The sequence below is a fragment of the Humulus lupulus genome, chromosome 8 (assembly GCF_963169125.1).
Source record: "Humulus lupulus chromosome 8, drHumLupu1.1, whole genome shotgun sequence".
Lineage (NCBI taxonomy): Eukaryota > Viridiplantae > Streptophyta > Magnoliopsida > Rosales > Cannabaceae > Humulus > Humulus lupulus.
Window position 1 is genome coordinate 132,310,061 of NC_084800.1, and position 72,089 is coordinate 132,382,149.

Sequence of the window (72,089 nt, forward strand, 5' to 3'; positions counted from 1 at the left end):
CGGCTGACTTTGTGTGTTCCCCATACTTTCACGTAAATATACCCACATAGAGTCTGGTAGCCATGCTACTACAGTAATTGTATCCCCTATTTATGGCTGGTGTAATTAAGACTCATGTACGTAGAGAAAAACCCTAATCCGAAACCCTAGCTATAAAGACCCCTTCATTTTACAAGAGGAGGGACGACCAACAAATCACATAGCAAAAACTCTACCAAAATCTCTCTAGCTTCATCTTCTTCAAGAGAACCCGAGAGAAACACTGTGAGTGTGTGAAGTTCTTGTGCACCAGCCATCTTACTGTAACCTTTTCCAAGTATAATAACATCGACTCGCGGACTAGGGCTTGTTAACGCTTGAACCACGTAAAAACACTGTTTGTTTAGTTACATTTCAGCATTTCTACAGTTCTTATCTTTTTATTATTCTGTTAGTTATTCGTTTCCGAAAAACTCGGTAAACATTCACATAAACATGCATATGATCATTAAATAGCATCATAACTCAATTATGGTCCTCCCGACTTCCTAATCAAGGTCCTAACCCTTATTAGGAAAATCGGGGCATTACAGCGGAGGCCCCAGTGATCTGAAGAGGAAGACCCCTGATGCTTCGACCACTCCTGGTCCTGATAGGAGAGGTCAGGGTACTTAGGGTGGCAATCAGGGAGGCCGTGATACATGGAGGAGCTATCCTGAGTGCACGAGTTACAGAAGACGCCATCTGGGAAAATGTTGGGCCAAGGCTTGTTATGTGTGTGGGGTGGTAGGACACCTCAAGAAGGACTACCCAACAGTGAAGAAAGGGGAAGCAGGGAAGGTGGACAGCTTAACTCCAGCTCGAGTGTTCACCCTGATGCAGGCAGAGGCCAAGGCTAGTCCCTCGGTGGTGACAGGTTAGCTTTCTAGCGTTGGCTCTCCTTTTACTATATTGATTGACTCTGGTGCTACACATTCATTTGTTTCTAGTAAGGTGATCGATAGACTGTGTAGACCTAGTGAGTACTATACTTTGGGGTTTGTGACTATATTGCCTACAAGGGAACTGATAGTTTCTAGGAGGTGGATTAGGGCACTGCCAGTGATGATTGATGGTAGGGAATTATCAGTAGGCTTAATTGAGTTGGTTATGGAGGACTTTGAAATGATTTTGGGCATGGATTGGATGGTTAGATACGAAGCTACTATTGATTGTAGGAAGAAGATGGTGACCTTCGAACCGGAGGGAGATGATCCTTTTGTTTTCGTGGGTGCGGTATGTGGACCCCGCGTACCCATGATATTAGCGCTGAGAGCCAGGGACTTATTACAGGGACGATGTATAGGTTTCCTGGCTAATGTGGTGGATACTAGCAGGGTGTAGCGAATAAGGCCAGAGCAGACCAGATTGGTTTGTGAGTTCTTGGATGTATTCCTTAAGGATTTACCAGGGTTGCCACCACATAGGGAGATTCAATTTGTTATTGAGTTAGCATCAGGGATAGAGCCAGTGTCGAGGGCACCATATAGAATGGCACTAGTAGAATTGAAGGAATTGAAGATACAACTGCAAGAACTTCTAGATTTAGGGTTTATCAGGCCTAGCTACTCGCCATGGGGTGCTCCAGTTTTGTTTGTGAAGAAGAAGGATGGGACTTTAAGGATGTGTATAGATTACAGAGAGTTGAACAATTTGACTATTAAGAATAAGTATCCAATACCAAGAATTGATGACTTGTTTGATTAGCTGCAGGGAAAGACGATATTCTCGAAGATTGATCTTCGATCTGGTTATCACCAACTGAGGATCAAGGAAGCGGATATATCAAAAATAGCCTTCCGAATGACGTATGGACACTATGAGTTTCTGGTCATGTCGTTTGGTTTGACCAATGGCCCAGCAGCCTTCATGGACTTAATGAACAAGGTGTTCAAGGATTTTTTAGATTAGTTCGCATTGTCTTCATCGACGACATTTTGTTGTACTCAAGTTCAGAGGTAGAGCATGAGTTTCACATTCAACAAGTATTGCAGAGGTTAAGAGAGCACCAGTTGTACGCCAAGTTTAAGAAGTGTGAATTCTGGCTACTAGAAGTGACATTCCTTGGACATATTGTTATTGCAGATGGAATTAAGGTTGATCCATCTAAGGTGGAGGTAGTGAGAGATTGGATGAGGCCAAGGAATGCCTCAGAGGTTCTGAGTTTCCTCGGGTTAGCAGGTTACTACAAACGGTTTGTGGAAGGGTTCTAAAAAGATCGCTGCACCGATGATAGAATTGACACGGAAGAATTTGAAGTTCGTCTGGTTAGACAAGTGTGAGAACATTTTTCATTAATTGAAGCGATGAATTATTACTGAACCTGTGCTGAGTCTTCCTTCAGAGGAAGGAAAGTTTGTGGTTTCTTGCGACGCGTCAAGGTTGGGTTTAGGTTGTGTGTTGATGTAGAATGAGAAAGTTATAGCTTATGCGTCATGACAGCTGAATGAGTATGAGCAGCAGTATCCTACCCATGATTTGGAGTAAGCAGTGGTGGTATTCTCACTTAAGGTTTGGTGGCATTATTTGTATGGGGAGAAGTGCGAGATATACACCGATCATAAGAGTTTGAAGTACTTCTTCACGCAAAAGGACCTGAGCATGAGACAAAGGCGTTGGCTGGAGTTGGTAAAAGACTATAACTGTGATATCCTTTATCACCCAGGGAAAGCCAACGTGGTGGTGGATGCATTGAGCCGGAGAGGCTCGGGGCAGTTATTTAGTTCCACTTAGATTTTGAGGGAGTTGGCTGATGAGATGTCAAGAGCGAGGATAGAGTTGATGGTGGGCCGGTTGGCCAGCATTACTCTACAGTCGACCCTACTAGAGCAGATTAAGGAAGGTCAGTTGGCAGATGCTTAATTACAGGAGGTTAGAGACAATGTATTAGCGGGAGTAGCTAAGGATTATTCTATTTCTGAGGTTGGTCTACTTCGGTATCAGGGTCGGATTTGTGTTCTAACTGATGTGGGAATCAGACGTGAGATACTAGATGAATCACATAGTAAGCCATACTCACTTCATCTGGGTACCAAAAAGATGTATCAGGATCTACAGACGTTGTATTGGTGGCCTGGGATGAAGAAGGACGTAGTGGAGTACGTGGCCAGGTGTTTGACCTGTCAGCAGGTGAAGGCTGAGCATCAGCGACCAACAGGGTTGCTTCAGCCTTTGGGTATTCCCGAGTGGGCATGGGAGGATATTATGATTGACTTTGTGGGAGGTTTACCCAGGACAGTAGGGCTTCATGACTCGGTGTGGGTGATAGTGGATAGATACACCAAGTCAGCTCAGCTCATTTTCTCCCAATGAAGACGACATATACATTGGATCAATATGCAGAGTTGTATGTGAGGGAGATAGTACGTCTCCATGGGGTTCCTAAGTCTATAGTGTCCGACCGAGACCCTATCTTCACCTCCAAGTTTTGGGATAGTAAGCAAAGAGCTATGGGGACTCAGTTGAAGTTCAGTACAACCTTTCATCCTCAGACTGATGGACAGTCTGAGAGGACGATTCAGGTGATGTAGGATATGCTTAGGGTGTGTGTTGTAACGCCCCACGTCACTATGGCTACTTTCTGGAATGACGACTGGCCCTACAAACCAACACGAGTCTTTCCAGCGGCTTTGTCCTCACTCGCACGCTTCCTGGGAAAACTTCCCAGGAGGTCACCCATCTTGAGATTACTCCAGGTCAAGCACGCTTAACTTTGGAGTTCTCAAGTGATGGGCTACCAAAAAGAAGATGCATCTTGTTGATATAGGTCATACCCATCAATCTATTTAAGCCCTCTTCAACTGTGTAGTCCCATACCTACACAGTCTTTGAATCATCACACTTGACCTTCCCCAAGCGGTGTGGGATTGCACAACTTTACCCAGTCTTTCCCCTTACGGATCTCGGGATTCTGACTGTCACATTTGTGATCAATTTTGAGGGATCTTGGAGTAAGTACCTTCCGTTGATTGAGTTTTCATATAACAACAGTTATCAGTCAACGATTGGAATGGCTCCATATGAGATGTTATATGGGAGGAGATGTAGATCACCCATTCATTGGGATGAGATGGGTGAGAGGAAGTATTTGGGGCCGGACATGGTTCAGAAGACGAATAAAGATATTGAGAGGATCCGAGCTTGAATGCTCGCCTCACAGAGCAGGCAGAAAAGCTATGCTGACCCTAAGCGTAGGGACATGGATTTATAGATTGGGGACCACATGTTTCTGTGAGTTTCACCACTATGAGGGGTGAGGAGGGCTGGGAAGAAGGGCAAGCTAAGCCCTCGATTTGTTGGACCTTTTGAGATCCTGGAAAGGATCGAACATGTGGCTTATAGGTTGGATTTTCCACCATCATTGTCGGGAGTTCATGACGTATTTCATGTTTCTATGCTTCAGAAGTAAGTTTCAGACATGACACATGTATTGAAGTATGAAGATTTGGAATTACAGATAGATTTATCTTATGAGGAACAACTGGTTCAGATCTTAGATAGGAAGAACAAGGTCCTACGGAACAAAATGATTCCTCTGATTAAAGTATTATGGAGGAATTGCAGGGTCGAGGAGGCGACCAAGGAGCTTGAGTCAGCGATGCAGGATCAATATCCTGAGTTATTCAGGTAAAATTTCGAGGACAAAATTCTCAGTAGGAGGGGATAGTTGTAACGACCCAAAATTACTATTAAGGCTTAAGGGCCTTGATTAGTGTGCAGGAGGGCATAATTGGTTTATGTGTGATTTAAATGATTAAATGCATGATTATGTGATAAGCATGCTTATATGATTATATGGATATATGAGATGCATGATTATGAGTATTAGTATGCATGTAGGCCCTGCTGAGATTATAGGGGCATAATCATAATTTTTGCATGTTGAGGGCATAAACGTAATTATTTGTGATAAATTGTTGAGACCACATTATTATGTGGATATATTTGCAGCTTGTGGCTCGAGGCGATCCTAGTGAGCGGTTTAGCGAAATAGTCACAGCGGAGGTTTATACCCGGCTCGGGGGAGCCTCGGGGTATTTTTGGGAAATATATTGGAGATTTATAGACATTGGGGAAAATATTTGGTGATTAGTTAGATGACGAGAATTAAGTGGTAAATATTAGGGACACTTGAGGAACTAGCAAGAATTGGGAGCAAAGGACATAAATGCCCTTAGAATGATTAAAGACTTAAGTTTATTTGGGAGGGAAAAATGGTCTTTTGATGGTTGAAAGGGGATAAGGGTTATTATGCTTTTTAGACTTAGTGGAAGTTTTAGAAAGAGTTAGAAGCTGAAGGAAAGAAAGAAAGAAGAAAAAAATAACAGAAACCTCTCTCTCCCACACGATTTCCTCTCCTTTACCCTTTATTTTGGATTTTGAAGCTATAAGCTCAGAAGAGGTTTAGGCTAGAGCTTGAGACTTTAGTCCTTGGTGAAGCTAGGAGGTTCATCTGGAGTTAGTGTTCAATTTAGGTAAAGTTTAAAGAGTTTGGTCTGAATTTTCTGATTTTGATGAAGTTGTTTTTTAATTTGAATTTTGAATGGAAATTAATGGACTTGAGCTTGGGGATTTGAGGAACAAAAGGATGGAAGGGCACTGAGGGCCACCTAGGGTCAGATTCTCCATTAAAGGTAACAATTTCTGATCTTGATTAGTTAAGTTTCTAGGTTTTCTGAAGTTCTTGAGCTTTAAGCTCAATTCTGGTTTTCTGTGTTTGATGATGCATGTGGCCAAGTTTTGATGTTGTTGGGTCATGTTGGATGAGATGTAGTGGATGGTAGGCTCAATTTGAAGTTTAGTTGAGGTTTGGAGTGGGTTTATGGAGCTTTGGCTCGGGGAAATTCGAAGGAAAAATCCAGAGGGTTGCATGTGCTGTTTGTAGCACTGTAGCACTAGCTTTGGAGCGCGACAACGCTATGCCTAGTTTTCTAGGGGGCGTTTGTCTCTATTTGTAGCGCTACCCTACCTCTATAAATGGGTTTTGGGTATTTTTCTTAGGGTTTTTGCTCGGAGGCTCGAGGGTCGATTCCACCACCCCGTTTGGTGGAATTGGGCTTCCCGAGGGCTAAGGATTGGTCCCAAAGTTAGGTTAAGGAATTGAGATTTAATGATGGTTCTACTTTGCGGTTGTGCTAGGTGTACGCTAGGGCTCGGACGGGATCGTGCTCGAGGGTCATTTTCATTAACCAAAGCAATCAGAATCAAAGGTAAGAAACTGCACCTAGTTATGTGGTTATGTTGGGACTAAGAGTTCCCTATACTTGTATGTGATGTCATAAGATGGTATTATTCCATAGGGACATGTGATAAACAACCTAAGAGTGCCGGAGTCATTATTTGCGCATAGGACGCGGCTCGACAATTGGTAGCTGAGGTTAAGTATATAATCACTGAGCTCGACCTAAGCGAGCCAGAGTCAGTGGGATAATCAGAGGGTGCGGCCTAAAGGCGTTGACCCTGGATATTGTGTTGTATGTTTATAATTATGAATCTGATGATTATGGCATGTTTATTATCTGGATGATTGCTTATTGGTTTGTAGATTGATATCGTTGATTATTTGAGCAATGTGACTTGCTGAGTATCTGTTTGGTGATCTATGAATTATCTAACTGTTGATTGTCGCTTATGCTATGTGTACGCCCTGGTTTTCCCACGGGCTGTTTAGCAGGACGAACCTCGGACTAAACATGATTTAGTCCGAGGCTCCCACAGGCCAGAGGCTCTATTTTCAGGACGGGCCCTTTCTAGCTCGAGGGGGTCCTGTTTCCAGCTCGCTCTTGTCGCACCAGGAGCTGGGAATAACATCCGGCGACCACTGACGGATAAGCTCGGGTTATGGATTGCTTCGGTAGCGAGCTTCTCAGGAAGCTCTGACCTTATGGGAAGTCAACACGCAAGATAAACGTGCATATTCCTGCCATCACGTGTCCGATATCCCCCTGACTTCTCGGACACGCAGCAGGAACGTGCGTATTCAGACACCCACGGACGAGTTGGGCCGTGCGGCCCATTATCTCCTTCCATACTGATTAGACCACACTTGTGTGTCAGGTTTAGGAATTAATCATGAATATCACAGACTTGATATGACAAATGGTAAGGTCACGGGATGACCTCCCTACCAACTTCCAGGTGCCTTCTCCTATAAATATGGAGACCCTGGGAGTTGATAGGGGTTGGAAAAATAGTCTTTTAAGAACTATATACTTTGTAAACCAATTACCCAGAGAATATCAATAATATTGACTAGTGGAGTAGAATGATTTTAACCTTCGAACCACTTAAAAACGTGTCTCAAGTCACCTAGTTCTTCCCCCAAAGAATTCATATCTGTGACGGTTCTACTTTTAGTACTAATCTCTTTCTCTTCTTCTCTTAATTATCTGTTGCTGAAGAACCGCGTCAACAATTTGGTGCTTTCATTGAGAGCAAGTCCGATTAGTACAACCACAAACATACAACTATGGTGACCACTCGATCCAAACATGGCAACGAGACAGAACAGCATGATGGGCAGGAGGCCCGCCATGTTGCCCTCCCTAAGGAGCAAGTTCCTGAAGTCCAGCAGAGGCCAGGAAAGCAGCCGGCCGGCCAAGACGACACTGGTAGTTCGGCGCCCCGGCCGCCTAATCCGAATCCATGTTATTACACTGCGGTGGAGATGGAGAATGCTCAGTTGAGGAGCCAGCTAGCAGCAGCTGGTCAGCAAATCCAGGATATTCTGAGTCGACTACCCCCTCTCACAACCAACGGTAACGTTGGAGAGAGGCAAGGCGAGGCTCCTAAGTCTCGCCGGAGTAATCGATCCAGGCATAGCCGTTCGGGTAGACTCCCTGCAGCCAACTCCACCCCTTCATCACACCACCAAGAGGCGAACTTCAGGGAAATGCCTCAGACCGAACAGCAGCAGTACATCCGTTCGGTTAGGACATCAACCCCTAGCTCTCAGCCTTCCTTGAGGACGCCCAGAAGAGATCGAGGAAGTTCCCAAAGGAGGGCCGAGGGGATCCGGAGACGTCAGCCCGTCCCCGAAGAACATCCAGTTCCTTGTCCAGCTCGCCTAGCGCGAAACCAGCAAGCTGGCAGGGCCGAGAGGCCCCCACCAAATTTAGTCCGTCCGGACGGCACTAGGATCGCCTCTCCGGTCAGGCATCCTCCTTCTCCCATCAGATATCCGTCTCCTCAGCCCGTCCGAGACATCCCGACCTATGGAAATAGTAGGAGAGACCCGCCATCGGCCGGGCCTTCCCTGCGCAGCAGGGTGCCGGGGGAAGGATCAGGTCGGAGCCGCCAAAGACGCACCTCGAGCCTGTCCAGCAGGATTCACTGGACCGGTAGTGCACGGAGTGATCTTTCGGGAGGAGACTTGCGACACCGACTAAGTTCAGCACAAAGTCACCATACTACCCAGGGAGGCGACCTTCGAGATAGCCTCAACTCTCACAGAGAGGATCGAGTTAGGGATGGTAGCCAGGCCCGCTCAGTTGGGGTCCGATCCGAAGTACGTAATGGCGGGAATGCCCCAAATGACCTATCTCAAGATAGGAGGGGCAACAACCAGCCTAATATGTACAACGGGTCCGGAGCTGTTGAACAGCCCCGGAATAACCCTGGATCTCAGGACAAGACCCTAGAACGTTTAACTCAGATGGAGGAGCTGATGAAGAAGCTCCTGTCGGAGAAAGAAAAAGACGAATATGATTCAGGGGATGAGATGGAACTCTTCGCCCCCAATATAGCAGCAACGGCATACCCTTCTGGCTTTCGTATGCCTCACTTGTCAAAATTCAACGGGGATGGAGACCCATCTGACCACTTAGGGATGTTCAACACCCTAATGATGGCTCATAACATCGGGCCAGAGCTTCGTTGCTTGATCTTTCCTTCCACCCTAACTGGACCTGCCAGGCAGTGGTTCAAACAAAGTAAAAGGCAGTCAATCAGCTCCTGGAAGACCTTTTCGGCTGACTTCAAGAGGGCATTCCGCGCCTCTCAGGCCGCCAGGGTCCAGGCCGACTCCCTAGCTAACGTGAGACAGCAACCTGGAGAGACGCTAAAAGCCTACTTGAGCAGATTTGCAAATGTCGCTGCTCGAGCCAGAGACGCCGACGACAGCTCCAAACTCATGGCTATGAGGACCGGGATCCTAGTAGGCGGAGATCTGTGGAAGGATATTCAAAGGAGGGGGGTCAGCTCGGTTAGTGAATTCCTTAACAGAGTCCAAGAGTGGATAAACTTGGAAGAAGCTGAAGCTTCAGCCGCGGGGACCAGCCAGGTCCTCGAGAAGCCCGCTGGGACGGGAACAGAGATCGTAGTAGCGACTCCCGACGTCACGCAGAGTAACCAGCCCGGTGGCGGCAAAAGAAAAGGGAATGGTGAAAACAGCCAGCACGGTCAAAAGAAGAATAAGTCCGTGGATAAATTCAAGCCCGTGTTCACAACGTATACCGAGCTCACCCAAACCAGAGAGAATATTTTCCTGGCCAACGCTACGCGAGTCCCCTGGAAAAGACCGGAGCCAATAAAACACCCTAAGGGAAAGAGAGACGCTTCCAAATTCTGCCGTTTTCATAACGACGTCGGGCACAATACCGACGACTGCAGGCACCTCAAAGATGAAATCGAGACTCTCATCCGAGCAGGTCCGTTGGCGCAATACTCGCGGAACAGGGTCCCGGCAAGTCGACCCGCTCCGGAGATCCCAGCCAGTCAACCTGGACCTCGGGTAGATCAGGACGTCCTTCCCCCCGTGGTCGAGGGAGAGATTTCCACCATCTCTGGAGGACCACACATGGCTGGCACGAGCAAAGGCACCCAGAAGAGGTATGTGAATGAGTTGAAGGCCCACAATGGAGCGGAGTTCGTCCCGGATCAGCGTCAATCAAAACAACAAAGATTAGAGAAACAATCGATCACTTTCACGGAGGAAGACGCGAGCCATGTCCAATTCCCTCATAACAATCCCTTGGTCGTAGCAGTCCAGCTCGCCAACCGGAGAGTTAGGAGAGTGTTAGTGGACAATGGGAGCTCGGTGAACCTCCTATTCCGTTCCACCTTAGAAAAAATGGGTCTGACCGTCTCCGAGCTGAAGGCAACCTCGATGATGCTATATGGTTTTTCAGGAGAAGGGTCAGCAGCGATAGGAACGATTGAGCTGGTAATCACCCTAGGGGACGAGTCCCGAACAGTGTCCAAACTACTCGAATTCGTAGTCATTGACTGCTCCGCTGCCTACAATGCAATTTTGGGCCGACCTACGCTCGTTGCTTTCGAAGCTATCACGTCCGTCTGGCACCTCGCCATGAAGTTCCCTACCTCAACAGGGGTCTGCACTATCAAGGGCGATCAGCTCGCTACCAGGGAATGCTACAGCATTTCCATGAAGGGAAAATCTAAACCCGGGCAGGTGACGATGGCCATTCAGGATGAAGAGGAATCACAGGGACCCAAGGCGGCTCCTGAGATTGAAAATCCTCGGGTTTCCGAAGACGAAAAGCTCGCCCTAAGCGAGGACATTGACCCCCGAGTAGGCGAGGATAGGTCCGAGCTCCAAGCTATTGAAGATCTCGAGGAGGTAGGCATCGATGAACAAAACCCGTCACGGACGGTCAAGCTCGGAAAGAACCTCTGCGATAGAAGAAAGGCGGAACTGACTGCGTTTCTGAAAAGGAACCTGGACGTATTCGCATGGTCGCATGAGGACATGATAGGGATCAGTCCGAGCGTCATCATGCACACGCTCCACCTAGATAAAAGCATTCCTGCCAAGTCTCAAAAGCAGAGGCGCTTAGGGACAACCCGAGCCGAAGCCCTTGAAGAAGAAGTAGCCCGGCTCAAAAAATGTGGCTTTATCCGCGAAGCCAGATTTCCCATTTGGGTTGCCAATCCCGTGTTAGTTCCAAAGCCCAATGGGAAGTGGCGGACCTGTATCGACTTTTTCGACCTGAATAAAGCCTGCCCCAAGGATTGCTTTCCATTACCGAGGATCGATCAACTGGTGGATGCCACGGCGGGGCACGAGCTCATGTCCTTCATGGACGCGTACTCGGGCTACAATCAGATCGCGATGAATCCAGCAGACCAGGATCATACCAGCTTCATGACCCCGACTAATGTCTATTGCTATAAGGTCATGCCGTTCGGTCTTAAGAATGTCGGGGCTACCTACCAAAGGCTGGTAAATAGAATGTTCGCGGATCAGATCAGGAAAAACATGGAAGTGTACGTCGATGATATGCTTGTCAAGTCAAAGATTGCCAGCAACCACGTCACCGATCTGGAAGAATGCTTTAACATACTGCGAGAATATGGCATGAGGCTCAATCCTCAGAAGTGCACTTTCGGTGTCGCATGGGGGAAATTCTTGGGTTTCATAGTCAATACCCGAGGAATCGAGGCAAACCCCGACAAGATCAGGTCATTGCTCGAGCTTCCTTCCCCCAGGTCGCGGAAAGATGTCCAAGGCCTCACAGGAAGGGTGGCAGCACTGAATCGATTCATTTCCAAATCGACTGACAAGTGTTTACCCTTCTACAACCTGCTTCGTGGAAACAAGAAGTTCGAATGGACAGTAGAGTGTGAAAGCGCATTCCTCGACCTAAAAACGCACCTGGCTGAGCCGCCTGTGCTGTCAAAGCCCAAGGTAGGAGAACCTCTTTTCCTCTACATGGCCGTCACTGAGGACGCAGCTAGTGCTGTTCTGGTACGAGAAGAGGACCAGGCTCAGAAACCGGTTTATTACATCAGCAAGAGACTCCTCGGAGCTGAGTCAAGATACCCATTGATGGAAAAACTGGCGTTCTGCCTAATCACGGCCTCGCGAAAACTCAGGCCATACTTCCAGTCCCACTCTGTACACGTCATGACCGATCAGCCTTTAAGGCAGGTTTTGCAAAAGCCTGAAGCCTCGGGACGCTTGCTAAAGTGGGCGGTCGAACTCAGTCAGTTCGAGATTTTCTATACTCCCCGAACTACCATAAAAATTCAAGCCTTGGCCGACTTCGTGGCAGAATGCACGGGATTCCATGAGATCCCATCAGAAGACTCACCTCAGGTCGCCTCCTCAAGTTCATCGTGGAAGATCTTCGTTGATGGCTCATCTAACGAGAACGGCTCCGGGGCCGGAATCATTCTGATATCCCCAGAGGGGCATAGATTCCACTCGGCTCTGAGGTTCGGGTTCAAGGCATTTAACAATGAGGCAGAGTACGAGGCCTTGTTAGCTGGGCTTAGGATAGCTAGCGAGCTAAAGGCAAGCTCTGTCCAATGCTTCAGCGACTCCCAGCTCGTGGTGAATCAGGTTCTAGGCGAGTATCAGGCGCGGGGTCCCAAGATGGCCTCCTATTTGGCTAAGGTAAAATCCGAACTGTCTACGTTTGGGCAAGGGTCGATCAAACAGATACCTCGGGAGCAGAACGCCAACGCAGATGCTCTCGCCAAGCTCGCCACCTCGGGAGAGACAGAAACCCTGGGGTTGGTGCCAGTTGAGTTCTTGGAGAAACCCAGCATAGACGGAGATCGAGCAGATATTGAAATGATTGACATCAGGCCGACCTGGATGACTCCCATTGTTGAGTACCTCGTCGAGGGCAAGTTACCCAAAGGGCGCAACGACGCACGACGAGTCCTTTATCAAGCTTCGAGGTATACGCTAGTCGAGGGGGTGTTGTACCGACGTGGGCATTCCTTACCTCTCCTCCGATGCGTTCTTCCAAGTGAGGCGAAGGCCATCCTGCAAGAAGTTCATGACAGATTCTGCGGAGATCACACTGGGGGGCAAAGCTTGGCTCTGAAGATCCTTCGGCAGGGGTATTACTGGCCGACTCTATCCAAAGACTCGATCTCATATGTAAAAAAGTGCGACAAGTGTCAGCGGTTCGCCGCGGTTGCACGAGCTCCTCCGACCGAGCTAAAAATGATTTCATCTCCCTGGCCCTTCGCCATTTGGGGGATAGATCTAATAGGCGCCCTGCCCACCGGAAAAGGCGGGGTCCGTTACGCCGTGGTAGCCATTGATTACTTCACCAAGTGGGCCGAAGCAGAGCCGTTGGCGACAATAACATCGAAAAAGGTGCTAGACTTCGTGGTCAAAATCATCATATGTCGATTTGGCCTACCCAAAAAGATCGTCTCCGACAATGGCACTCAATTTGACAGCGACCTGTTCATCGAATTTTGCGAAAGGCACGGAATCGTGAAAAGCTTCTCGTCCGTGGCCTATCCCCAGGCGAACGGCCAGGTCGAGGCTGTCAATAAAACTCTGAAGGCAAGCCTCAAGAAGAGGCTAGATGAGGCAAAGGGGATCTGGCCAGAACAACTCCCCCAAGTTCTGTGGGCCTATAGAACCTCACATCGGACTCCCACGGGTCACACTCCTTTCTCCCTAACCTTTGGAAGTGAAGCAGTCCTCCCCGTGGAGGTGAAGGTCTTGTCGCACAGGGTCCGGTCCTACGACCAAGACGGGAACGACGAGCTCCTATGCCACTCCTTAGACTTAATGGATGAAAGGCGAGAGGATTCACAACTCCAGCTCGCCTGTTATCAACAGAAAATCACTCGCTACTTCAACAATAAGGTCAAAAGACGTGCCTTTAGCGTCGGTGATTTGGTCTTGAGGAGAGTTTTCCTGGCCGGGAAAGATCCCAAAGATGGGGTTTTGGGACCAAGCTGGGAAGGACCATACCAGGTCATCGAAGTCATCAAAGAGGGAACTTATAAGTTAGCTCGACTTGGTGAAGGGGCGGTCCCGCGAACTTGGAATGCTATCCACCTAAAGAAATATTATCAATGAGCCATTTGTAAGGCCTAGAAGGTCACCTTCCATGTATAAATAAAAATCAAATGTTTCTCGTTATTTGCAAGTGTAATTTTAAAGTAACAACGAAAGACCCTTTCCCAGTTACTTGGGGGGCATATGGTACCTGGATATATCCAGGTCTCCTTAACGACTTAGGTGTTAATTTTTATCTACGGATAAGAGTTATCACAAACTAAGTCCTATCCTGGTCTTAACCAGGTCACAAAACTTAGAAGTTAACTAAAATTTGTTGACCGTGGTTCTTCTTTAAAGAGCCCGGGATACGGATAAAAGTTGACTCGAACTAAGTTTTGTCAAAATAAGTTCCTGGTCTTAACCAGGTCATAAAACTTAGAAGTTAACTAAAATTTGTTGACCGTGGTTCTTCTTTAAAGAGCCCGGGATACGGATAAAAGTTGACGCGAACTAAGTTTTTTCAAAATAAGTTCCTGGTCTTAACCAGGTTAGAAAACTTAGAAGTTAACTAAAATTTGTTGACCGTGGTTCTTCTTTAAAGAGCCCGGGATACGGATAAAAGTTGACGCGAACTAAGTTTTTTCAAAATAAGTTCCTGGTCTTAACCAGGTCATAAAACTTAGAAGTTAACTAAAATTTGTTGACCGTGGTTCTTCTTTAAAGAGCCCGGGATACGGATAAAAGTTGACGCGAACTAAGTTTTTTCAAAATAAGTTCCTAGTCTTAACCAGGTCATAAAACTTAGAAGTTAACTAAAATTTGTTGACCGTGGTTCTTCTTTAAAGAGCCCGGGATACGGATAAAAGTTGACGCGAACTAAGTTTTTTCAAAATAAGTTCCTGGTCTTAACCAGGTCGCAAAACTTAGAAGTGAACTAAAATTTGTTGAACGTGGATCTTCTTTAAAGAGCCCGGGATACAGATAAAGTTAACTCGAACTAAGTTCATAAAAATAAAGAGATGAATTGTGACCAAATGCATAAAAATATATATGTAAAGCTGGCTGAGCAAATTGTCTCGAGGCGGAAACGCCTCACATAAAAAAGAGAATTACAATAAAAAGAGTTCAAAATACTTAAACGAAAAGTGTCCTAAGCCCCATCAGTTGGCCCTTTGGAGGTCGCGGTCTCATCCTGCTCCGCCGCGGCAGAGGCCTCTCCAGTCTCCGATGGAGGAACCTCCTTATTCAGGCGGGCTTGAAGCTGCGGCAACAAGAATGCCCAGAGGTCCGGCGGCATGAAAGAAAAGTCCGCGTCCGGATTGTGGGACCAGCAGTGATAGAACAGGTCTTGTAAGGACTGCTCCGATACGACCCGCTCGTCTTTCAGGGCGGCCTGGGAGGCCTGGGCTTCGGCCTTCGCCGCCTCAAGATCTGTCCGCGATGCGGCCAGGGCGTTTTTAAGCTCTTGCTTCTCGGAGCGGATCTTCTCTAGCTCAGATGCGGCCAGGGACTTTTTAAGCTCTAGGTTCTTGGAGCGGATCTTCTCTAGCTCGGCTTTAGAGGCCGCCAGAGCGTCTCTCGCCTCCTGAGACTCCTGGAGGGCGGTCTGGCGATCAGCTTCCAAACCCTCGAGCTGGGCCTTGGTCCTAACAATGCCTCTGTAGGCGGCAGCCATGCCGTGCAAGAAAAGAATGATAAATTAACAAACTGGAAGGAAAAAGGCGGCGTGTGAGTGTTAAAGCCTTAAAAGAATGGGGCACTTTACCGTTAAGGTCATGTCCATCGCAGACTCTACAACTCAGACCGGGCTCGTTGTTTCGATGGCCCGGAGCTCCTTCTCCCGGATATTGTAGAAATGGCTGACGGCGTAGCTAGCCGACTCATACACCGTACCCCGGAATGCTTCGGGCATCTTCTCCAGAGCCCGGGGGTCGACCGGGATACGCACGTCCGGGGCTGCCGCGGCCAGATTCCCGACCTCTATTACCCCGTCCTGGGCGGCCAGTGGAGATCGTTGGGGTGGCGGGTGCATGAGCCCTGTCCTGGCGACAGGGAGGTTCGCCCCCGCGACCTGGGATGGCGGGGCTTTCTCCTTCTCCTTAGCCGGGGATTTGGTGGAGGCCCCAGCCGAGCTCTTGGACTCGCGAAGCCTCTTTAACCTCGGCCCTGCTGGGGGATTCCCACCGAACACAACGCCCCGCAGACTATTCCCGGGCTGAGACATCTCTTCTGCCAAGAACAAAAAACATGGTTATTACAAGGTAGCAATCATGCAGAAATAAAGACAAAAGGTCCAAAGGCAATAAGAAAGCAAATACTAAGGGAGCCCTACCCCCCGAGCTGGAAGAGCCTAGGACGATTATCTCGCGAACTGGCGAAGGTTCTAGGTCCGGTTCTGACTCAGGGCTGGACTCTTCTACGTACTGCCTAATCCCCGGAGCATAGATGCCCCTCTGGAGCGCAGGCCACGTGCGTAAGTTGGTCCCGTACTCCTCAAAAATGACCGACCTAAAGGCTAGGGTATTATCTACTACTACGGTACCCTTAGGCCGACTCTCTTGGTTGTCCAGCACGAGCTGGTCAACGCAATGGAGCAAGAGCGTGTCCAGGTCCGGATTCCTTGAGTGACGATGGATGAGCTGCCTAGGGTTGAACCTAACCAGCCGGGGGTCTGCAGTGGCCCTATCTACGTTCTTAAATAAGTAAGATTTACCTTGACCGGAATGACCCGCGGCTGCTCCGGATTGGGCCCTCTCCTCGCTCATCCCCTGGGCGACCTCCAAGGTCCTCTTCCTGTTCATCACCAGAGGAACTTCCTCACCTTCTTCCTCGCCTTCGTCGTCCGCGACCTCCTCCGCGACGATCGGTCTGTTGACCCGAGCTGGGGGAGGCCCCCGGGGCCTTTTCAAATTCAAAGTCTGATTTGGGAAAATCAGCTTGCAAAATACCATCGTCTCGTCCGTGACGAGCACGCGGTAGTCTTTCTCACTGGGGGGCAAGTTCGCCAGTGTATCGTGTTGACCCCCGAGGGTCACAGACTTTTTGGTCCTCGCGTAGACGGCTGCAAGGTTGGTTGAAATCAGAAGTGGAATAAGGGACGAGCTAAAATAAGATAACCGTTAAAAGGCGAGCTAAATCAAGGATCACTTACGAGGACGGTTGAAATAGTGATGATCGCAGTTTCGGAACCCAGTTGACATAAAAAACTGGTCTTTGAAGTCGTTTGGATGGCTCGGCAGCTCGATCACTGCTGCTGTGTTAGGGAAGCGGGTTAAGTAATAGAACCCGTCGCCTCGCCCCCGCTGGTCCGGGCTGGCTTTGAGGCAAAAGAAATATAGAATATCAGCAGGAGTGGGGACCTCCCACTCATGCTTTTGGAACAAATACCTCAATCCCGCCAGCAGACGGTATGAGTTGGGGGGGAGCTGAAATGGGGCCAACCCCACATAGTTCAGAAAATCAGCAAAATACTGATCCAGGGGGAGGAAGGCCCCTGCCTTGAAGTGTTCTCCGCTCCAGGCCGCGAATGACTCGTCGAGCGGCGTGCAGCTCCGCTCCCCATCCGCAGCAGGTCGGGCGATCACGGAGGCCACCCCCAGGGGAATGTTGTGGTTGAGGAAGATTTTGGTGATCTTTGCCTGGTCGGTTATCTTCGAGACGATTCTCTCTGCCTCGAAAAACGCGTCAGGAGCCACCTCGGCTTGCTTCTCCACCGCCGGCCCAAAGAGAGGAATTGGCGAGCTGGTCACCACCGCCTTTCCTTTATCCTGCTGGGAGGACGAACTTCCCACATTCTTCTGTGGCAGATTTCTCTTTGGAGCCATCTGGTCGCCTATCGAACAAAAGAAAACACTTTAGAAAAGGCGACCCAAGCAGGAGAGTGAAGCAAGTATTATGTACACGAGCTGGGGTAAGCCCAGCCCGTGGAGAGTGGTGCCACGCGTTCCAAGGAACACGCGCCTATGCCCTCAACAGATCCCAGATTACTCGGAATTCGTGTGTCAGAGGACTCAGAGTAAAAAATTGCCTTGAGGGGAAAGTTTCAACAGGCAAGGCGTGGCAAAACCGCTTTTAAGGCGTATTCCCTAAGCTACCCGGTTTTTGCACCCAAAATTCCAAAGGATCCTACCCAGAAATTGTTCCTAAGAAAGAACCATGGAACCCATATTCTAAGACGATGTCCCATGGCAAGTGTGCCCTAATCTAAGAAGGGCTGTCACCCTCCATATCCGTGCGACCCAGAAAACCTCTGCATGTGGCTACAGTAAAATTTTTTTACCTAAGCTACAGTGGCATGCTTTCAAAAATAAACAGGGACAGAAGACTTACAGTATATGGTTAGATGGTGAGCGAGGTTGCTGCGCTGGTAGGAGCTTCGTTGGCACAGTGGTCTCCAAGGTTTTGAAGGAACTCGTACGCTTAAGCTTCGTGAACGAAGAAGATGAGAGCAATGGAAATGAGGGTTTTGTTCTTCGGAAGGTCAGAGAAAAGAAGGAAATTTGAGAGGTTTTGAATGGTAAGGTGACCCGTGCGTGGGATGACCACCCCTTTTTATACACGGGAAGGATCACGTGTAAAAGGCCCTTGGGAGACCCTTCACTTGAAATGTGAAACGACGGCTGGACAGTAGGCTAGGCCATTTAATGCGGTTCTCGTAGAGTGTACCGTCGCCGCCCACGGCGTTCCACGTATCAGACGCCTGCGAAAAGCATGGAATGCGAAGGGTTGTGGGAGAAGTCTAAAAGCCCCTACTGAGGTCTCCCATATCCGACGTCATGGACCACGAGCAGGAGCTTGGGGGGCAGATGTACGCCCTGGTTTTCCCACGGGCTGTTTAGCAGGACGAACCTCGGACTAAACATGATTTAGTCCGAGGCTCCCACATGCCAGAGGCTCTATTTTCAGGATGGGCCCTTTCTAGCTCGAGGGGGTCCTGTTTCCAGCTCGCTCTTGTCGCACCAGGAGCTGGGACTAACATCCGGCGACCACTGACGGATAAGCTCGGGTTATGGATTGCTTCAGTAGCGAGCTTCTCAGGAAGCTCTGACCTTATGGGAAGTCAACATGCAAGATAAACGTGCATATTCCTGCCATCACGTGTCCGATATCCCCCTGACTTCTCGGACACGCAGCAGGAACGTGCGTATTCAGACACCCACGGACGAGTTGGGCCGTGCGGCCCATTATCTCCTTCCATACTGATTAGACCACACTTGTGTGTCAGGTTTAGGAATTAATCATGAATATCACAGACTTGATATGACAAATGGTAAGGTCACGGGATGACCTCCCTACCAACTTCCAGGTGCCTTCTCCTATAAATATGGAGACCCTGGGAGTTGATAGGGGTTGGAAAAATAGTCTTTTAAGAACTATATACTTTGTAAACCAATTACCCAGAGAATATCAATAATATTGACTAGTGGAGTAGAAGGATTTTAACCTTCGAACCACTTAAAAATGTGTCTCAAGTCACCTAGTTCTTCCCCCAAAGATTTCATATCTGTGACGGTTCTACTTTTAGTACTAATCTCTTTCTCTTCTTCTCTTAATTATCTGTTGCCGAAGAACCGCGTCAACACTATGCATTATGGTTTTTTTGCTGGGCCTTGGCTCACGGGTGCTACGTGGTGCAGGTAAAGGCAAGGGCAAGGTGAACCAGTCCTGAGTTGGAGAGCTTTGGCACTGAATGTACATAGTCAGCTGATCGGCCGCCATGGTCGAGGAATGGTACAGGGAGAGGAGAACCTAAAGTGTCTATTTTGGCATTAGAGTGGCTTGTGGTTGTATATAAACTTTGAAATTTTTTACACTGTCCTTTAAAATATATTTTGGGATCCCATGTATTAAACATTTATTTTAATGAGAAATTTCCTGTTTATGACCAAAATATTTTAACCTTGACTTAATTACGACTTAAGGGTCACGTTTTCAACTATACTACTTGATTAGCAAGTTTTGAACTTTTATAATCACATAGTGTAATGGCCTTGGTTATCCAGAGTGTTACATCAATCTTCGCTGGATACACCGTAATTCCATCCTTACTGACTATGTGACCTAAAAAAGTCACATGTGGCAACCAAAACTTGCATTTCTTGAATTTTTCATATAGCCTATGTTCTCTCAACCTCTATAGTACCAATCTGAGGTGATAATCATGTTCTGTCTTTGATTGAGAGTATATTAGTATATCGTCGATAAAGACAATCACAAACTAATCCAGATAATCTATGAACACCCTGTTCATCAGATCCATAAATGCTGCTGGGAATTGGTCAATCCAAATGACATCACAAAAACTCATAATTCCCGTACGTAGTGTGAAAAGTTGTCTTCGATATATCCTCCTCCCTGATCCTCTGATGGCGATAACCAGTTCGAAGATCTATATTGGAGAATACCATCCTACCGTGAAACTAATCAAATAGATAATCAATCCTTGGCAGATGATACCTGTTCTTGATAGTCAACTTGTTTAGTTCCCTATAATCAATACACATCCTCAGAGAACCATCTTCCTTCTTCACGAAGAGAACTGGTGTGCCTCATGGCAAGAACTAGGCCTGATAAAACCAATGTCTAGTAACTCATGTAGTTGAACCTTTAGTTCCTTCAGCTCAACTAGATCCATCCTATAAGGTACCCTAGACATTGGCTCTGTCCTTGGCGCCAATTCAATCATAAACTCAATCTCCCTGAGTGGAGGTAACCATGGAAAATCCTCTGGAAACACATCCAGAAACTCACAGACTAATCTGGTCTATCCTGGTCCCGCTGGCACAACCTGAGTGGTATCCACCATGCTAGCTAAGAACCCTATGCATCCCCCTGCAATAGGTCTCTAGCTCCAAGTACAAATATCATAGGTATACGGGGTCCATGCACAGTGCCAACGAATACAAAGGGGTCCTCACCCTCAGGCTCAAAGGGTACCATCTTCTTCTTGAAATCTATCGTTGCCCCATACTTCTCTAGCCAATCCATACCCAGAATTATATCAAAGTCAGTCATAACCAACTCTACTAAGTCAACTGAGAATTCTCTGCCATCCACTGTAACTGGTAGTGATCTAACCCATCTCTTGGAAACAACTAACTTCCCAGTAGGCATCATAGTACCAAACCCCACAGGATAAAAGTCACATGCTCCACACAATCCATCTATAATCCTACTAGCAACAAAAGAGTGCGTAGCACCCAAATCAATCAAAATAGTATAGAAGGTTCTAGCACTAGAAAGCTGACCTGTAACAACTGAGGGACCAGCCTCGGCCTCTGCTTGGGTTAAGGTGAACATCCGTGCTGGCGTTAGACTGTCCACCTTCTTGGGCTCTTCCTTTCTGGCTCTCGGGCAGTCCTTCTTCAAATGCCCCACACTACCACAAACAAAACATGCCTTCGCCCAACATTCCCCAATATGGTGCCTCCTGCACCGTCTAAGAATGCTCTCCAGGTCTCACTGCCAACCTGGAGGCCCATCTGTATGCCCCGTTGCCTCCTATCTGGCCCTGGAGCTAAAACTATATTTGGATTCTTTCTCCTTTGGTCACTGGGGCCTTTGCCCCTACCAAACCCTGTAAATGGAGGTCCCGGCCTCCTAGAATCCCTTCTGGCCGCATTCTCATGCCAAATCTTGTTTTCTGCACTCTTAATTGTAAGTTCCTTCTCCACAACCTGTGCATTGGTGGTCAATCCTAGCACGATAGTAATATGAACATCCCAAGCTATCATAGGATGTAGCCCCTGGAGAAACCTCTCTCTTCTGGTCCCATCAGTGGGCACCAAATCCCCGAAAAACTTTGCCAATCTATCAAACTTCAGGGAAGTAACTTGCTGAACTCTTCAGCCCTCATAGCTTTCTGCATCGTTGTAGTACTTCTCATCAAACAAAGTTTTGAACTCTTCCCATTCCATGGTGTTTACTGTTCTGGTCTGGGATACCACTTCCCACAGTATTCGGGCATCCTCTCGAAACATGTAAGTGGCGCAGGCCACTATCTCATTACCACTTACCCTCATAAAATCCATTATGGTGATTATCATGGTCATCCACTACTCAACCTTCAGTGGATCTGAACTGCCCTAAAAAACTGGAGGGTGTTGTTTCCTGAACCTCTCATACAAGGGTTCCCATCTATCTCGCCCTGCCTGTGGCTGCACTACCACTAGTACCTCTGGCTATGTCACTGCCAGTACTGCGGGCTGTGAGTTCCCTGCTGAAACCTATTGCTGTCTCAAGAAGCGAATCTCATCTTCTTGCCTTTGTAATCTAGCTTGCATACCAGCAGGCACCTGTTGCTAGTTTTCTGGAGCTGGCGATGGGGCCTGGCCATGGTCATTCCCTTCCCTGGCCTATATCTCTTGGTCAGCCAACCTTTCTGACCTTCGAGGATTCATACTAATATCTAACCCACTTCATAGTGATCAAATTGACCGTTAGGCAAGTAATAACTATACCTCTTGCCGCTTGACGGTCCAAGATCAAACAGACAACACAAACAGATACAATGCTAATAAGCATGCAACACATAATATACTCATTCATGGTGCTACTAATCACTTCTGGTATTCATAAGCAAATAACAATGCTAAGAAGCATTTCTGGCATTCATAAGAAATTAACGATACAAATAGGCATGTTCCTACATTTATACATGCATAACAATGCTAATAAGCATGTTCTTTAATCCCTGCCAGTGTTAACAATGCTAATAAGCATTTCCTGGCCTATAAGCAAATAATAACTCTAATAAGTGTATCTTCACCTACATTTCCATATAATTACGCTAATAAGCGGTTCTCTTGAATTCATAAGCAATAACAATGCTAATTAGTATATTCTTTATCTTTCATGCAACAGTCAAGGGCCAGGACATATCAAACTATCTCATGCTTCCTCAACAGACACACAGATAAGGCATTTATATTATATTTAAGCAATTAAGCACATAACCACATTAATAGTTACCGAACCCTGAGCCGAGCTTGTCTTTAGTGGCGAGTGTACATGCCCAGCCAGTCTTCAGAAACCCTTATGCCTTAGTAGCTCGTATACCAAGTTGTAACATCCTCCTAATCCAAGATTGTTACATTGTGTACTTTAAATTGTGCCAGACTTGTTAATCAAGTCATTTGGTTATAAACGTGCAACTAAGGTTAACGTCAAGGGTTACAGTTAAATTTTTTGGTCAAAGGAACTGTTGAATTTTTATTGAAAAAGTTTCATACATACATGGGATCCCAAAATATTACAAACAAATGCTTAAAAGGGTGTATATACACAAAAAGTTACAATCGGATGACCTAAGTGGCAAAATTAGGGCTACAACACTAGTTCGTTTGAGATATCCTCGCCAGTGGAGGACGAGCAGCCGCATATGTACACGCTGCCACCAAAGCTCTGTAACTCATGGTTGGTCAAGCTTTCCTTTTCCTTTACCTGCACTACATAGCACCCGTGAGCCAAGGCTTAGCAAGAAAACTTAAACATGTGCATGAATAGAAAATACAGATTTTCAGATACTTATTTAGCATGCCCAACAGTAATAACCTACTCATACAAATTTCATTGGACCATTCGGGGGTCGCTGCCCTGAATAGTTGACCATAGAGTCAACCTCGGGGCCTTATGCCCTAGCTATGTGACCATAGATTCACCTAGGGCCCTCGCCCTTAGCTTTGGGTAACTAGCTATAGAGTTGGCCAAACACTTTTGTTTTCCAATGACCATTGGGTCGACCAACGTAATAGTGCGTTACTGATTTGGGCCCAAGCCTTTCGACCAGCGCGCAGTGCGTTATTGCCGTCCTTGACTAATAAGTCAAGCCCTGACCTGGTATTCGGATACATATACAAAATAGATATAGATAAGCATACTTAAGACAATACAAGTATGCATACATATTAATCATATAACATCATCAAGTAATAACCATGCTCCATAACAGGGCCAAAACCTAGCTACGTAAACCATGCGAATAGTCATGTAACACTTAATAAGGTACAGAATATTCAAGTATGTTTAATCAACAAGCAAAATGACAACTTAAACATGTTCATTCTTAGGGGCCTGATCCCTATTCATAATTATAGTCAACAATCGGGCCAAGACCTAATCACACATATATCACGTATTGGGTGCAGTTTTCTTACCTCAGGTCTGAGTGCACAGTAAAATAAGAACAATCCTCAAGAACGATCCCGGTTTCGAGCCCCTAGCGATAACCTAGTCACAACCATAATATAGGATCCCGTCAATAACGAGCAAATAAAGGCCTCCGAATCTAGTCCTAGCCTCTGGGACCTCGAATTCTACTAAACCAGGTAGTAGAATCGATCCCGAGCCCTTAGGTTTAAATTCCTGTCACTCAAAACTCACAGTGGCCACAACAGTCCAAGCGGGCCGTGACGCGTCTCCTTGGTCAGAGGCTCCTCCCTGCCTGGTACCTGGACACAAGTTGCGACTTGGCCAAGAGGGTCGCGGTGCGCCCCCGAAGCAGAACCTCCACCTCTAGCCCTGGGTTCGATTGGGTCACAACACCCCAAGAATAGGGCCGCGACCTGACCCTGCAAACCCATATTTCCTCTGTTTTTCTCCAGCTAAAAACTTACCAAAATCTACCCAAAACATTCCCAAAACAACAATTAAATTCTTAGAACAATATCATCAACAAAACCCAACCTAAAACTTGATTAAAACCCACCAAAATTCACAATCTATCACTTGAGGCACAAAGCTCAAGAACACTCAAAACTCAAGGAAAACCTGATAGAACATCAACTAAAATAGGGATTAAAGCTCTACCTCTGTTGTGAATGATGCTCTCCTAGCCACAACTAGTCCCGAATCCTAACCCGAGCCTTCAATTCCCAAGTCTTCAGTAAAGAATCTCCTTAATTCCTCAAGAACTTCACTCACAATTTAGAGAGAGAGAGAGTCTGTTGGTGAGCAGAATGTTTTTGTGTTTTATGTTCTGTTTCCTTAAGGCTTAAGTTACTTAAGCTAATCTCGAGGCTCGGGGTACCAAAAACGTCCCCGATGGCAAAGTGGTCAAAATCCCCAATATTCCCTCTTAATCTCACTAACTCCAAATATATCCTCAATTATTCATTCCCGTTATCTGAGAACCCGATAACGTATCAGTTACCTACAATACCCCTTGACTTGCCCCAAGTTGGGTATTGGGTCCCGTTGTGACTTTTCCACTAACTTTCTCCCTAGGATCGTCTCATGCTGAGTAACCCAAATAAACCCACATAATAATGTGGTCTCTCACATATATCACATATATGCACATATATACAATTATGCCCATAACGGGCCAAATTACGAAAATTGCCCTTCTAATAAAAAATGGGCCCACATGCATATTTAATACTCCGAAACATGCATAACTAGTTATATTATCATACAACTCACATAATGATACACAAAATATATCATATAAGCATATAATTCCATATATCGCCATCCCGCCCCCCTAATCAAGGTCCTAAGCCTTAGTAGGTAATTTGGGACGTTACATGGGGGCCTTTGTAAACGCAAAGTTTTGGTATCCACATTTGCCCCACAGTTTATGAGAGGGCCTTTAGGCACTTTGATAGACTTTTTGGTATGGTGTCTTCAAAGCACATGTGGTGTTAGTGTGTTTTCTTGCTTTGGTAGTGTGAAGAAACACACTTTGGAGGTGGTGATCCTCATGATTCCTTGAGATTGAATGTGAGCCTATCATTTGGCTTCACGGATCCCAATGTGATTGTAAAGCTTCATTTTTGACTGTGGATTGAATATTTTATTCAAGGGCTAGGATGAGTTTGAGTTTTTTATAAATAGGCCTTATTCTTGAAGACACTTTTTACACTCTGATTTCTCTTAGTTTGGTGGTGCCTTGTCCTTTAGAACTCTAATAGGTTGAAGGTTCTATCCTTCACAACATCATTCTACATATGCATTATTTTTTTTACACAATATACATATACTTATATATATATATATAAAGATATGCATATTTGGATGGGGTGTTAACACTTATCTCTTTTTCTTCTTATGTTTGTAGGCGTGGGGTGTGTGGTACCAAAGTAGTTATGGTATGTGTGGGCATTTTTGTGCAAGATACTCTGATAGCGTTTTGGCGAGTGGGTCTTTTGGTGTGAGGTACTTTGGTAGAGATGATTGTGAGCATTTCCAACAACTATGAGCTTTCACTAGTGGTTTCTCATTCGCTTGAGGTATTCTCTTATTCTTTCGTTTGGTATTCTCATGCTTGGAGGGTTTAAGTTACAATTTGGGAGTGGTATTGTTTTAGCCTCGGTACCCCCTCATGTGAAGCTCTGTGCTAGTGTCCATTAACATGTTCACCTCACACACACACTATCGCACCCCATAGTTGGCCCTCCTTTTACGCATAAGTGCCTAGGGGTTTTAAACCCCTTCTTTTGTGTCTTGTAGCACATCATATACTGCACATACATTTGCACCTGTATTCTTCACAAGAAGTCATTCCATGACTTTCGACAGGTCACCTAGCGTACCTCCTGGTGTTGAACCCATAGAGCTATCTTCATTTGATTCGAAGCCATCTATAGATAACACACACCATGTGTACGAGATCTTAAGGAAGGCCCGTATGTGTCACTTGGAGCCGTTAGCCTACCTTAGGCAAACAATTTGGTTGGTTCAAAGTGAGATAGAATCTATCTCGAGGGGTTAAGGGGTTGCTTCTTCTTTGGACCCCGACGACTACATTGCTAGTCTTACAGCTAGCCTTCTTGACTTACAAATGGAGCTAGAGTTTATGGAAGAGAACCTTCCTCCTGAGCCTCCACTTCCTAGCTCTCCTCTTAATTAGGAAGCTTCCTATAGTGATTTCGAAGCCACCTTTGGATCCCCTCAACCATTGTCTATAGTGTACCATTTCTAATGCTTCCAGTTCCAACTCCTAGGTGGAAAACTCTTGCGGTCAGAAAGAAACAGGGATCTAAATGGAAGGTAAAATGTCCTGTACTGACGTCGCCCTTTTCTTTGGTCTTGCAGATATGTCAGAGAGGCCATCGAAGCGTGCTGTCGGAGAAGCCAGACTCTGGTCCTCTGCTAGCGGCTTCCCCTGTCTCCCATATTTTGGATAATAAGTTAATGAATCTAATGGAGAAATACCACATCAATGATGGGTTCCAAGGCTATGTGCCCACTTCTAAGTTCGGGCTCATGATCCACCTCCTAGTTTTACAACATTTAGTGAGCATATACTGAAGGTAGGAGGTACGATTCCTCTGTATCCATTTTTGAGGAAGTATTCAAGTACTTTGGGCTTGCTCCACTTTAGTTGGCGCCAAATAGTTGGCTGACTATTAGTTGCTTGTACATGGCGTATAAGAATTGCATGGGTCATGCTCCTACAACAAAGGATGTGCATTTTATGTACAATCTCATGCCGACCCCCAAGTCAAAGGGCTTTTATTTTTTGTAGAAGGTCAATACTCAAGTTTCGTTGATAGAGGGTGGCGTCTTCAATCCTGGCTCATGGAAACAAGATTTCTTCTTTGTTAAGGGCCGCCTCTCAGTTCGTGAACATTTTCACACCTCTTTGAGTAACCATCATATTTCTCGTTTTTTTTATTATTATCATTGTTATTGGGCTAACAACTGAGCTGGTGGTTCAGGGGACCTCCCACCTCCCAAAATATATGCTTAACAACTTCTTTGCATTGAGGACTTGGCTAAGGAAAAATTTATGGAGAAGATGGCGACTTACCCTTTTACTACGACAAATCTCAATGCCTATGGTCTTTATAACGTCTCCCATTCCGATTTGATGTGGCATATTACGGATCGAAAGAAAAGGTTCTCCTGACGTGCTCCGACTCCTCTGATGGAGATGATGATTGGGTTCAAGATGAACCCTCTCCTGAGTCAAAGCAATCGACCCGTGTGTCGCTTGCTTCTAGGGGTCGGGGGCCTTTTGCTTCTACCGACCCAGACGCGACCTCTCATTCACAAGCTCCGTTTTCCAATCTAGGGCACTTTTTCTTGGCCGCTTATGATGAGTTTAATGTTGCTCGTTGCAACCTCCCTGGTCATGGAACTTCTGGTGGTCCAACACCTCGTTCAACCAGTGTGTCATCTGTTCCTATTCATCTAGACGTTCCTGGTTCAAACGAGGTGCCATGAGTGAATTACGTGTCAACTCCTTATACATATGCTTCCTGTATCTTGACTTTTTACATGCCTTTTCCTTTGCAAACTTCTCTTGTGGCTTAGGGATTAATAGCTTTGGCAAAACACTTATCCTTGGCCAAGGTGGAGAAAAATCGACTTACTGTTAGGATCCATGAGCTTGAGAAGTAACTTGCCGAGGCCAACCTTAAGATAGAAGCAATCGTGGCAAAGGATTCCTCTTCGTCTAAGAATAGGAAGAAGGAGGAAGCTAAAGTTGAGGCATTGCGGGAGAGGATCAGTGCTCTCGAGGTAGAATTAGCAGAGGCTGAGTACAATTCAGTGGTGCGCACCTTATATGGAGTGTAGAAATAGAATCCTGGCTTCAACTTCTCCTTGTTCGGTGACCATGTTGTTGCTAAGGCTGTCGAATGGAGTGCTCGCAGTGGGAAACCAGGAAGTTTTCTCTTGCCCTGTCTTTTGCTCCCTTGTACGGGAAGCTTCTATCTGCTTATTTTGACTTGGTTGTAAAACTACTTAATTATTGTACTTGCGAGGTTTCTCTAGGTCATTTGCTTATCACTAGGAACTTTGACAAGTCCTCCTATTGTTTATTCTTGTTTTGTGATGGAACACTACTATGTTCTTTTTTCTAATTAAGCTTCTTATTAGCACCTCTTTACTTTGAAAGGGTTCCCTTCGGGAGCTCTTTACTGCGTGTGATATGTGTTCGCTGGTGCACCTTGACTACTTGTAAGGATACGTTGACCCTTTGGGTTCTCGCCATCCTTTTATATATTTTTGCGCATGCTTGTTGTTTTATGCAAGAAGCGTTCTTCTCGTCATTATGCATAATACTATGTTTACGTCTTCTTTGAGACCCTTTTTGGCTAGTCGACTTCTGTCGTTCTAGACATATATTAAGGACCCTTTGTGGGGTTCCTTTTCTTATCTTTATTGTTTTCTATTTTTTTTTCATGGGGGTCCTTTGGGACATACCAACCCATTCGAGGTTTGTAAGGGTAGCTAATCCTTACAAACATGAGGGTTTCTTCGATCGAGGTTCGTAGACCTTATTTCTTCATATGTGCATTTTTATGCTAGTCTTCTGCCCCCCAAGTGGTTGGCAAGATTTATCTGGTTAAGCACTTATGACTGGCCTTTTCTTCCTTTTTTTTGTGGCACATACCTTTGGCAATTGGAATTGGTGAAGAGGGCATACCAAGTTGGTTAAGTGCTTCGAATGACACCCATATCGTCGAACAATGAAATTTCATTATATTCGGGAGCTAGCTCGGGTAACTCCTTTGATTCATTACATTGTACAAATAAACCGAGGCTAACTATTGCAACCTCTTTAATCCATTACACTAAACATAAGATCTTACCGAGTACCCGTCCCTTAGTGCAAACCGCTTAGGTTACCTTGTAGGTCTCCTCGTCCTCGCAATGGTCGACATCCAAGATTTTAGAGTTTTGTGGGTCTTTGATGTAGGATGTTGTAGTGTTTTCTAGTTTCTTAGAGCATTCATGGGTGTTTTGCAGGGTTGGCTTGAAGTGCAGCCCCGACCAACAAGTTCAAAAGGTGGTCGTGGTCATCTTCCACCCGGATGCATTTTAGGGCTCTTTCATAGAAATCGCACATGTCTTTAATTTGTCTTTTGAGAAACTTCTCCAAAAATAGGCGTATGCAACTAATTGTGGCGAACACACGATACCCTTTAGTAAAAGGCGGAAGAATAGTTTGCTTTGTGCTCACCATGTGGCTGCGTGGTGCTACTGAAAAAATTTGCCAGAAAACTATTGCCATGACTTGATGGTTTCTGGCCTTATTCTCTTGAACCACTTGTATGTAGCCACCTTCAGCATGATGATGAAGCAATGACACCATACCCTGCCATTGATTCCTCTCAACTTCATCAAGTCGTTGAAGGCATCAAGATGGTGCTTGCGGTCCGTACTGCCCTTATAAGGGGATGTGTGAGGCTCTTTGAAGTTGGATGGGAGTCGTTCAACTTGAATCTCTCTTGTGAAGGGTGACTTGTAGTCGAACTCATCATCGATAATATGCCCCCCAGACGCGGTGACTATTTTGCTTCGAAGGCTCCTCATCTCCGTGTCTAGCTCTTGCTTCCTTTTATTCAAGGAGTCCCTCAAGTTCGAAGGGTTGACCTTTACTTTCCTCTTGTCCTCCGGAGGGGCCATAGGGGGTGTTGTCCTTACATCTAACCTTCTACTATTAAGCTTTTCTCTTAGGTCAAGGGGCATCTCCATAGAGGTGACTTCGACTTTGCTTCTATGACTAGCGTCATCCCTCCACCTTTGCTCTTGGGGGTATTTCGCTGGCCCAACGCCATAATGGTACTTTTTACTGGGAGTGTTGCTAGTGGAAAGTAGGGTCCTCCCATCGTCCACAAGGACAGTGGTCTTTCCTCTCTCACGCTCCTTCTCCCTATGCTTGGGAATGGGCGTGCTTGACCTCCCTTGCAGCAGGCGATTCAACACCTCCTACATGTTTTCTAGGGTGGTTTCTAGCCTTTGATTCTTTTTTTGCAACTCGCGTATCTCATCCTCACAAAGGAGAATCTAGAGTTGGTGCTCATGGAGTGTACCCGTGGATTCTCATCGAGCCTACATGTAGGAGACCTGTACCCCGGTGGCCAGAGCATGGTGTAGTCGGTGGTCGATGGGGAGGGTGCGTACCCAGGCCACCCATGGGAGTGACAGATGGTTCTGGATGACCTCCATTAGGTTGAACAGCTGGGGATGATGCCTCCTTCTCCTCTCCATGGGCTGGATATTCCTACGGCATACCTCCTTTTTGAGGTGGTGGAGGGTCTCTTTTGGAGGCTCTTAGTTGGTCTCCATCAAGGTGGATCTCAACATCATGAGATTCGTCTAGGCGTCTTGAACATCTTGGCATTTCTTCTTGTCAGGATTGATGGAAGAACAATGACTTGATATTTATCCTTCCCACAGACGACGCCAAATTTTTGACGATGAGAACTCGTCAATGAATTAAGGTCAGAAAACTCAAAGAATTAGTAATAAACTTATGAACTTAGAAAAACTTATAGAAACTCAGAGAAAAATTGCAGAAGAACAATGTAAGAAAACTTATGTATTGCTCTTAGAATAGTCTGATGTTACAAGAATTTTCCAACCTCTATCTCAGGTGAAGGAAGGTCTTATTTATAGGTGAGCACTATTGGCTTCAAACACATGGTGGTCCCAAAAAGATAGTAGAACTCATCAGCTGGCTGCAGGCACTCGCGGAGCAAGAGGTAGTGGTGCTGGAGGAATGGTGGTTAGTCCTAGTACGTGTTAGGGGTTTGCAAAAGTACTCCTACCATGGTACCATGTCGTACCTCTACTACTTGTTGGGTACGAACCTCATAGGCGTGCTGGGGGGTTCCTTACCATGTACAATTCTTGTACAACTACTAATTGTCTGGCATGGATGTTGTCCCTGTACTTAGACTCCCCTTGATTGGGCGTACATTTCATACCTACACGTGTACCGCGTATTTGATAGACGCTCTCACCTTCCCTAGCTATGCTTAGGCCCAAGCCTCTTTGTATTATGCTAAGTATCAAACAACTTATGGCCTTAACTGTGGCACGTATGGGAGGCGTGCCTCGCTGGTGGCACCTACCTTAGAAAATAGGGCAGGGCCTCGTCAGCGGGGCACATGTTTCAAAAAGGTTTGGGAAACAATGACCTTGCAGATTGGATTATAGGGGCGAGATGTGAGATTTCACGCTGCGTGCTCAGGCGTAAGGCCCTCTCACGAGTGCCCAGGCTAGAGGCCGTGTCATAGGTGCTTAGGCGCGAGGCCATCTTACGGGTGAGCTTGGGTGCAAGGCCTTCTTGTTGGGGCTTAGGTGTGAGGCGCACCCCTTCTAGGTGTGAGACACCGGTGCGAGGTGCATCCCTCCTAGGCGTGAGATTCAAGCGTAAGGCGTGCCCTCTTGGGCATGAGATGCAGGCGCAAGGTGCCTCTGTTGATGCGAGACGCAGGCTTCGCAAGGCAAGGTGTGCGCCTCCATAAGACCCTCGGCAAGAGGCGCGAGACTATGTGTTGATGCGACTTTTCGCCAACAATGTATTGAAGAAATAATAAGGTTGAATTAGTGCCTAATAATAAACCAAAATATGAAATGAATTCACAAGAACACAAATATTTTTACGTGGTTCAGTGGCTAAAATCCACCTAGTCCACGAGTCTATATTATTGTTATTTCTCTCTCTATTTTGGAGGAGTTTCAGTATTACAGAATAATCGTCCATTTCCCTGTCCAATATTCTCAGTATTTATAGAGAAATTCCATGGACAAATTTGAGTAACCACTTGAGTTAATCACAGATTTAAATATTTATTACGTTTAATACAAACAATTCCCATTTATACTGGGATATGATTTTATCATAAAATAAATGGTCTCCTAATATCTGGGACATTAAATATGACAGGCTGGTCATAAATAAGCGTATAAAAATACCCGAGTCTTTGGGGATCTGCGGGTACGCAGTATATTTGAATTATTTGAGCTGGATATCTCTCCGAGCTCTTACTTCGGCAACCGTTTGAATATCATGAGCTCGTGCTTTACAACCTTCATATATGTAGCTCAAGTTCAATCCAGAATGCCTAACACCAAAGTTGCTTGCGTGGATAATAAACAGATCATTTCCTTGGTTATTTCTTCGTGTATTTATTTGCCAGCTGTACCCGAGCTGAATGAAGGACAAATGCTGAAATCAAGGTACAACATTTACCCCCCAAGTCCATGCTCGTGGTTCATGTCATCACCTTCTGATCTGCATAGTAGGGACTTTTAGACTTCTGTTGCATTAAACCATGTTTGCCCATTACTTAAGTACTGGACACGTGGTATATCACAATTGGCGTCTGTTCGAGTTTTGAGGCTTACAATAATTGTCTTCTCACCTTTTTGCTGCCGTTTGTCTTTTGAACCATGGCCCTTGGATCTTGTACTAACCAAATTGGATGGCCCAAATTAATTTATGTCGTTTACGTATAAATAGGGTAGGAAATTTTCAGGGTCCACCACCTTTCATTTGAAATCTTTCTACATTTTCTCTCTTTTGCATTTCCGAATCCTTCCTCCTTCTCAGAAAAACCCAGAAACCGTTCGTTGTACCCAACTACTCAGGAGTTTTCCAGGAACTGTCCCCTGCAAAGTCTACTTCTTTTTATCGAAGAACATACTGTAAGTGCTTCATCTTTTAGTTTTGAAGAAATTTTTTTTTACTGGTCTTTTTTTTTCACCATGCTCATCCGCACTTCACCGTAGTCAACATTAGGTTATTTCCCAAATGTTTTTAGCAAATAGGCTTCAACTTAGATTTAATGATTAGGTCCTAAAACATCCTTGGAACTACGACATTCATAAAACTGGGTAATTTTTGGGTAAAGTTGGGTAACCCATAACGAATTTAGAAAATACCCATTCAGGATATAGAAGATGAAAATATTTTAGGGTCCAAACTAGGTTGCTTAGGGGTCATGTTTCTTGGCTGGTTTTGCACTAAACCGCCTCCCAAGGAAAGTAGTGGTGTGACATTTTGACACACGAATCCCTAAATATCAGGGGTCTGTTAGGAAACCGAGGTGCGTAACTTAGGGAAGCACGTGAAATCACGCAATTGGACTGAGGCTAACTCAGCCCGTACATCAAAAGTTAACCATTCCCCTCCGTACTTCTACGCTATAACCTTTAAAAACTCTTAGGTCGCCCACTAATTAGATCGTTCTGTCCGTTAGGCGATTTGATGGCTCCCAAGAAGAATGCACCCAACTTGTCTACTCAACAAAGGAACAAAGGGAAGGAGGTCACCCCTGAGTCTCCCATTTCCCACTTCGGTCTAGTGGTGGAGAAAGAAGTGGTGGTAGACCCCAACGCCTTCTTCGAGGTAGAAAGAATCGTGTCCAAGATCACCACTCAAGGGAGGGTGAACAAGATTATGCTGAGCCATAAAATCGAGGTCGGGACTGAAGTTCTCATCGCCCCGCCTGCTTTTGAAGGGGAAAGGAGCTGCTCCCCTCTCCAGGATGATTTCGCGACCTGGAGTGATGAACACTTGAAGGCAGGTGCCTTCCTTCCCTTTGACCAATACTTCGCAAATTTTTTGAATTTCGTGAAGTTGGCTCCATTTCAGCTCCCCCCAAACTCGTATAGGCTTTTAGCGGGGCTGAAATACTAATTTTTGAAGCAAGAGTGGGAGGTCCCCACTTCGGCAGATATAGTATACTTTTTCTGCCTCAAAGCCAACCCGGAACAAAAAGGTCGAGGTGACAGATTCTACTACCTCACCAGGTTTCCCAATTCTGCTCTGGTCATCGAGCTCCCAAGCTACTGCAACAACTATAAAGACTTGTTCTTTATGTCTAACGGGTTCAAAAACTGTGAACACAGATACTTTAACAGTCCTCATAAGTTCTTTACTCTCTGACCTCAACTCGTGAAATTTTATTCTTTTAAGATTTTTCCATTATACATGTATTAATTGAGTTTATTATTCGTGCAGCCATATTTGTGATGATGACAAAGTCTGTGACCTTGGGGGATCAGTACGAGAAATTATCTGGGCTGCCTCCAGTGAGAAGGATTACCGCCAGATCATGAATGACGTCACAATGTTGGCGTACCAATTGATTGGTGAAGGCCAGTCGTTGGCCTTACGAACCCGGGCTACCCTCCCTGTGATCCACAAGCTCCCACCCTCTCATGAAACTGCCTTGCCGACCATTGAAGGCGAGGGCGAGGAAGAGAACGATGTGCCTCTTGTGCAAAAGAGGTGGGTTCCTGAGGCTGTTCGAGAACCTGATTTAGATCGAGCTGCGTCAGGGGTAGTAGCTGACCCATCCGACAAAGGTAACCCATATCCTTATAAGGAACTAGATAGGGCTGTTGCTAATTTCAGGTTAGTTAGAGTTAACCCAAATCATCTCGTCCATCGTCATCCTAACAACCAAGACTGTAATATCACCCTGCTCCAGTGTGTAGACCACTTGGTGGTGTGTCATGACAGTAGTTACCCCAAGGGCACCATTGTTGTCGATAATACCTTAAATTTTGGGTCTGCCATCTTTGAGGAGTACGGGACCAACTGTAGGACCTGTCCTTCTCTGCTCCAGGGCACCTATGCCCCTGGATTTCGGCAGTACATAGATGAGTCCAGTCCCGAGGTAGAACCGAAGCCTGAACCTTCTAGGATCCAAGAAATATTAGTCGTAGACTCTCCTTCTCCTCCTGTAACCCCAAGGCCGGAGGTCGTGATAATAGACTCCCCCTAGCCCGGAGGGTAGGATCTTTATTTATTTTCTTTCTGTTTGTTTTTGACTTAATTTCAGAACTAATCCCCTCTTTGTTCTTTTCAAGCAATGAGATGGAACAAATCGGAGCTCCTGACCTCCGTACTGCTTTCCAGGTAGAGAGAGCCGGCTCGGGCCCTGTCTTGAAGAGGCCCAGATTTACGAAGAAGGCCCCTTCGGCAGCGGGAAATGTCCCCAAATCCCCTGCTAAGGGAAAAGGCACGAGCTCAACAGCTCCGGTGTCTTCCGTTACTTAGAGGAGGATTCCTCTTCCAGTGATACAAGCTAATCCTCCAGCTCCTCCTGCCCAAGCTGCGACCGTTCAAATACCAATGGATCCCCAGGATCTAGAGAGGATCCCTGAAGCTTTTCGAGGGATCCTGTATGAGATGGCGAGCCCCATGGTGGAGCACACTTATAAGGCCAGCTCAAGGGACTCGAGGAGGATCGAAGAGCAGAGCCCGGAAATGTCCTGGAGTCAGCCTTGGGGATGACCCTCATAGTAAGTTATCTTTCCTTGGTGACATCTTTCTCTTTATCGTGTCAAAGGATACATCTAACTTGCCTTGTTATTTTGCAATCTTCCCTAGATCAACATCGCAGCATAGCCCGGGCTAAGGCTAGAAATGTTGACCTCCAGGCCGAAATCCATGCCACCAAGATTGCCCTGACCGCTGCTCAAGAAGGCAAGTACGATGCAAGTTTTCCCTTGCCTCGTCTCAGGAAAGCGAGCAGGCTGCAAAGATTGCCTTGCCTACTCTCCAGGCCCAAACTCCACAGGTCCAGGCCAAGGTTGAGGAAGCCAAGGCAAAACTGCTCGAGGCCGAGGCTGCAGTCAAAGAAGAAAAGGCAGCCTCATTGTCCTCCATGGAAGATATGTTGTACCATTGTTGGGCTTTTAACCAGGATGACAACTTTTCTTTCATGGCTCACACGTTGTGGGAACCGTACCTTGAAAAATTCAAGGCTCGGATCTTGCTAGAACCATCAGAAATGGGGGATGCTTCAGCGGCGGGCGAGCAGGAAGGCGAGCAGGTCACATCCTCAGAGCAGCCTGGAGGAGCTCAGTGCCAATCTTTTTTTATATATATATTTTTTTGTAAACAATTGCCTTGGGCTCAGTTTGAGGTTTTTCTCCTCGAGACAATTTTATTTTCAATTTATATATCTAATCTCTTTTATCTATTCATCTTTCCTTTATTATCTCTCATGTTTATGACTCCTTAGACTTGTACACTCAAGATTTTAGGAATTGATATTTAGATCGGGATATATATTTTAAGCTCGGTTATATCCAAACTTTATGTGTTGATTTATATCATACCTGTTAAGAATCAGGCCTTGGACCCAGTTATATCTGGGATTTTAAATATCTTAAACTTAGTTCGTGCTAGGTTTATTGATAACACGAGCTTTAAAAAGCCCTTGATTTTAAATAAATTTCCCAACTTTCCAAGTTTTGTACCTGGTTGTTTCCACAGTTTTAAATGATTAAAATTGAGTTTATGCTAGGTTTATTGACACCTCAAGCTCCTAAAAAGCCATCGAATATTCAATTTTCCAAGCCTCTAAGTTTTGGACCTGGTTGTATCTAGGGTTTTAAATGATTTAAACTTAGTTTATGCTAGCTTTGTTGACATCTCGAGCTCTTAAAAGGCCATCGAATAATCAATTTTCCAAGCTTCTAAGTTTCTGACCTGGTTGTATCCAGGGCAGTTTTATACCTGGTTATATCCGAGGTTTTAAGTAATTTAAACTTATTCAGCATCTTACTCTGATCCACCTCGGGTTATATGCCCCCCAAGTAACCAGAATGTAGAGACTTTCTTGGTTGCTTTTACCAACATCAATACACGAGCTAATACAACCGTAATAAGAAAAATTATTTAATAATCCATCTGTTATTTAACTAAATGACTTTTTATAATTAAGCCTTACATGGATTATTGTACTATTGATAATACTCTTTTAAATGCATGCGTTCCAGGTCCGTGGGACTATCTCCCCATTCAGCCGAGCTATCTTGAAGGTTCCTTCACGCAAAATTTCCACGATATGATATGGTCCTTCCTAGTTTGGTCCTAAAACACCATCCTTAGGATCCTTATTCACTAGAAAAACCCTTTGGAGAACCAAGTCGCCTAATCCAAAAATTCATCTCTTGACTTTAGAACTAAAGTAACGAGTGATTTTTTGTTGATAGTGGGTGAGATGTAACTGCGAATCCTCTTCTTTCTCATCAATCAGATCGAGAGATGCGTTAGGTAATTCGTCATTCTGTTCATGGCTAGATGTCTTTTGCATATGAGTGGTTACCATAGCTTTGATTGGAAGGAGGATCTCGCTTCCAAAATTTAAGGAGAATGGAGTGTGTCCCGTAGAGGTTCTGTGAGAAGTTTGGTATGCCCAAATCACTTTCGGGAGTTGTTCGGGCCATACTCCTTTGGCCTCGTCTAACCTCTTCTTAAGGCTCGCCTTGGGGGTTTTGTTCACAACCTCGAACTGCCCATTGGCCTAGGGATATGCTACTGAGGAGAAACTCTTAATAACGCTGTATTTTTCAAAAAAATTAGTGAAGAGATCACTGTCGAATTGGGTCCCATTGCCTGACACGATATTTTTAGGAAGCCCAAACCGACATACAATATTCTTCACCACAAAGTCCAGGACTCTCTTTGAAGTGATGGTTGCCAAAGGCTCGGCCTCTACCCACTTCGTGAATTAGTCGATTTCCACCAGCGTTTAACAAACTCCTCCTTGCCCATTGGTAGGGATCCTATTAGATCGATTCCCCACACTGCAAATGGCCACTGGGATAAGATCATCGTTAGCTTGACTGGAGAATCTCGGGAAACTATGGCAAAGTGCTGGCATTTGTCGCATTTCTGAACATACGAGAGGGAGTCTTTTGTTAAAGTGGGCCAAAAATAGCCCTGCCTCAATATTTTCCGTGCTATGTTTTGCCCCCCAGCATGATTTCCGCAGAAGCCTTCATGCACTTCCTGCAAAATGGTTTTAGCCTCCTCAGGCAGTTAACACCGTAGGAGAAGCAATGAATGACCACGTCTGTATAATGTACCATCCACTATCACATACCTCAGAGCTTGATAAAGTACTTTTCTTGCATCCTTTCTTTCCGCAGGTAGCCTTCCCGTTGTGAGGTATTCCATTATGGGGGTCATCCAAGTTGGTCTTGTGTCGATCATCTCAACCTCTATCATTTTTTCTGTCATGCTTGGACTCTCTAAGAACTTTACTGGCACTACATTCAAAGTTTCAGCTTCCTTGGTGGTGGCAAGCCTCGCCAAAGCATCATCATTTGAGTTATGCTCACGAGGTATCTGTTCAATAGTGTTGTACTCAAATTCGGATAGTTCCCCCTTCACCTTAGCTAGGTAAGCCGCCATCTTGGTGCCTCGAGCTTGATATTCCCCCAACACTTGATTAATCACGAGCTAAGAATCACTATAACACTAGACGAACTTTGTTTTGAGCTCCTTCGCCACTCTCAGTCCAGCCAGTAGGGCCTCATATTCGGCTTCGTTGTTAGACAATTCGAATTTGAATCTCAGAGCTGTATAAAATCGATGCCCTTCTGGGGAAATTAATATGATCCTAGCTCCTGATCCGTTCTCGTTCAATGATCAATCTACGAATAGTTTCCACAACTCTTGCACCAGTTCCTTCAAAAACTCTTCTTGAAATCTAGTGCATTCAGCGACAAAATCAGCAAGGGCCCGACTTTTGATTGAGGTCCGTGGTATGTACAATATCTTGAACATGTTGAGTTCAACTGCCCATTTTAAGAGACGTCCCGTCATTTTACGTTTTTGCAATACCTGCCTTAAAGGTTGGTTGGTCATGACGTTGATTGAATGGGACTGGAAATATGGTCGGAGCTTCTGGAAGCCAATATTAGATAGAATGCTAACTTTTCTCTCAGTGGATATCGTGATTCAGCTCCGAGAATTCTCTTGCTTATATAATACACTGGTTTTTTAGAACAGTCTTCTTCTCGAACTAACACGGCACTAACTACATTCTGTTACAGCCAAATAAAGGAATAGAGACTCTCCAGACATAGGCTTGGACAATACTGGGGGCTCGGCCAAGTGTGTTTTTAGGTTGAGGAATGCCTGCTCGCACTCGTCAGTCCATTCAAATTTCTTGTTTCCTCTTAGCAAGTTGTACAATGGCAAGCACTTGTCAGTAGATTTCGAAATAAAACAATTCAAAGCTGCTACCCTTCTAGTCAGGCTTTGAACTTCTTTGCGCGACCTGGGTGAGGGCATTTCTAACTGTGATGTGATTTTATCAGGATTCACCTCTATCACCCTCGTATTGACTATGAACCCCAGAAATTTTCCCGATGCTACTCCAAAAGTAAACTTCTGGGGGATTTAGCCTCATACCATACCTCCTTAAGATCTCAAAACATTCTTTCAAATCGGATACATGGTTACTGGAAATCTTGAATTTGACAAGCATATCATCGACATAAACTTCCATATTCCTCCCGATCTGATCAACAAACATTTTATTGACTAATCGTTGATAGGTAGCTCCGACATTCTTCAGCCCGAAGGGCATCACTTTATAACAATATACATTAGTTGGAGTCATAAAGCTAGTATGTTCTTGGTCCACAGGATTCATCATAATCTGGTTATATCCAGAATACGCATCCATAAAGGACATGAGCTTGTGACACGCCATGGCATCTACCAACTAATAAATCCTTGGCAGTGGGAAGCAATCCTTAGGGCAAGCTTTGTTCAAGTAAGAGAAATCGATGCAGGTCATCCATTTCCCATTTGGATTTGGGACCAGCACGAGATTGGCAACCCAGATCGGGTACTTTGCTTCACAAATAAACCCGCACTTTAATAGTCGAGTTACTTCTTCCTTCAATGCTCCAGCTCAGACTGTTCCCAAATGCCTTTGTTTTTAGGATTTTGCAGGCACGTTCTTGTCCAAGTTTAGAGTGTGCATGATTACACTCGGGCTTATTCCTACCATGTATTCATGTGACCAGGCGAAGATGTCCAGGTTCTCTTGTAAGAAATTGATCAGCTCCTTCTTCCTTTCATCATCAAGATTTTTTCCAATCTTAACAACTCTTGAAGCCTCTTTGGGATCTATACTTACTTCCTTGAGCTCCTCAATGCTTGGAGCTTTGATCTGTCCTCACCCATCTGTGGGTCAATGTCATCATGTGGGATGACATCACTGTCCTTTGCTTCTTGAGGATCTTCCATCCCACAAGTGTCTTCCACTTCTTGGGACTCCTCACCTCCATCACTTATGGCCATAGCTTGTTGCCCGAAATGTGATTTTCCCTTCATAGAAATGCTATAGCATTCCCTAGCAGTGAGTTAATCGCCTCTAACAGTGCATATCCCCGCAGTTGAGGGGAACTTGATTGCTAGGTGGCGGATAGAGGTTATGGATTCAAATGCCATCAACGCAGGTCGACCCAAAATTGCATTGTATGTAGCTGGACAGTCGATCACAACAAACTCGAGTAACTTGGAGACAGTTCGCGAGCCTTCTCCCAATGTTACCAATAGCTCGATCATCCCGATGGCTGCTGATCCTTCGCCAGAAAATCCGTACAAAATCATTGAGGTCGCCTTCAGTTCTATTACAGACAACCCCATATTTTCTAAGGTAGATCTGAAAAGAAGATTCACAGAACTGTCGTTATCTACTAGTGTCCTCCGTAATCTTCGGTTGGCGAGTTGAACGGTTATGACCAAAGGATCATTATGTGGGAACTGGACGTGACTAGCATCCTCTTCTATAAATATGATTGGTTGTTTTTCCAAATGTTGTTGCTTTGATAGCCGCTGTTCCGAGACGAACTCCACTCCATTATGGGATTTTAGTTTGTTAATGTATCTCTTTTGGGAACCTCTGCTCATGCTTGCCAGTTGGGGTCCTCCCAAAATGGTAGCTATCTCCCCCTGTTATCGGAGGAGGGTCGTCCTGATTTGCTTGAACTCCAGCTTGATTCATTAGAGCTTCAAGGGCTGACGGAGGGTTTTGTCCAACGGGCTGACTAGGGACCACTCGATTTTGGGCGTATTAGGCCAAAGGTCCTGCCCTGATAAGGGTCTCGATCTCATCCTTCAGCAGTCTACAATCATCAATGTTGTGATTGATATCATTGCGAAATTGGCAGAACTTCGAAGGATCTCTCTTCGCTCTTTGGTTTTTCAGTGGTTCTGGCTTCTTCCATGGAAGGCGAGTAGAATTGGCTAGGAAGATGTGCTGCCTTGTATCTGTGAGGTTGGTATAGGTTGCGTAAACAGGCTTGAACTTTTCCTCGGACTTATTTTTCTTTGTTCCGCTCTGGTCGCCTTCACAATTTCCCTTTCTCTTATTATTTCCCCTTTGGTTATTCTGGGTACAGGTTTGAGCCATAGCTGCAACATTCGTTATCGCTCCAACAGGCTGGACATGATTCTGGTTGGCTTCTGCGACAGAAGCTCGCGCTTCTTCTAGGTTAACCCTTCTTTGAGCTCGCGACAAGAACTCGTCCACACTATTAACTCCTTTTCTCTGTAATTCTTGCCACAAATCACCTTGAACAAGGATTCCTGTCCTCATTTCCATGAGCTTGGAGCTATCGTTGGCATCTCTAGCTCGAGCAGTGACATTGGCAAACTTACTTAGATATGCCTTCAACGGTTCGCTAGGTTGTTGCTTTACATTAGCCAATGAATCGGCCTTAATCCGAGCTGTCTGGGAAGCCCTGAATGCTCTCTTGAAATCAGCAGAAAACTTCTTCCACGAGCTATTTGAATGCCTCTTGTATTGTTTAAACAACTGCCTGGGTGGCCCAGTAAGAGTTGAGGGGAATAAAATGCACCTTAGATCGGGTCCGACGTTATGGGCCATCATCATGGTGTTAAACATCCCAAGATGATCAGACAGATCCCCATCTCTGTCAAACTTTGACAAGTGTGGCATTATGAAGCCCACCGGATATGTGGCCGCTGCAATATTTGGAGCGAAAAGCTCGAGCTCATCCTCAGAGTCACAATCGTCTTTGTCATTTTCAGATGGTTGCTTCTTCATTTGCTCTTCCATATGAGCTAACCTCTCGAGGGTTTGGTCCTTAGTCCCTAGGTTATTTTGGGGCTGTTCAACAGCTCCCACCCTATCGTACGCGTTTGATGGGTTGTTGTCCCTCGAAGCTCGAGCTTGGTTTGGTGGGGCATTCCCATTATCACGTACTATGGAAAGATCTCCCTCTTGACGAATATAACTCATCTCGAGCTGAATTTCTTCTCTGCGAATTTAGGCAATAACGTAGATCAGGCTATGGATCATATTGAGGGTTTTGTGCTGAACTTAGATGATTTCTTAGATCACCCTCGGACCTACCACTTCGACGACTCTCAGTCCAATAACTTCCATTTGCAAAGCTTACAGCTCATGGTTGAGGCCGAGGATCTGGATTTTCAATGTGTGTCCGCGGTACATAGGTATGGGCAGATGGAGGAGGATTTCTCCTCCTGTCTCCATAAGCAGGAATGTCCTGCGTAGGCCGAGGTGGTGTTGGATGTTTAATAGGTGAGGGGGGATGCCTTACTGGCAAAGCAATCCTTGTCCCATTAAGGCGAACTAAATTAGCCCGCCTCTGTTCTGCCCATTATTTCTAGCTCTCTACGCCTGACGATCCGATCGTGACGCAGGAGGGTTAGTTAGAACATTCTGTCTCTATGAGCCTATCCCAGCCCCTCCTCATGGGTTTACATGGGTATTCCCAGGCGTGTGTGAAGGAGGCATCAGATTTGGGTCGCAGTTCTAACTGATTGACTGACGTGCTGATGACCCCTATGAGGGCCACTAGGTTGAGCATTTTGACGATCTCGTGCTGTTGGCACAGAACTCGGGGTGGCAGTTCTAACTGACCGACTTGGTTTGGATCGGTTATTCCTGTGGGACTTATGAGACCCACTTTGCCTCTTTCCGACATTAACATCAATTGACAGAGGGGGTAACTGAGCCAAAACCTCCTCAATTTGCCTGTTTTCCTTAGCAAGATGGCTTCTTAACTGAATATTTCCCAACTCAACCGCAGTTATGTAGTTTGGGTTTGGATTCGGTGGCAATGACGCCAAACTCCCAGTATTGACGTGACCTGCCGGTTGCTTTCCCAGACGTTGCTGAACTTCAAGGCCATGCTCATTTGAAACAGCGGTATGATAGGCCTCTTGCCCACCAGGCTATTCTATCTCATTGTCGTGCATTGAGTGAGTGACCACCATGATGAGATTTGAATGGGATTATGATGAAAGCACTAATTCCGTCCTCTCAATGAAAGCACCAAACTATTGACACAGTTTTTCGCCAACAATGTACTGAAGAAATAATAAGGTTGAATTAGTGCTTAATAATAAACCAAAATATGAAATGAATTAACAAGAACACAAATATTTTTACGTGGTTCAGTGACTAAAATCCACCTAGTCCACGAGTCTATATTATTGTTATTTCTCTCTCTATTTTGGCAAAGTTTCATTATTATAGAATAATCGTCCCTTTCCCTGTCCAATATTCTCAGTATTTATAGAGAAATTCTATGGACAGGTTTGGGTAACCGCGTGAGTCAATCACAGATTTACATATTTATTACATTTAATACAAACAATTCCCATTTATACTGTGATATGATTTGATCATAAAATAAATGGTCTCCTAATATCTGGGAGATTAAATATGACAGGCTGGTCATAAATAAGCGTATAAAAATACCCGAGTCTTTGGGGATTCGCGGATACGTAGTATATTTGAATTATTCTGAGCTGGATATCTCTCTGAGCTCGTACTTCGACAACTGTTTGAATATCATGAGCTCGTGCTTCACAACCTTCATATTTGTAGCTCAGGTTAAATCCAGAACGCCTAACACTGAAGTTGCTTACGTGAATAATAAAAAAATCATTTCCTTGGTTATTTCTTCGTGTATTTATTTTCTAGCTGTACCCGAGCTAAATGAAGGACAAATGTTGAAATCAAGGTACAACACTATGTTTGGTTGTTTCCATCTCGAGTTTTTATTTTGAGAGACACGAGGTGGGGGACTTTGTAAAAGCGAAGTTTTGGCATCCACAAAAATAAAAATAATCTTTAAATGCGTAATGTTGGGATCCCAAATAGTTAAAAACATAAAATACGACAGTTGATAAGTGCATAAAACTAATGTACTTGACAAACAAATCATTTGAAACTGAAAGAGAATTACTTATAGAAAAATTCTTAAATCATGACACTAATGCTGACCTTGAACCCTTTCCAACCTTACAGGTTGGGTTGATCACACTATGCATATTACGCACGGAATCCTCACGAGCTTCCACCACCATTATCAGAATTTTCCCTTACCTACACAGAGTAACAAATGAGCTATAAAAACCCAGTATGGAAGCTAAGCATAAACAAAACAAGATTAACACAATCTCTAATTGGTATATCGACTAATCACATAGCACTAAAATATTTATCTTTAACTTTAACTAGCAATACATCTTAGACAAATCACATAGTCACAAGTATTGCGAACATATGGCATCAAACCATCTTATGTGAGGTGATCAACTTTGAGACCTTCGCAGTCAAGAGATTACCAGTAACTGTACCCAGGTAGAAAACTTCACTTTCCACAATGATGAACCCTATATAGTGGTTGTTCCAAAGTACATCTATAATGAGGCCAATATCTAATGATTTCATTAGCAAGCACAATACAAACACAAATTTCACTTACATACTTTAACTTGGCTATTGCATTCAACCCTGATAGATGGGTAATTTTATGCATTCTACTGACCATATAATCACATATACAGTCCTAACAATTTTCTAGCATCACAAAAAGCATACTAAAGCATATAATTCTACATAGCTAAGTTACTCTTTGTGTATACTTCCTTACCTTGCGTCCTTAGCTTTTCTTGAAACTGCTTTTGTGAGTGTTTTCGATCGCTTCGAAGTCCTATAAAAAATTAGGACATATAACTTAGTTTATAACTCAACTAAGTTTATAAATGAGAATTCAAGAAAACTTATCCCAATTTCTTGTTCCCGACTCTTGGTCCAAACCCAAGCCCACGGGCTAAAATCACCAAAATAAGCCTCTCGAAAGCTCGTACTAGACTTTGAAAATTATTATTTCCAGCAATAATTTATTCTTAATATATATATATGAAATTTCATGTTTAAACTCCAAATATAATTCTAGTTATGAATTCTTGAGCTCCGAGCCCAAATCTCGAGCCTTTGGCCAGATTCCTGAGCCTCGTCATAAAACTGAGCCCCAAATATGAATATCATCATAAATTAATCAGTAAAAATTTTTTAGTCCTTCAAAATAATTGTATATCCTCGAATTTAAAGATTAAACCTCAAATATCATTTCATGAGCCCCGATCCTAAAATCTAAAGCCTCTCTTCTAATCTTGAGCTCTAAGCTCTATTAAAATGTCAATGATAGTTTTAAATATCTTCTATCTCTTGAAAATATTATCCCAAACCCTGAAATAAGAATACCCGAGCCTTACATTAATTCCCGAGCCTCCAACACCAAATCCAACTTATGGCTCACATTAGCTTTGTGCATGGCCATGTATGGCACATGCAAGCTTCGACCTCTAGGGCCAAATTTCTACTACCTGAGCCTTTGGATTTTAGACATCACCACCACCATCATCACCACCATAGCATCACCATCATCTTCAACCATGACCACCACCACCGTATCCATGGTTCTCGACCACCACCCATGGTGGTTTTGGTAACCATCAATTTCCATGCACCAAAGTCTCAAAGGGCTGGTGCTCTTCCACTCTAGACCACACACACAAACATGTGCATATGGTTGAGGTGCTTGTACCCCAGCTCACCCTCTTGCACAATCTCACCACTGGCAACAACCATTAAAGCTGGCAGTGGTGCTTTCAAAAATGGTAACCACCCTTTTCAAAATGATAACCACCCAAAGAACTCAAGATCTAACCTCAACAATAATAGATCCATCATTCTTATTGCTTTCTACCATCAACATTTAGAAACCAAGTTCAAACATATAGGATCAACATATCTTTCATCTCTATAACAATCAACTTAAAAAATAACATTATTAAACAACTTTAATTCAACAACCAAAGTAAGAAATCCAAGAAAAGTGCTCACCTCAAGATCGAACACTTTGGTGATCTTATCTTCCTCTTGATTTATTCAAAACTCTACAACAAAATCAAGACTTCTAAGAACTCATCCATGAGATCAACCATCTAAGATTACCATATCTTTCATGTTTGTAACAATCAACTAAAAACTAGCATCATTAAACAACTTTAATTTAGCAATTAAAGTGAGAAATCCAAGAACAAGTGCTCACCTTAAGGCTGAATAATTTGGTGGTTTTCTCCTCCTCTTGCGTCATTCTAAATTCAACATCAAAATCAAGACTTCTAAAAACTCATCCATGGCCGAAACTATAAAGGGAAAATAATCAAGCTTACCCTTGTGTTCTATGTTCCCTTGGCCAAAACTTAGAGATGTTTCTTACTTGTAATTTTCTAGTTTCTAAAACAAGAAAATGAGATCTCTAAGAAACATTCCATAATCATAATCACTTAAAAGAAAAGAAACAACATTTACCTTGGTGTTGTTCTTACCTAGGCAGAATCTCATTTGAGAACAAAGTTCTCTTCTCTTAAGCTTTTTTCTTCCTTCTCCTTTTTCTCTAATTTCAAAAATGGTTAGGCACTGATGAGAGTGAAACCAACCACTACTCAGCATTTCATTCAAGTAACCACCCTCTAAAATCAAAGGAGTAATTTTCCTCCATTTTCCCCACTTAGGGCGAAAACTACATGATTAAAAGCTCTAATTATGTGCTTAATTTTATTTAAGCCACCAAATTAATCACTAACTATGATCTCAAACCTAAAATAACCTCCACTTATTACCCATTTTTTCCAATAATAACTCAATAATAGTCCATTTAATAATTTAAGCTTATAACTATAGCTTAAACTCCAATAGTGCTTCAATATTTTAACACAAGCATGAATCATAGTCTAAAAAATATTTTAATGATTAATGTGTCTCCAACACATATAATCATACTCTGAAGCTCCCAAACATATTCTATGATAGCCAAATAATTTTATATAATTATTCTAAGGCCCTTATAGTAGAATAAATTGTTTTCACTTAATATTTATTTTACACCACAATCCCACACTTCATTCTAAGCGATCCACTCACACTTCTTTTAATTAAAATAATATTTTTCAAATATTATTTTAAATTTTTGAAACACTCAACACATATTTAATTTAGGGAAAATACCAGTTTGACTCCTGTATTTTGTCCGAATACTCGATCAGCCCCTATGTTTTGTTAAATGACAAAATAGACCACGTGTTTTACAAAATGGAACAAAATGATACCCTAAGCTCAATTTCAGTCAAATAATTTTTCAATATGACTAAAATACCCTAAGAATTTTGAATTAATGAATTTATTAAATAATTAAAAATATATTTTAAGATAAAAAATAAATAAAATTGATTTTGAAATAAAAATATTTAAAAAAAAGATTTTTTTTCACTTCTCACTCTTCTCGTTTCTCTCTTTAATCCTCTATTTTCCCGTTTCTTCCCTGTTATCTCTCACCTCTTTTTTCTCTCTCTAACCCTCTTGTCGTTGGATTCTTCTTTTTCTTTCATTTTTTTTTTTTGCAGTTGATGGGTTGCTACTGGTTGGGTGCTGGGGCAAGGGGGAAATGCCTCTCCTCCCTCTCTCCTCTTTCTTCTTTTTCTTGTTGTGTTCATCTCCTATCTCTTCTCTTCTCTTTCTATGTGTTCATCTCCCATAATGTTGATATAAGGAAGTCGATTTAGGGCGGTGAGTTAGTCAGTATGAGTTTCGTGGTGGTCTGTTGGAGTTTCGTGGATCCTAGGTCGCCGTTCATGGCTGGGGAGGGCGAAGATTTGAGGGTACCTTTGACGACACCGATACCCAGTGGATGGCTTCGATAGCACGAGGTTAGCTTCAATGACTCTGGCTGCCTGGGCTCTTGGGTTTCAAGCCTTTGGGTTTTTGGGTTTCAAGGTTTACATTGGTATCAATTGATTTTTACTGTAGTATTTGGGTATTGTGTAAAAAATTTGGAATAGATTTTTGTTTTGAAATTTGGTTCACTAATAGAGATTCTTGGATTGTTATTGCATTTGATTTTTCTTATTTCTTTTGAGAATGTGAGGAACACGAGAGAGAGAGAGAGTAAATACTTTTTTATTTGGATTAGTTTTTTTTTTTATTTTTGTTAAATATATTTTTTATAATTTAAAATTAATTTTAGTCTTACATATATTAGTTTTGGAAACAATTTATAAGTTAGAGTAATGAAATTATGACACATGGCATTGTATTTTTTAAAAAATTGATATTAATTTAAAATTTGAGGGAATTTCAATCATATTGAAAAATTATTTGACCAAAATTGGGCATAGGGTATCATTTTGATCCGTTTTGCAAAACAGAGGGTCAGAGATGTCATTTAGCAAAACACAGGGGCCGATCGAGTATTTGGGCAAAACTTAGGGGCCAAACTAGTATTTTCCCTTTAATTTATTTTCACATAATTAAATAAAATAATTTTTTAATCCAGGTTATTACACCATTCTCATCTTAAAAAAAATTTGTCATCAAAATTACTTACCCAAATATTTATGGAAATCTTTCTCGCATATCCTCTTCTAGCTCCAAGTGGCCCCCTCGACTGTGCTATTGCTCCATAGGACTTTTACTAGGGGTATCTGCTTAGTTCTGAGATTTTTCGATTCCCTGTTCCAGAATTCTCTTTTGCTTTACTTCGTAACTCAAGTCCTATTTCAACTCTAGCAGTTCGTAACTGAGCACATGGGACAGTCTGATATGTACTTTCTGAGTATAGAGATAAGAAACACGTTATGTGTACTAGCCAATGCGGGTGGTAGGGATAAGCAGTAAACGACCTATCCTATCGTCTCAAGGATCTCTAACGAACCAATAATTTGGGGCTTAACTTACCCTTCTTCCCAAGCCTCATGACACCTTTAGTAGGTGAGACCTTGAGGAACACTTTGTCTCCCAAACTAAACTCGATGTCCCACCTTTTGGTGTTAGCATAACTCTGTTGGCGACTCTGTGCTGTGAACATGTGCTTCCTGATCTTTTCTGTAGAATTAGTAGCCTCCAAAACTAGTTCTTGCACTAATAATCATCTTTCTCCTACCTCATCCTAGTGTAGTGGAGATTGAAACTTGCTCCCATGTAGCATCTCATACAAAGACATTCTTATTGTTGCTTGATAGCTATTTTTGTACAAAATATTTATATGGTACAAATAATCTTTCCAAGACCCTAAAAAATATAGTGCGCATGCTGACAACATATCTCATAATATCTAAATAGTTCTTTCCGACTGTTCATCGGTTTAGGGATGGAACACAGTGTGTAACTTTAACTCAGTTCCCATCGTCTGCTGCAGGCTTTTTCAGAAATTTGAAGTAAACCTTGGATCCCTATTCGAAACTATCAAAACTGGCACTCCATGTAATCTTACTATCTCTTTTACATAGAGCCTAGCAAACTAGTCCATTGTATATGTCATTCTTACTAAAAGAAAATAACCTAACTTTGTAAGGCAGTCTATGACTACCCACACGACATCATGTTTATCCAAAGCCTTTGGTAAACCGACCATAAAGTCCATTGCAATCTCTTCCCACTTCCAGACTGGTATGGGTAGTGGTTGCTATGAGCCACTAGGCCTTTGATGTTCAGCTTTCACCTACTGATAGGTTAGGCACTTAGCCACATACTCAACTATGTCTTTCTTCGTTCCCGAAAACCAATAAAAGGTCTTTAAATCCTGATACATCTTTACTGTACCTAGATGTAGCGAGTAAGGTGTAGTGTAAGCATTTTGTAAGATTTCTCTTTAACATGTTGGCCATTCGATACATACACTCTTCCTTTATACCTTAGTAATTGACCCTCAGACATAGTAAAGTCTCCATCCTTTTCAAAGTAGAGCCTTTTGTTTGATGATTAATGTGTCTCCAACACATATAATCTTACTCTAAAGCTCCCCGTTGACGCGGTTTTTTGTCAACAGGGGATTTAGAAATCTGAAATAGAGAGATTAAGCTTTTTATAAACCGCATGTAAAGAAATATAAAAACACCCACAATTTACGTGGTTCGATTGTTAAAATTTACCTAGTCCACGAGTCACTATTATTGATCTGTTAAGGAACCCTAGGCAAAAATTGTTTATGACAATTTTGGTAGAGTTTTTGCCTACAGAATGTCAGTCCATTTTACTATCCACTCCACTTGTATTTATAGGGAATCATGGTGGCCAATATTGGGTAACCGTACTATAAATGGTAACGTACAATATTGGGTAACTTCCCAAGTTAATGGACACTTAAATATCCTAATTAAGCATGTTGTCATTCTACATCAATCTATAAATGTATATAACGATTGTATGCATTTATTGCGCATATTGGGCTTTCGAGTCTGCAGGGATTCTCCCATCCGAGGTAGATGACATTATCGAGCTAGATATGACTGGAACAAGATGGTTTGACTTAGATAGTGCTTTAGATTGATGCAGGCGATCTGGGCGCGAGGTACCTTGATCTCTATCGTTTGTATCTCTAACAATTTGAAAGATCCTAGGCTGTTCAGAACTCAGTGACACAACCTCGAGCAGTTTGTTCCAGAGTTAAGAAAACATCTCCAAATTCTTGCCTCCTTTATTTATTTTGTGCCAGATGTACCCCGAGATAAATAGTTGAGCTCATGTTTTTAGGGTACAACATTTGCCCCAAGAAATTGTGCCCACCCACTCACTCGAGTATGGGACACGTGTCTGCTTGTTATAGGTGCCCACTGGCAAACCCACATGGAGACAAGTGTGGGTGGCCGCCCCCACTGAAAAAAATTAAAATAAAATGTATATGTATTTTAATTAATTAATGTATATATTTTTAATTGAACCTAATATTTTACAAAGAAGGCTTTGGCATAATGGTTAAACTGATATGTACAAAAAAAAATTATAAGGATTAAGATCCCACCAAAGGTGTTTTTCCTTATTTATGCATTTATATTTTTAATATTTTTTTGGCTTATTATGTTATTAAAAGAAAACTTCACCCCCTAAAGTTAAATCCTTGGTCCGCCCTGGTAGGTGTTTGTTCGGGTTTCGAGTATTTTGATAGTTGTCTTGTCAACTTTTTGTTGTTGTTTGGTTTATTTAATACTGACCCTTAGATCTCTTCTTGCTTTAGTGTGGCTCTAATTTTTCCCCGAAATTTACATATAAATAGAAGAGAAGAATCTGTGCCTAGCCACCTTTGCATTCGAAACATTCCTTTTGTTTCTCTTCTTCTCAAAACATTCAAACTCTTTGAAATCCTTTGCTCCCCAAAAATTCTCAGGTCCTCACACTTGGATTTCTCATGCATTTTCTACTCTTCGTTCACTCGCCGATTAAGAAACCAATCTGTAATGCGCACCTCTGGTTTAATTTCATTTTCTCATTTTTCAACAAGTTTTATGAAATTTACAAATGCTTTTGCCTTACTTTGGTTATGTACGAGTTTAGTGTAGGTTTTTACTAGGCCAAAACAATAGCACTAGGAACGATTAGAAATAATGCACAAAAATGGGTTATTTTCTAGGTTTTCCAGGTTTAACGGATGAATGTTTAAAATTACAGATTTAAAGATTCAAGGGTTTTAGGTTCAGTTTTGGGTAGCTTAAGGGTTACGATATTGGGGCGATTTTGCATTAAATTGCATTTTGAGTCTTGAGGTCCTTTCCCAGAAGCTTGCTTCAATGGTCGAGGAGGTAAAGGAAGAAGAGGAGGTCACACCTTCCCAAGATTCGGGCCCCTGAACTAGAGACGTGCGTGGGAACACGCATCAGGGTATTACGCCTACTCTTTGACTCATAGATGCATTAGGTAGAGTAATAAGCCTTAGAATTTTAGGTTGTCATTTCTTCTGTTATTCGAGAGGTTATATTCCCAGGTCGCCTCTAATGGATCATTTTGTAATCAGGAAAAATAAATTTTTGGTCATGGCCCCTCCAAAGAGAAAGACTGTGACATGCTCCTCTTCTTGAGGCAAGGATAAGCAGGTCACCCTTGAGACACCCATTCCCCACTTTGGTCTAGTGGTGTAGAGGGAGGTCGAGGTAGGACCTAATAGTTTCTTTGAGGTCAAGAGGAACGTGTATCGAATAACGACTCAAGGAAAAGTCTATAAGATAATGATGAGTGGCGGGATAGAGATGAGTCCTTAATTTTATGCTCAACCTCCTTTTGCTGGAGAGCAGAGCTACACCCAGTTGCAAGATGACTTTGGGGCCTAGAGTGATGAGCATTTGAAGGTAGGGGCCTTCCTCCCGCTAGACCAGTACTTTGTAGACATCTTGAACTACGTCGAGCTCGCTCCCCGAATTCATATTGCCTCCTTGCGGGTTAAAGTATTTGTTCCTCAAGAACAAGTGGGAGGTCCCCACTCCAGAAGACATTTTGTACTTTTTATGTCTAAAAGCCAATCCAGACACTAAAACTCGAGGTGACGGTTCTACTACCTTACCCAATTTCCTAAGTCCGCCAGCGTCATCGACCTCCCCAACCATCTAAATGACTATAAGACCAATTCTTTATATCAAACTGGTTCAAGAACTGCACCCATCGATACTTTAACTGTCCTCGTAACTTTCTTAGCCTTTTGAACTTTTCACTCGAATTCCTTATCTTAACCAAGTTAAAACTTATTATGATCGGGTTGTTATCTTGTGCAACCATTTACAAGAGAACGAAACAGTCTGAGACCCTTGGAGGTCAATACTGAAATCTGGCCAAGGCTCCTACTAAGGAGAAAGAGTTCAGGGCAGTGCTGAACGATGCCACCATGGTGGCCTGTAAGCTGATCTGAAAGGATCAGACACTGGCCATCCAACCTTGAGGTCCTCCCCAGGAGTTTTCTCCAATCGTCGATGAGGTTAAGGAATAAGAGGAGGTCGCACCGTTGGTATGTAAAGGAAAGATCTTTGAAGATAGTCAGGAGTCTAGCCAAGGTCGCCTTGTGTAATGACCCAAAAATTACTAATAAGGCTTAAGGGCCTTGATTAGTGTGTCGGGAGGGCACAATTTGAAGTTATGTGAATTAATGGTGAAAATGCATGATTATGTGATAAGCATGCTTATATGATTATTTGTATATATGAGATTCATGACTATGAGTATTAGTATGCATGTAGACCTTGTTTAGGCTATAAGGGTATATTTGTAATTTTGGCCCGTCGAGGGCATAAATGTAAATATTTGTGATAAATTGTTGACCACATTATTATGTGGATATATCTGCAGCTTGTGACTCGAGGCGATCCTAGTGAGCGGTTCAGCGGAAAAGTCATGTTGGGAATTTATACCCGGCTCGTGGGAGTCCGGGGTTATTCCTTGGAATTTGAGAAGTATATTGGAGATTATTTGATATTGAGGAATATAATTGGTGATTAGTTAGGTGTCGAGATGTAAGTGGTAAATATTAGAGACACTCGAGGAATTAGCGGGAATTGGGAACAAATGACCAAAATGCCCTTGGAGGGATTAAGGGCTTAGATTTAATGGGAGGGTAATATGGTCATTTGGTTTATAAGGGATAAGAGTTATGTCTGTCCTAATGACTTAGTGGAATGTTTAGAGTATAGTAGAAGTTGAGAGAAAAGGGAAAGAGACAAAAGAGAAGGAGAAAAAAGAAAGGAAAACAGAACTCCTAGGTTACCCCTTCTCTCTCTCTCTCTCTCTCTCTCTCGGTTTATCATTCTTCTTGCACCATTTCTTGAGAATTCTTGGAGCTGTGGTTCAAAGGAGGATTAGGTCAAGTTTAGCACCTGAGGTTCTTGGTGAAACTAGGAGGTCCTACTGGAATTCAGTCCAATTGAGGTAAGTTTCAAGGTTCTTTTCTTGAGTTTCTGGTTTTAGCTGAAATGGTTTTCGAAACTTGAGTTTTGGATGGATCAAGGGGGATAAGCTTGAGGAAATGAAGGGCTTGAGGCTGAAAGGATACTAGAGATAACCTAGGTCAAAATTCTCCATTGAATGTATGAAATTCTAGCTTTAAAGTACTGAAGTTTCTGTTGTTTTCTGTTGAGTTTTTGAGCTTCAAGCTCAATCATGGTGGTTTCTTTATTTTGGGGTGCATGTGCTTAAGTTTCATATGGTTGGATCATATGGGGTGAGTTATAGATGATGGTAGGCTTGTTTTGGTGTTTGGTTGAGGTTTGGAAGGATTTTAGAGAGTTTTGGCTCGAGGAAGTTCGAAGGGGAAAATCAGGGTATTGTCTGGCTGTGACTAGCACTGTAATGCTAGCCTTAGGGCGCTATGACGCTAGGCCTTGTGGTCAGAGAGCTTTTTGGCTCTGTTTGTAGCGCTATAGCACCCTCCTTATGGCGCTGTAGCGCTACCCTATTTCCAGAAGGGGGTTTTTGAGTTATTTCCTAGGGTTTTTGCCCGGAGCTCAGGGTTTGATTCCACCACCCCGTTTGGTGGAATTAGGGCTTTCCGAGGGCTCAGGATTGGTCCCGAGGCTAGGTTTCAGAATTGAAGTTTGTTGATGATTCTGATCTATGGTTGTGACTAGGTGTACGCTAGGGCTCGGAAGGGATCGTGCTTGAGGGTCGGTTTCAAAAGCTAACGGAATCAACGGTAAGAAAACTGCACCCGGTTATGTGATTATGTTGGGACTAAGAGTTCTCTATATCTGTAAGATGTCATAGATGGTGTTATTCCATGAGACATGTGATAAATGGCCTAAGAGTGTCGGAATCAATATTTGCGCATAGGGCACTGGTAGCTGAGGACAACTTGATATTCACTGAGCTCGGTTTAAGTGGGTCAAAGTCAGTGGGATGAATAGGAGGTGCGACCTAAGGGCGTCGACCTTGGTTATTATATGTGAATTGATTATTAATGTTAATTGATAAGCTTGGTATGCTGAATGCCTGATTATATGGATATTTTGGATTGTTGAGTATATGATTATACTGTATGAATTATCTAACTGTTTGATTGATGATTATGCTCTATTATTGTGTTTTCTTGCTGGGCCTTGGCTTACGGGTGCTACATGGTGTAGGTAAAGGCAAGGGTACAGTGGACCAGTCCTGAGTGGGAGAGCTTTGAGGCTGAATATACATAGTCAGCTAATCGGCCGCCACAGCCGGGGAGTGGTACAGGACGGGAAAAGCCTAAATGTCTGTTTTTCCCTTAGAGTGGCTAATAGTTGTACTTTTATCTTGAAATTTTGTAAATTGTCTTTCAACGTTATTACTTTTTGGATCCCATGTTTAAAGGAATGTTTGATTATATGAAATGAAACTTTTATGACCGAAATCTTTTAACCCTAGTTCAACTATAGTTTCAGTAATATGTTTATAACAAAATGACTTGATTAGAAAGTCTTGCACTTTTATAAACTTCGAGCCCGGTACTTAATCCTAATATGACCAAACCACTAACTTGTATTCTAATATCGTCTCATGTCGAAAAGCTCGAACAAATCCACATTATAATGTGGTCTCATCTATAAGTCACCAACATGCATGAAAATATACAAATATGCCCTCAACGGGCCAAATTACCAAAATACCCTTACAATGAAAAGTAGACCCAAATGCATGCATTTATCATCATATAATAATATAATTTTCATAATCATGCATATAATCATTTAATGGCATAATAAATTAACTATGGCCCTCCCGGCCTTCTAATCCGACCATTAAACCTCATTAGTGATTTTGGGGCATTACAACCAGCGTTCTTTAGCCTGAATGGCATGACCTTGTAGCAGTATATGTTATGTTTTGTCATGAATCTGATGTGCTCTTGGTCCACAGGGTTCATCGTGATCTGGTTATATCCAGAATACGCGTCCATGAAGCACTTGAGCTCATGGCCAGCTGTGGCATCAACTAGTTGATCTATTCTCGGTAATGGGAAACAGTCTTTAGGATATGCCTTGTTGAGGTCGGAGAAATCGATGCAGGTCCTCCACTTTTCATTTGGCTTCAGGAACAAAATGGGATGGCAATACAGGTAAGATATTTAGCTTCCCTAATGAACCCGCATTTCAATAAGCGAGCTACCTCTTCCTCTAGAGCTTCTCCTCGTTCTTTTCCCAACAACCTATGTTTCTGCACCTTCGCAAACACATTTTTTCCATGTTTAATGTATTCATCATCACACTTGGACTCATTCCCACCATATCCTTGTACGACCAAGCAAATACGTGAAAGTTTTTTTCTTAGAAACTCAACCAATTACTTATTTCTTTCGGTTCCAAGATTTTTCCAACCTTTACTACCCTTGAAGGTACTGCTAGGTTGAGAACGATTTTCTCTAGCTCCTCTAAACAATTTCTTTGGGTTGGGCGACCTCATTTCCAACTTCTTGAGGTTCTTCCACCTCTCCAGCAATTACCATTGCATGAGGTTCCTCATTCTCTTTAGTAATTACCATGGCTTGCTACCCGAGTTGTGATTTTTCCTTCATGGCAATGTTATAGCATTCCATGGCAGCGAGCTGATCTCCCCTCACAACACATATTTCCGAAGACGATGGAAACTTCATGGTCAAGTGGTGAACTAAAGTTATAGTTTCAAACGCTATCAGTGTAGGTCTACTCGAAATTGCATTGTAGAAAGTTGGATAATCAATTACCACGAACTCGAGCATCTTGGCGACAACTCAAGGCTCATTGCCCAATGTCACTACGAGCTTGAGTGTTCCTATGGTTTCCATTCCCTCTCTTAAAAATCCATAGAGGGTCATAGAGGTCACCTTAAGATCGACTACAAATAACCCCATCTTTTCAAGGGTGGACCTGAAAAACACATTCACAGAGCTCCCATTTAACCATCTGTATTCTGTGCATCCTCCGGTTAGCAAGCTGAATAGTTATCACCAGCAGATCATTATGAGGATTTTTACATGGCTAGTGTCTTCTTCCGTAAAAATTATTGGTTTTTTATTCAATCACTGTTGTTTAGATAACATTTGCTCTGGAATGAACTCGGTTTCGTCATATGTTTTTAGCTTCTGGATATATCTCTTCTGGGCTCCATTGTTCGTTCCTACCAGATGAGGTCCATCTACAATGGTGGATATGTCCCTCCCTTCAATAGGGGGAGGGATAATATGATTTCCATGAGCTAATTGAGCTTGTGATGGATTGAATTGGTTACCTGGAGCTGGCTGAGGGTTCTGCCCTGCTGGCTGGTAAGGAGCTACCCTATTCTAAGTGTATTGGGCTAACTGTCTAGCCCAAATAAGAGTCTCGATCTCATCCTTCAGCTGACAACAATCGTCTGTGTTGTGGCCGATATCATTGTGGTATTAGTAGAATTTAGCCAGTCTCTCTTTGCCCTTTGATGTTTCATGGGCTCGGGCTTCTTCCATGGAAGACGGGCAGAATTAGCCAGATAAATATGTTCTCTTGTATCTATTAGGTTGGTATATGTGGTGAAGATAGAAGTGTACTTCTCACCATGCTTATTTTTCATGGACTCGTTCTGGTCGCCCTCACCATTCCCTTTTTGTTTATTGCCCTCGACCTGGTTATTTTGGGTAGAGGGCTGAACTGTAACTGCAACATCTGTCACCACTCCAGCGGGCACAAGAGTCTGGCTGCTTCCCGCGACAATAGATTCAACCTCTTCTAGATTTATCCATTCTTGAGCTCGTGCCAAGAATTCATCTACACTTTTCACTCCTTTCTTCTGGAGCTCCTTCGATAGATCTCCTCCTACCATGATTTAGATAGGCCATGAGCTATGGCCATGAGCTCAGCACTATCATCAGTGTCTCTAGCTCATGCCATTACATTAGTAAAACGATTGAGATAGGCCCTCAAGGACTCACCGGGTTGTTGCTTAATGTTGGTCAGTGAGTCAGCTTGCACTCGAACCTCTTTGGCAGCTCAGAATTTTCTCTTGAACTCGGAGGACACATTTTTCCAGGAGGTGATTGAGCATTTCTTATATTTTTTGAACCATAGCTTGGCTGGTCTAGTCAACGTAGCTTGGAATAGAACACACTGAAGGCCGAAGCTCACGTTGTGGGCCATCATCAGTGTTGAAGGTCCCAATGTGGTTTAATGGATCAGTGGTTGTTAGGAGTTTGTCCTGAAAGCATGTAAAAGACATTTGTTATTTCCATGAATAAATAAATACAATGGTTTGTCATTGTTATATTTAGATTATTAAATTATTGTTTGAATAATTTTGTAAATATCAAGAAAATTCCATATTCATTATTGAGGATGTGATCTTGTATTAGTACGAGAGAATTAAGATCACATGAATGAATAAAAATAGACAACAACAACAAATTAAAGTTATGGAATTCTTTAATTGGGGTTGTAAGTACTGTTTGTTGAGTATCATGATGATACAAATAATATAGATTCGGATTATTGATGTGGTAAGACATCTTGGTAAATGTGCTTTATATAATATGATTATATATGACATGGACCGATATGAATAAAAGTCTTTATACAAAAACCATTTAATAATAAAGACTTGTAATTTATATCATAACTGATGATCATTTATAGATCAACCTAAATCCTGAGTGTTCATGAACTCATGTTCATGTTTATTAAATATTTTGATTCATTTGTTAAGGTCTCTTCATAGAATGAGGCTAATGACTTTTGTTTTGGAGATTTAATATCATGGGTGGCTGGGAACACGTATCAACAATACGGAATCTAATCTTTCCTAATGGATTGTATATTGGTTCCCTTAAGGGTTAATTCTGGAACTGAATGATTATGAGCTCAAATCTATAATTAGATTATAGATTAATTATTCACTAGTGAATTAATGGTACTTAAGGAATAAGAAGTAAATTAGAAAGGTAAAATGATAATTCTCCTATTCTAATTTATGAACTAATTAATTAGAGGGTTGAATTATTGTAAGATGGTTATATCAATGGACGACTTAAAATAAGATTTCTGTAAAAGTATATCTATAACATAAAGAGTTCAATTATGAATTTATAGTGGAGAAATATCAGAATTAATAAATTAACTATAATGATTAAAGAGTTTAATTATTTAGTTTCAATTTATTGGAGCTTAATGTTATAGGTCTATGGTCCCCGAAATGGCTCAAACAAACACTGACAAAGGTAAATACAAAAATGGGCAAAAAGGACTTATTTGATAAGTAAAATATTTTTCTATGCACCAAACATAATTATTGTACAATTATGTGTAATTAATTAATTGAGAATTAATTAATTATTTGATTTAACAAAAATATAATTAATTTTGAATTAATTTATTTTTGGGATTTTTCGTATTTAAATAATAATAAAAATTGGGAAAAAATCACATGCCTTCCTTGGCATGTGGTACACGTGTAGCATAGTACACAGTCACTGTGCTACACGCATAAGAAGCTCATGCCAGTTTCTTAGTTCCACAATTTTAGTTATTTAAATATTAAATAAATAATGAGATATTGTAATATGATTAAAATATTATTATTTAAACAAAATCTGAAAACTGATTAAGGTTGAGGTCAAGGAGCTGGATTATTATCACGAGATCATGGGGCATGTGTGTCTTCTGCAGGTATAGAATGTCTCCATTCATTCACACGCCCTGGAACACTCCTCTATGGCAGTGGTTGTGTTGGATGACGAATAAGTGAGGGAGGATGGCTTATTGGTGAAGCAATCCGTGTCCCATCTTGATGGACTAGATGGGCGTGCCTATTATCTACTCTGATTTCCTGAGTTGGTGGCAACATAGAGTTATGACAAGGTACCTAAGCGGTTGGCTGAGGCACTGGTGGATTCACAAGGACTTCTGGCTTTTTCGATGTAATCTCAGCTCACCTTGCATGGCCATAATGATTCTTGTGAGTGTGAGCCGCTTGTCCATTCCTACGGTTATTAGTAGGAGGGTTGTTACTAGGAGTTTGTTCAGAAGGCATGAAGCTTTGTGTTGTTGTTCTGATGGAACGACTTACATTAGGTCGATTATTTCGGTGGGACCGAGATTTGTGGGACCCACTTTGTCTCTTTCTGAAATTCTCGTCAGTTGTAGAAGGAGGTAGTTGAGCCATGATCTCGTCTATTCGCCTATTAGCCTAGGCAAGGTGTCTTCTCAGCTGAGCATTCTCCATTTCAATGGCGGTCAGGTACCTAGGGTTGGGGTTCAGTGGGCATGAGGCCAAACTTTTGGCATCATCCTCGTCCACATGTTGTTTTCCAGATCAGCTCTGTGCGCATGTACCTTCCCCAGTGGGGATGGCGATACAATGACCTCCCTAATCATCAAGCAACTCCATTTAATTGTCACACATGGAATGAGTAACCACCATGATGGTTGCTGGGTTGAATATTGTGCAAGATTTCAAGCTTAATATGCTCTCAATGAAAGCACCAATCCGCTGACGCAATTTTTCGTCAACAAAGGAATTAGAATTCCAAAATTGAGAGATTAAGCTTTTTATAAACCAAATTTAAAGAAATATAAAAGCACCCACAATTTACATGATTCGGTGGTTAAAATTCACCTAGTCCACGAGTCACTATTATTGATCTGTTTAGGAACCCTAGACGAAAATTGTTTATGAAAATTTTGGCATAGCTTTTACGTACATAATTTCGGTCCCTTTTACTATCCACTCCACTTGTACTTATAGGGAATTATGTGGACAATATTGGGTAACCGTACTATAAATTGTAACGAACAATATTGAGTAACTTCCCAAGTTAATGGACACTTAAATATCCTAATTAAGCATGTTTCCATTTTACATCAATCTATAAATGTATATAGCAATTGTATGCATTAATTGCATACATTAGGCTTCCGAGTCTGCAGGAATTCTCCCATCCGAGCTAGATGACATTCTCGAGCTGGATATGACTAGAACAAGATGGTTTGACTTAGATAATGCTGAGGCTTGATGCAAGCGATCTGGACGCGGGGTACCTTGATCTCTGTCGTTTGTATTTCTAGCGATCTGGAAGATCCTAGGTGTTTCGGACTCAATGACACAGTCTCAAGTTGTTTTTTCCAGAGTTAAGAAAACATCTTCGAAGTCTTGCCTCCTTTATTTATTTTGCTCTAGTTGTACCCCGAGCTAAATAGTTGAGCTCGTGTTTTTAGGGTAAAACACTCCCAAAATTATTCTATGATAGCCAAATAATTTTTTATAATTATTCTAAGGCCCTTTGTGAGTCTAAACTACTCAAAATTATATAGTAAAATAAATATTTCCCACCTAATATTTATTTTGCACCAAAGTCTTAAACTTCATTCTAAGTGTTCCACTAACACTTCTTTTAATTAAAATAATATTTCTCAAATATTATTTTAAAATTTTAAAACACCAAAACACATATTTAATTTAATTTCACAAAATTTCAAAAAAAAAATCAGGGTTATTACAACAATACATTAAGTATTTTTGAAATACATGTGATCTAGATTCGAAATACTATTATAGATTGACATTTTAGTGAATGTACTTTATATAACTAGATTATATATTACAAGACCGATGTGAATTATTATTTTTTATAAACTTATCGTTCGAAAGAAAGATTAAATTCATATCAATATGATGATCATGTTGGGTTTTATGCCTTGTAAATCAGATTTCTTGTGTAACATGAATTATTTAAAAAAAAACAAGTAGAAATCATTTTGTTCACATTTACATTGCTTACATATTTTATATGATTATTATTAATACAAACGTCTATAAATCCCAAATATATTATCGTTACTCTTATAGTAAATAGGTCACAATGGATTATCATTATAATTTCATGTTCAAAAGAATATGTCCTAAGATTAAATCAATGGGATTTTCACTAATTTGGTATTCTACGATAAAATCTACTTACACAGTGGTGTGATGTTTTATCCAAAACATTAGTTAAGTAGATAAGTTTTGATGTATTTTGTTATATCGGACTATGACCAACACTAATTATTGATAAATACATATGTATCATTATTATTGAATCTAATTAGTGTCACAACATTGATTATTGGTCAAGTCAATCTCAATACTGAGTGATAATATTTCTATTAATTATATTGTTTGAGATTTTGACTTGTTCGTTAAAGCTTGTCTCTTGTATATGGTCAATACTTACATCTTGTAAATTCACTAATATAATTGAATAAGGGTGTACAAAAATCATTCAATCCAATTAGAACCGACCGATCCAATTACAGCCGACCGCCAAAAATTGTTATCCAATTATTATTGGATCGGATCGAATTAGGTGTTGGATGATATATGCACAAATCCAATAAAACCAAACCGACCCAATTGTATATATATTTTAAAAATATATATTTATTTATTAATTTAGGATTATGTTTGTAATTTATGTTGTATTTGTATGGTGTTGTATCATCTTGAACAAATTAGTCTTTCTATTTATTATATTATGAATTATTTGAACTATTTAAGCTAAAAAAATGCTCAAAAATATTGGATAGATCCAATCCAATCAAATACATAAGCAAGGGGACACATCCATTGGATAATTTGATTAGAACAGAACAGTTGAGAAAAATTAATTGCATTAGAGTGGTTGTAAAAATCCAAAATCCAATGGATAATTTGATAGGATCGATAGACCTAAAAATATTGGATGTGATCTAATTAACACCCCTGTAATTGAATGCGATTATCTATCATAGATATGAAATCTATAGCTTCTGTGCAAGAACTGAAAAGATGACTTCCTTAATAGCTTAGTCCAAATTATAAAATGATTGAGCGATCATATTTGTGATTTATTTCATGAATTTATTATTTACAATGAATTTAGTGGGAGTTAAGGATAGAATACAAATGAGGGGTAAAACGATAAATTAAACCCAGCGCATTAGTAAGTCATCAATAGAGGATTGACAATATAGAAATGGTTATAATAATGGATCACATTGTTATATGGGTAAACACGTTCTATGAATCAAGAGTTCAATTTCGAGTCTATAGTGTAGTCATTCAAAATTAATAATTTGTGTTGATATTTATCTGTTAAATGAACTCACAAGAACTTATTGTAGCTTACATTCATGGATCCATGATTTCCATGTCGTCTCTGATTGAATTAGACCTAATAGCCTCAAAATGTTAATTTAATTATCAATTATAAATATCATGTTGACTAGGTTAACGAGAATAAATAATTTCGCATTATTTATGGAGAATTTGGAATGCCACCTTGTAATTGGAATTGAGTGTAATTCGAAGTATCACTCGAATTGGGATGTTTGTCTGACCATATAATTGCATTGTAACTATGTAATTGGAGGTAATTGAGGGGTCCCAATTACACTATCCAATTCTCATAGCCCCTATGAGAATTGAGTATAATTACACTATGTAATTACTTAAATACTATCAATTTTAAATAATATTTATTAGATAAAATTCTTTTACTACGTAATTAGTAACTATTTTGCAAAACATGACATTAGAAATTCATAAGTAATTACTACTTGACATCCAAACACACCATGCATTTTAAATAATAGAGTAATTACTAGGATATGTAATTACTACCCTAGTAATTACATAGTTACTTCCAAATTGTAATGACTCGACTAACTTAAACACATCAGACCATTAAAACTACTAAGGCATAACTATTATTTTCGAACACATACATAAAATAATAGAACTTTATTATAAAATCCAAAATACGGGATCCCATTGTTATTACATAAAATCATAAAGAAAATTAAACCGTTATTTTAATCGTTCAAATACTAAATACGAAAAAATCATAAATAGATAATTAAAAAGACTCAAAACATAAATGTCATCGTCGATCGTTCCCATCAATCCATTCATTTAGTCCTCTCCAAATACACATGCCAAAGCCGCCATGGATCCGTCCTTCCTTCCATGCTCATTTACTTGCACAATATAAATAAAAAGGAATGAGCCTCATGCCCAATAAGGAAAAACTACTAAAGCATATCATAAATCATGACATAAAAAACATAAATCGTAAAGCATAAGACTACAAATTAATGGCCATTTACTCATTACCGTAGTATGTGATAGAAACCATCGAGGTCGTCTTGCTACTATTTAGAGGTAGGTTTAAACACAACTACAGTCTACGATAATGATAAAAATCTCAGGATTTGCTTATTTGATGTCTAAGCAACCATATTTCCCAAGTGACTACAAACATAAAACGTATACATAACACATAAAATCTAACTTATTTTCCTTACCAAAAATTGGGGTATTGGAGACAAGTGCAGGATTAGAAACTCCTAAAACCAAACAGTAAAATCATAAGTTTCCTAAAGAAAAAAGAAGATGAAAAGAATATCTAAACCATCAACATAAGAACTTACCAAAAACCTTAAGTTTCAAGAAAATCAAACACCTAACCAAAAGCCCTTATAACAAGTTAGGATTTGGAAGAAAATGAAAGGAATAAGAGGAGCTATAATGAACTAAACCCGAGGATAAAAGTACCTTAGATAGCTTAGAACTTCGATCTACACCTAAGTACCAAAATCACACTCTAGCTTACTCCCAAGTGTTTAAAAAGCTTAGATTTGAAAGCTTTTAACCCCAAAACCCTAGTGTTTCTCTCTAGAACAAAATTAGTAGCTTGGAGGCTCTGAGAAGTGCTTGAATGATAATGCAAATGGCTGAGTGAAGATTCCTATTTATAGAGTTCAAGGAGTAAAACTAACTCCTTTTAAAATGAATAAATAATTGAATAGAAATTGAAATTTATGCTCAACAGATGCCCAGAACTCGGTCAAAATCATTCAAGAGCAAGTCCAAGTTGTTGAGGGCTGTTTCTAGCTCAGATTCCACAGACTTTCAAGATATGCATGTGGAGCCGATATATTGCTCCCTATAGGTGATATATCGCCTCCCCCATATTCCCGAGGCTCTGTGGTTTCGTTCGTGCGAAGTCGATGTGTTTTCCATATCAACATAGGCGATATATAGGCCCCTATAGCCGCGATATATCGGCTTACGCTGATATATTACACATGTTTTTCACACTTTCAACACACTTGAAGTTTGTTTAAACAACTTTGACTGAGTAATACGAGATCCTAACAGTTGAGGGAAGGTTCTAGACTTCTTAGGTTTATCCTTGATTAATTTATTCCCCTAAAATCCTTAAATCCTTAATAATCATACATGTGAAAGTGCACATTCTTAATTATTCTATATAAACCTTATGTTATAATAAATAATATTTCTAGGACTAGCTATATTAATCAAACCTTATGATAAAATTAATATTTCTAAACTATAGGCTAAACTTATAAAATCCATAATTATCTCTATGAGTTTCCAATTAAATCTCGGCTTGAACCAATAACCACGAAAACTAAAATACTACAGCACAAGCTACTACTATCTAGCTAAGTAAAATTCTAAGATGCAACACAAACACACCCTTATTAATATTTACATGAGTAGAGAAATGAGAGAAAGATTGAGTATTTAATTAGAACTACTCAAGAGAGAATTTTTCTATTCGCTTAGGAAATTATATTAATATTGATTAATTAGTATTAATATTAGTAAAATATATGAAATCAAGGTTCAAATTATAATTAGTTAATTTCACAAGTATTTAAGTAATTAATATTAAAGCAAATAAATATAGTTTTGAATTTGAATCAAATTGGGAAACAAATTCAAAATTAATATCTTGGCAAATCCCACAATATAGTGGGCAACAAAGAGTAGATATTTTGAGCAAATTTTTTGTTAAAATATATCAATCATTTGTTTCATCTTTAATTATTTAATTAATAATTTAATGTATCAATTAATGCCCTAGGTTTTGGCTATAAATAGAGATGCTTATGTGATGATTAAGGTTGTACATTTTTTGGTAAGTAAAAACTCCACAAAAATAAACCCCAAGCGTCATACACACACACACTCTCTCTCTCTCTCTCAGTTTTCTTTCTCATATGTTGAGAACTAGCATGCACTAAATTCGGTTTGATAAGAAAAATACTTGGAAGATTGTGGTACTATTCTAGCAGTTTTGATTCTTGAAAATACATAGTAATGAACAAGAACATGTAAGTAATTTATATATTATGTTTACTTCAATATGCACATATTCTTGATGTTTCATGTTTTCTTGTATTAACTATAAAATCCATGATTTTAACTATTATGCATGAGATCCTTCAAATGATAAGTAGATCAGTCTAAATCCTAAGTAGTCATGAACTCTTGTTCATGTCTATTGGGTCATTTGATTGTAATGACCCAACTACTCTATACTTTTGGACCATTAACGAAAACTATACATAGACCCTAATCTTTAATAGAACTTACAAGTGAAAAAGATCATACTTTATTAAAAACTTGTAAAAACCAATGTTTAAACTTACATAAACTCAAAGCAGGATATGGGATCCCATTGTTCTAAAAAGAAAACATATCTTAATTGAAATGAAAAGAAATTACATAAGTAGGTGCGGAAAAATACACATAAACCATAAATAAAAGACTACATCCTCGAAATCGAACTCTCGACTCCTTGAATCCATTCATCACCGATACACATTCCCCAAGCATCCACGAATCTTACCCGCCACTATAGCTATTTCCCTGCACATATAAACAAAAAGGAATGAGCCTAATGCCCAGCAAGGAAAATCTACCACATAGTTCATATACATAAATTTCATAAGAAACATAAAAAAAAACATAACATATCACTTATATCATACACATACTATAATGGCCATTATTACTTGGGGTCCCATAGACTAAACAAGTCATATGCCCATTAGATTAGTGGGGTCCTACTAGCTAAGTAGGTCATATGCCCATAATCTGTTTGGGGCTTGTTAGTCATATGGGTCATATGCCCAAGCCTACATACATACATATCATAACACATTTCATAACATAAAAACATAAGATAACACATATAAAACATATAACATATGAATTCTATCCTATTTTCCTTACCAAAAAAATACCAGGATAAGAGGACAGAGGTGGGACTTTGGAACACTCCTAAGAACCATTTGAAAAAGAGTGAATATAGAGAAGAAGAGAAATGAAAGGAATGGAAGGACTAAACCATTGAGAAAATACTTACCAAAACCTTGCTCAAGAACTTAGATTTCCTAACCAAAATAAAGAATAAGGTTAGAAGGCTGAGTAGAAGACTATGAGAACTTTTAAAGAAAAGTACAGAAACGAACTAGAGTTTGGGTTACCTTGAAGACTTGTAAGACCAATCTAAACCTCGAACCGAAATACTATAAATCCTTACTTTCCCAAGTGTTTGATAAGCTTATGATGATCAAGCTTATGATTTCCCCACCCAAGTGTTTACACTCTCACACTCACCTAGCAACTTGCAGCCTCTGAACTTAGAGCAAAAGATGAATAATGGCTGGGTACTAGGTCCTATTTATAGAGTTTAGGAATGAAAGGATCTTAATTTAACTTGAATAAAAATAATGGCTTATTAAGTGAAAATAATTTGAATTATCGTTCAGCAGAGGCTGAAGACTCGTTCAGAAAGGTGCTGGACTTATCAAGAGGTTGAAGGGTTGAATGGAAAATGATTTCAAAATCATTCAAAATATGGTGAAGGAGGCGATATATCGCCCCCTATAGGCGATATATCGTCTGGACCATTATGCCCGAGGCAAACGTGCATCGTTTCGTGTTTTCCATATCTACGTGCTGCGATATATCGCCCCCTATAGCTGCGATATATCGGCATACGCTGATTATTTAAACACGAAATTACACATTTTTAGCTTAATTCAAATTGAGTAAACAGCCTTGACTAAGCCCTCAAACGTATTCAAAGCTGCTGACTGACCTTAGAGCATTCAAATTTTACCCTTATTAATTTTAATCCTCTAAATACTTAATCCTTAATCACCCATACATAACATGTGCTTAAAATCCTATTGGTTCTTATCTAAACCTTATAGTATAATAAATATTATCCTCAATATCAGCCATATTAATCAAACCTTAGGTTAACATTAATATTCTTAAACTATAGATTAAACTTAGAAAGTCTACAAGTACTACTATGAGTGTCTAAATAATTCTCGGTCTGAACCAAAAATCCACAGTCATAAAGATAATACTATAATTACTATAATACTACTATCTAACTAGCTAAGTAAAGTTCTTGGACTCTACATTGATTCACTCGTGAAGGTCTCTTAGAATAATGAGACTGGTGGCTTTTATTTTGGAGATTCAATATCATGAATGGTTGGGAACATGATCTTACAATTTTTGGAATCCAAACATTCCTAATAGAATCAAATATTGATTCCCTTAAGGGTTAATTCTGGAACTGAATAGTTATTGAGCTCAAATTTATAATATGATTATAAATTAACTATTTACTAGTGAATTAATGGTACTTAAAGAACAAGAGGTAATTAGAAGGGTAAAATAGTAATATTGACCAACTCTAATTAAAGAACCAATAAATTGGAGGACAAAACGACATGAAGTTATTATATCAATGGACTACATGAAATAATGTAAATATAATTCTATAACTCATAAAAGTTCAATTTCATATTTATAGTGGAGTAATAATTGGGTTAATAAATAATATTATTTAATTAAAGAGTTTAATTAATAGTATGATTTATTAGAGCATAGTATTATAAGTTTATGGTCCCCAAATCATCTCTTTACTATTTTGTCTAGGGTGTGGGTGATATTGACAACATAAATTGAGAAATGATTAAAATGGCAAGAAATTAACGACAAAGATGTAATTATGTGATAATTAATTAATTTAACTAATATGCTTTTTTTAAAAACTATATATTAATTGAAAACCATATTACCTGATTTTAGATTAATTGATATTAAGAGAGTATGATATTAGTTTACTATATGAAAATAAATTATTTATATTTTATAAGATAAAGTTAATTTTGAATTAATAGATATTTTATGTATTTGTGAAATAATAAATTATTTTAATGCATAAATTATTTTATCTTATTAATTAAATAAATAAATGAGAAAAAATTTGTGAAGCACAACAATGTTACATGCAAGACACAGTGCTTCCATAGTGACTGGCATGTGACCCAGGGTCAGACCTAAATTAGATTCGTTCAAATTTTAAATGTTATAATTGTTGGTATTAAAAGAGAAAATAAAATATGCAGCGGGGAATGAACCCTTTTTAATAATTATTAATACTAGCTAAGATCATACACACACACACACACACACACACACACACACACACACACGTTGTTGGCCCTCAAATTAGTCAACGACACGGAGTCAGATAAACGATATGAAATTAGATGAAATCAAGAAGAAAAATCAAATGGAAAAATAAGTAACACAAATGGTTTATAGTGGTTCGACCCCAATTGGATGGTAATGACCTACGTCCACTTAGTGTTCTTATTGATGTAGAATTCCAATACTGTGATCAATGAACTAGGGTTCACGAGTTTCACCAGCCTTGGGAAGATTACAACATCAGTGAATCATCACACTCTATTTTTCTCTCCGAGTACAAAGACCAAAAGTTCAAAAGTCCCTCTCCTTGAGCCCTTTGATTCTTATTTATAGGCTCAAGAAGATTACATGGGCCGACGGACCTTAATTACCATTAAGACTTGCATATCTAGGTAATAAAAGAAACTACAATTAATGCATAATTATATCAGATGACATTTCAGGTCCCCTATGTGTTCTTCTGCCTTTCTCGACTTAACCAGCATGTCATCAACATATACTTCCATGTTTGTACCAATCAGCTCTTTGAACATGTGATTGACTAATTGTTGGTAAGTCACACCAGTGTTTTTCAAACTGAAGGGCATTACTTTGTAACAGTAAAGCCTTGTATCAGTCCAAAAGCTAGTGTGATCCTCATCAGGTGGGTGCATGCTGATCTGATTGTACCCAAAGTATGCATCCATGAATGATAGGATCTCATGCCCTGAAGTGGGATCGACCAGCTAGTCGATCCTTGGGAGCGGGAAATAATCTTTTGGGCAGGCTTTATTAAGGTCTGTGAAATCCACGCATGTTCTCCATTTGCCATTTGGCTTGGATACTAGTACGGGATTAGAGACCCAAGATGGATAAAATGCTACCCTGATGAATCCATTCTCCTTTAGCTTTTCGACTTTGTCTTTTAGAGCCTTTGATCTGTTTTTGTAGAGCAACCTTCTTTTCTGTTGCACCGATGGAAAGCTATTATCTATGTTCAGGACATGGCTGATAAATGTTGGGTCAATTCCAACCATGTCTTTATGCGACCAGGCAAAAACTTCCTGTTTTTTCTTAAAAAATTCCACCAGCTTTTGCTTTATTGTTGTCTCTAAGTTTTTACCGACTGTCACAACCCTGGTTGGATCTACCTCATCGAGTTGGACCTCTTTGAGGTCCTCTAATGGTCCAATTTCTTCATCAAAATCCCCAAAGCGAGGATCTAAATCCCTATCCTCACTTTGGGAAACACCCTATTTGGTGACGCGCTCACCTGATTGGGCTTGTATTTCATCAGCCAATTGCAGCTCTTTTCCGGCAACTTCCTTCGATCCACCTCTCTTTTCCCTAGTAATTGAGGAATTATAGCATTCCCTCGCTTCTTGTTGATTTCCCAACATGCATCCTACCCCTGCATCAGTTGGGAATTTCATGGCAAGGTGCCAAACCGAGGTTACAGCTCGCAGGTCGACCATAATAGGTCTTCCAATTACAGCATTGTATGCGGAAGGACAATCAACTACTATAAAAGTAGTGAGTAATGTCCTGTTCACAGGCGTAATTCTTGCTGTAATCGGAAGCCTATTCGACCCCGTTGGCGCAAGCCCCTCGCCAAAAAAACCATAAATGTTTGGTTGCATGGCTCTAGGTCTTTCAATGACAACCTCATTCTCTCCAATGAAGACTTGTACAAGATATTTACTGAGCTCCCTATGTCAACTAACACCCTTTTGACCATCATGTTGGCTATCTAAACATCCACGACCAGAGGGTCTGAATGAGGAAATCGGACATGCTGAGAGTCAAGCTAAGAGAAAGTTATTAGCTCTTCCTCTGTTCGAGCTGTTTTGGGAGTTCGCTCCTCCACATTCAGCATCTCGATGTTCTGGTCGTGGCATAAGGTCTGAGTGTATCGCTCCCTTGCCTTCCCACTATCTCCTGCAAGGTGCGGGCCGCCACAGATGGTTAACAATGTACCTACCACAGGAGCTGGTTGTAAAGGTGGCGAGCGCTGGCGTACAGGCGCCTGCTCGTTGCCTCCTTGAGCCTTTTACTGAGAACCTCCCATGGCTCGTATGTATCTCCTTAGGTGTCCTTGTCTAATAAGGAACTCAATCTCATCTTTTGGCTGGTTACACTCATTAGTGTCATGACCATAGTCATTGTGGAAACGACAAAACTTTGTTGTATCTCTCTTGGAGATATCCTTTCTTATAGGCGATGGTCGCTTGTAAGGGACATTGGAGTTGGTCGCCTAGTACACCTCCGCTCTGCTTTCGACAAGGGTCGTATAATTTGTGAATCTTGGCTCGTATCTGTTGCCCTTAGGGTGCTTATTCTCGGACGTCGAAGACTCATTATTTCCCTCTTTCCACCATTTTTACCGTTCCCATTGCCTTTGTCGTTGCTAATGGGTTTATTCGACACGTTGGCGTCTTTAGCGGGGTCTTCCT

At 41.8% G+C, this 72,089-nt stretch overlaps 1 non-coding gene across 1 annotated transcript; it reads right to left on the bottom strand.

The window, feature by feature from the left end:
• Nucleotides 1-29,540: 29,540 nt before the first annotated feature.
• On the bottom strand, nucleotides 29,541-29,657 carry LOC133798783 (U5 spliceosomal RNA). Its single transcript, XR_009876003.1, has one exon. It is a non-coding gene; the product is annotated as a U5 spliceosomal RNA (small nuclear RNA).
• Nucleotides 29,658-72,089: the final 42,432 nt, after the last annotated feature.